Source organism: Camelus ferus, chromosome 3 (genome assembly GCF_009834535.1).
Source record: "Camelus ferus isolate YT-003-E chromosome 3, BCGSAC_Cfer_1.0, whole genome shotgun sequence".
Taxonomy (NCBI): Eukaryota; Metazoa; Chordata; class Mammalia; order Artiodactyla; family Camelidae; genus Camelus; species Camelus ferus.
In genome coordinates, this window is record NC_045698.1 from 69,406,714 (window position 1) to 69,478,802 (window position 72,089).

A 72,089-nucleotide genomic window follows, 5' to 3' on the forward strand; every position below is an offset into this window, starting at 1 on the left:
TTTTTAGGTATCAGAAAGGTTCCATTTCTCTCAGCCCCCAAATTAGAACTGACTTGTGGAAAAGATCCTACAAAGGGGAGTTGGATACATTCCTCCCTACGGACTGTCCCTAAATGAGGATGGTTCACCTTACCGTTTTTCTGACTTTAGGATGGTGCAAAAGCCATACACATTCAGTAGAAATTGCACTTGGAAGTTTGAATTCTGACCTCTTCCCAGGGCCGTGATCCGCGGCGGATACTCTCCCGCTACGCGGGTAGCGGCGGCAGCGGCAGCGGCCTGGCAAGTGCTGGCAGCTCCGGGTTAGCCACGTGACCCCAAGGTAAACAACGTAAACAACGGGTACTTAACAGCTGTTTTGTATTCCTACAACCATGCTGTTTTTCCCTTGACATATTCAGGATTCAGATGAGTACTTCAATTAAAAAATTTTAAATAAATAAATTACATGAAATGTTTAACACTTTATTATAAAATAGGCTTTGTGTAGATGATTTTGCCCAATTGTAGGCTAATGTAAGTGTTCTGAGCACCCTGAAGGTAGGCTAGTCTAGGCTAGGCTATGATGTTCGGTAGGTTAGGTGCATTAAACGCATTTTTGCCTAACAATATTTTCAACTTAAAATGGGTTTATCTGTATGTAACCCATTGTAAGTCGGGGAAGATCTGTAGTCCTTTTCATCTTCTGCATTCTTGTGAACGGAGCAAGGGGGTAGAAGGAAGAGAGGAAGAGAGGCAAAAATCTTACACCATCAGGACCTACATAACTGTCTCTTGACCAGCACTGGCTGACCTCTGTGCCCTCCATTATGGAAGGTCTCCAAAAGCTGGCTTAACTACGCGGTGCAATTGTTGGTTCAGACTGATGTTTGAACTGATTGATTCCCAGACAGGTTGATGCTCCCTGAGCTGATTTCTTACAGACCTACCCACCTTAGTTTCTGCCTCTAGTAGGACCTCACAGCAGGCAGCTCTTCTGGGCAGAGTCCCATGAGGACCTCATGAGAATGTCACAATTTATGACATCTCATGATCTCATGGCATGGGAAATCCTCATCTTCTGATGTTATGAGTACAACTATTCCTCTCTGTGTATTGTGGTCTGTCAGCTTAAGCCAGGAACCCAATTTTGTGTGCCAGCGCTCCCTCAGCATGCTGGGTACATACTCCATTCTGATGGGAGGGACTGAACTCAGCAAACATCCAACTACTGAGGAGATATCAGCCTCTTTTCTTCAAACATCCTCATCAACAACCTGATTCTTTTAGGGCCTTCTCATTCGACTTTGAAACACCCAGTTTGGTTTTTTAGCATTGTTTCTAATATCATTTCTTCTTTGCAAATGAACTCTTTTGGGGCATAATTTATACACAGTAAAATGCACCATTTTAATGTGTACAATTCAACACTTCAAAGACAGGACCAGCACTGCCATCATAGGAAATAGTTCTACCACGCTATTTTACAGATGTAGTATTAACTATTTTTCCTATGCTAATTTCCCAGTTTAGGTCATTGTTCTATGGATACGTGAAATGTCAACATTAGGGGAAGCCGAATAAACCTGATAGGGGAATTGTATGTATTATTTTTACAACTTTTTAAAAGCCTAAAATTATTACAAAATTAAAATTTAAGAAATAAACTCAGACATGTTAAATCTATCAAGAAAAAATTTAGAATGTCAATTCTTATGGGTAATTTTTATAGGCTACATTTATTTTAGCTAAAATACTAAAATGTTTTGATCTAATTCACTGACTCGGTTTTTAAAAAAGGATTGGTTATTTATTTTTGATTGCCATTTGTATGTAACATGTGTCAGTGTTTATTGTTTTGAGTACAAAAAGGCTGAAGGAACCTGATTGTGCTGCAGTGAGGGGAAAAGAACATTGTATCTCAAATCAATGTCCAATCTGACTTCTTTAAAAATATCGTACTGAGTATTTTAATAACCCAAGATGAATCAAGTATAACCTCCCCAAACACATTACTCTTGCAGTGTGTCAGATATTTTACAGCAAACCATCTGCAACACGTATATCCTACTCATACAAACCCTATATATCCATCTGTCACAACTGTTGTGTGAAAGAATTTTAGTATACATTTCATAATGAATGCTCTTCATATGGAATTTAATACATCTATTGAGATACCAGAAGTCATTGGATTAATTTACATTCTCCAAGTTCAAAAGTACAGTGATTTTCCCTCTCCCAACCATCTAATATGCATGTATTCATAAACAGAGATAAGTCATATTTCAAAATATGTGTCATTTAATAAGATTAAACACTTAACCTAGTATAAAAATTTGATTTTTAAAAATATATATACATCTAACATAATTATTTACAATAAAGAAAATCTTGAAAGCAAATAGAGCTAAAATTTTATCTGTACTTTCCTCCAATTTACATAGCTAAACAATTGTATAGAGTTCTTTCCATGTATAAATTTTACATTTCCTACATACAAGAAAATCCAAATGTTAAATTTTAAGACATATATCCAATTATGTACAAAAATCACCACAGGTCAACTTACAGATTCAAGCTTACTTAAAAATCATTATAAATTGTGAAAAATACATACTATGAAAAAATACATTCTGAAAGTAGCATAATACCAACTCATTTAGGTGAATCCAAAAATATAAACCATGTGTATAAATTACAGTAGTGTCTATACTGCCTTATTATGAAAGGAGGTATTCTTTGTAAATATGTATGTTATAAATAAGAGCCTCAATTCTTTCACCTGCCAAAATTATTTTCACTTTAATCATTTTCATCATAAACTTTGTAAAAATGTATCATCTTATAAAAACTGAGTAAGCTGAATACAATGAAACCCTTGATAACTAAAAATCATCATGAATGCCAATTATTTAGTGACTTAATTATCAAACTTTCTATGAGTGGGGTAATTTTTTTTCTTTTCTCTAAATTATGCAGCCTTAGCCTAATATGTTTTGTAGTTATTGTTTCCTCTCTTACTGTTGTTTCACATCTGTATCAGTGAGTTCCTGAGGATTTGCCATTGTTGTACAGCTAGAAAATGTTTCCATTCAGTTCCCTGCTTCCTCCAATAGGACACAGAAAGCCTAAGCTCCTTTCAGCCTTGGCTCTAACAGGAAGAAGCATTTAAAGTGTGTCTGGCTGGTTGTGAGGGAGATTGCTTCTGAATCGATGTATCATGTGTGTGTTTGTTCTCCTGTTCATCACGAACTGTCTCTTTGGTTGCTATGACTCCTGCTTCTCAGATACCTGGGTGCCCACCTGGCTTTGTTCTCTGGAGTTTCTATGTTTCTGGTTTAAGTCGGTCGGTCTGATAACTACTGATCCACTGTTCCTCTACTTCTCTAATCGTCAAGTGTGCTCGCTTGCCCAACTCTAATTCATTCCTTCTTGCATTTCACTTTATAAATGCTACTCATTTCTTGAATCACCCTTGGCTGCCGATTACCACAAAACATAATCTCTCGAATTCTGGGAACTACTGGTGCTTCTGAGTGAGGTTTCCTCCCAGGCCTTTACTCTGTTATTCTGATCACAGTGTATGTAACACACTGCTTGTAAAAATGAAACCCAAGGGAAAGCTGATAATAAAACTTAGTAAGTAACCTTATTGTTATGAAATTTCAAATGGGTATGAACTTCAACATTTTTTTAATCAGTAAAATTCTTACTTTTGTTGATGCTCACTGATCTATTTCTTCCACGTTCTAAGTAGACAAAGTTGGCCCAAGTCTGATCTGAAAAAATGGAATTATAATGTTATCATATATGTGAAATACTTAACCTTTAAATAAATGGATCAGTTAAACAGTAGAGTTTAATGTTTTAATCAAATAACAATAATACATGCCTTCTAAGACCAAAGCACTGTTTAAGTGCTATAAGTAATGTTCTAGGTGATCAGGTTTTAAAATGAGAAAAGTTAATGTACTGAGTATATAAAAATTAATCAATGGTTCATTAAGAAATCTTTTCAAAGAAAACTAATAAAATGTATGTGAGCCATTGGGAAAAAAGAAATCTTTTCAAATCTGTCTAACTGGCACTTTACTGAAGCTGGTACCTTCCTCTGGAAGACATGCAGTTGAATAATACTATCACAGAATAATAAAAGGTAAGTGTTAAAAATCAGCAGTATCAACAAATCACCTCCTGGAATTCTTGACTTAAAGTGAAAATATCTGTATACAATGCTAATGTCTCAGAATTCATTATGTACTGGGATACAAGAAGGTAATTAACCTATATTCTAATAGTTTAGTAACTTTCTGTGATAAATCAAGGACAGACTAGTATATGTAAATTTAAAAACAAATAACATTATTTAGGCAGCTTTAAATTCATGGTCTATCAGTAAGAGTTCTTGAAACTCAGCACATAAACTTGATGAATTTGAATTTTTACACCATAAATTTTCTAAACAAGCCCAAATACTGGCAATAATAATTAAAATAAAACAAGTTGTAAGAGGGATAGAAACATCACTTTGTTTTTAAAATGTAAACTTTTAATTAATCATTGGCTTTTTCTTTCTAGTACAGTTTTTTATTTGAAGATTTCATACCTCGATGTGTGTGTGTGTGTATGTGTGTGTTTGTGTGTGTGTTGAGGTTTTTGATGGGTTTTGAAGGCACAGGTATGTTTCTTAGATTAAAACAAAACCAAGTAAGAGTCCATACATATACAGAAAACATATTTAATTATAAAATATCAATTTAAAAAATATGATTATCCATATTGGGTATCAAACCTACAGTGACAACATCCATTCTTACAAATGGAGGCCAGTTTTTGATCAAGCTGTAGAATAGTCTTCTCTTTCTGTTTCAGTCTTCATTTCCTATTTTCTTGAGGTCACATTCTAATGGAACTGTAGTCACAACCGTATTCTGATCTAGAAAGGGCACATCTGTGCCTGACGGTGGTGGTTTATACAAAAAGATTGCAAACCCAATGAAGAAAATGGTGATAACTTTACAAGTAACACCTAAATAAAAAAAAAAAAATCATGCATTTGGACCTCTAATAATTATTACAAAAATTAATTCTCATTTAGAAATTCTTCATGACTAGAAACTCACTACTTAAAGAGAAGAAGTATATAGGCAATTATAGCTGTTCTGAATTTTTTAAATTTTAGTGATAAAGGTGATATTCTGCAATAGAACATTTGTATACGATTCAATGAACCAGTCTTTCTTTTCTAAACAATAAAAATATAAATAATTCTTCTATTCTTGGTTATGATTGTACCTTCTTAACCAAGAAAAACAGCTTATAACATCCTTGAACCTGAATAATAAGTTGCAACATTTTCATGCCTTACGATGAAAAGCAATTCTAAAAATAAAAATGGCTTTGGAGTTCTTAGGATAAAAGCCTCTATGAGAATGTATCACATTCAGTACTCAATAAAATTTACTTTTAAGCATCAACTAAAAATATGAAACATTAAGATCCACTTTACATGATGTGATTTGTTTTCAAAGAACTCTGATTTTGAAGTTAGCTCACTTATTTGAAGAGAAAACTAGTCCTGGCCACAGTGCAAGAATCTATGCCAGTCAAATAAATTAAATGACCTCACAATGTAGTGTTTACAGTAGCTAAATTGTGTGTTAATCATTAATATTTTACTCAAAATATGTATGTGAAAACCAAGAATGCTCATTGAGCTAAGCATTTCTAAATTTATAAGACCAATTACATAAGTACCATAGTTTCAATATTTTTGGAGTATTTAAAGGTATATATGTTTTGGGGGGAAAATTCTCATATTCATCACAGAGTAGGTAAAGGAACAACTCATTATATATATATATATATATATATATATATATATATATATATATATATATATATATATATATATATATATATATATATTTGGCCACAAAAGTACAAACATAACCAATTAAGTAAATTTTTAATCATAAAAACACTAAATAAAAAATGTCTTTTAACAGGTAAAAGTGGTGGGAAGATTAATTTTTCCTATTCTAGTCAATATTTACTCTCTCGTTTTTCTGGATTTATGTATTTATTTCTTCAGTGAATAATATATTAGGCTGTCATTATAAATTCAGACACATATTCTGGGTTTAAACACATGTAGGAAGAAAAAAGCTATCTTGATACATGTGCCAAAATGATCGCAACCACAATCACAATGAAAATCACACATTATGTTAAATACACACACACACACACACACACACACACACACACACACCGTTGACCCCTGAACAACGCAAGGCTTTGGGGTGCCAGCACTCCATGCAGTCGAAAATCCTCATATAACTTGACAGTCTGCCCTCTGTACCTGCAGTTTCAGATTCACAGAGTCAACCAACAGAAGAATGTGTAGTACTTCTGTAGTATGTATTTATTGAAAACAATCTGCATATAAGTGGACCTGTACAGTTCAAACCCAGGTTGTTCAAGGGTCAGCTCGGTGTGTGTGTGTTTCTATCTAGAACTCTCCAGTTTTAAATATTCTAATTTCTTAGTTTTTTTTTAAATTTTAAACTTTATCACACTCCTACAAAAACTAGATGCATTGCTCTACTTCCTTAATCTTAATTTTCATGGATTGCTTAACCAAGACTACACAAAACAGACTACCAAAGGCAAAAAGGGTTAAACATCATGGCCAGCCCTTGTGAACCATAAAAAGGTTTTTCACAACGTGCCTTAGAGCCAAAGAATACTTCCCTACCTCAGCTTTACGTGCTTTCCAAAGCCCAGGTGCCTAGATGACAATCAGTCCAGAGTTACTCAGAAATCTCTTTTAGCTTTTGCTACACTTTCCAAAAAAAGTTTGAGAGAAGTTGTTAAAAGAAAATCATACGATATATGATGTGATGAAAGCTGAAATGTTACTCCCTTCTATTTTAGACTGAGCCTTTCAGACTCCAGGTAAGACCTTTCATAACATGCTATGATCACTGATCTCTGCTTCACTATAGGACAGTCCAATAGCATGGACTGAACGTTTCAAAACCTAAGTTAACAATAAGATTTTTTGTCTGTTGACATCATCAATTTATTCTAGAGTTATTAGGAAATCACCACTTACTTATGGCCACTAGCATATGGGCCATCCTGATGTTATTATAAATCCAGCAAGCTCCTTTAATTCCACATTCATTAATATCCCAGAGAATACACGTGCTGTCTATTGTGATGCCAAATATAATGGGTCCAGGTATTGTGCCTAGAAGAATTATATGTGAAATATACATGGGTAAAAATTAGTTCATAGTTACAGATTTTTTTATACATGGTTATGTATATATTTTATATAAAAAAGAATTGGCATTAATCTATCCATATGCAAATTAATCAGCTCATGCAAATATAAGAATATAAAAAAACAATCTGAAGTAACTGTACATTATATTTCTAATCAACTCAAAAATTATTTTAATAAAAATCTCTGGCATGTATTACGTTAACATTTAGTTAAGTAAATATTTTAATTCACTGCTTTTCTAATTTAATGAATTTGTCTTTGAAATTAGCTATTATGCTTTAAAAAATCAAAATAAATTACTAATGCAGACTAAATCTGCTCAACTATAGTATATGCATAATGTGCATGTGCATGTAAACTACTGTGGGCGTGTGGGTATACATATGCATGTACATACACACACTGACATGTCTGTGCGTGGGAGTGCACATGTGTACATGCACACACACACATTTATACTAATATGCCTGGAAGTGCTACTATCTCAAACACACACACACCCTCCCCCAGAAGAGGTCATAAGGCAATCAAGTTCCACACAGTTAAGGAGCTTCCAGCTGTTACAAAGCAAATACATGGTCTGAAGTGGTATGTCTTAGATTTCAGCTACGCCCAGCCTGTTCTTCCATGACTGCAGCGTGGAAGAGTCAAAAGAGTACTGGACTGAGAGTAAGGAGAGTTTTCCTAGTCTCATTTTCACCTTTAATTGTGCAACTACGGGCAAATCTCTGAATCTCTCTGGTCCTTAACTTACTCCTCTGAAAAATGGGTAAGTTGTTCTCTGGTATCACTAATGTTCCTGCTTTTGGTTTTTGTTTTTATAAATAATCTTAATATGTGTGTAACTAAGTTTCTGTCTTATTATTTTTCCTACATCTGAAACCTTACAAAATTTTCTGCCATAAATTATTTCTTCCATCAATTCTTAACTAGACACACTATCTAAAGTACAGTTTTTATTGAAATATTTAAACTCATTATTTTTCATTGCTAATGCAACATAATAATGTCCCAAATGTAGTTAAATGCAGAGAGAAAAAGGAATTACAGTAGTTATAAATAAGATTTTAGCATAATTTATGTTGGTAATAGGTTTTATATGGATAGAAAAAAAATCTGTCTTTTACTAAGTTCTATTAGAATTATTTTGATGATTATATTTCAGATAAATATGATATACTCTTTAAGGTTATATTTGCAACAGAGTTAGAAACAACAGTTAACCAATCAGGTAGGTGAATACGTAAAGTTATTATTTCCCTATGTGATATATAAATAATACTATATCTTGAATATTAAAAAACAGCTTTCTGCAATGGCAATTATGTAGTTTTCTTCTGTAGTCAAATTTATTGTTTTCTTGGCACATACTGTATGTAAATAAGTCAACAACAGTAATGAACAAAACTAACCAATAGTTATCAAAAAATTAAGAAAAATGGCATACCTAATATTCGAAGCAACATACACTGTATTCCTAATGCTAGAGACCGCTGCTTATGATTAACACACCTGGGGATATTAAACACATATGAGACCAAAAAATGGTTGTATAGTATATTTACTCTTTGAGCAAATTCACTTTTATACCAGCTTAGCACTTCCAGATTAAAGTAAATATTATACACATGAAATAAATTATTTATAACAGCTTACATATAGTTCAACTTTTCTGGAATTATAAGAGAATAAAAATGTTACCTGAACTAAACTACTACAAATAACACCAAAAGGAATCAAATGAATGTTAACAAATGTAATGGAGAAAGGAAAGTCATTAATAAGACTTCTTTTTGACTAGCCCTTAAGTTACAAATCACATGACTTAAGTTGCAAGCAAATAATTCTTACTCTCTTGCTAACTTTGAGCAGAAATCATACCTGTGAGTTAAGAGAACAAATCTGAGGCAGTGTGAAACAGTTGCTGATGCTCAATTTGATTGAACAAAAACTTTTTACATGATGACTGTCAAACATGAATGAGATGTGATGTTGGCACATGAGACTCAGATGGGAGAGAAAAGAGAACAAGTAGTGTTTAAAAACATAGATGTAGGTGAAAGGTGACAGATGTAATAGGTGTAATGTTAACAGACTGCTTAATATTTTTATACAAAATCTCTAAAGTTTCCACTTCTCAAAAAGTATGTGAAAAGGTAGTGAGAGAGTATCAAAAAACAACAATTGAAGAGGGAAAAGGCTAGTTTGTTAGGAAATCTATAGAAAGGCTGATATTTTGAGAAGCAATGGAGAAGGAAGAACAAATAAAAGCACAAAACACTGTGGATAGCCAGGTGACAGGCAGCATGTTTTACTGTTTACAGGAAAGTTCAATATCACAGCAACTACTGTGTAAGGCAGAAGAGAATGCAGGTCATTCTGATTCTGACATGTGTGGAATGCACTGTCATTCGCATCATACTCAAATACAATTGAGCACATCTCCAGCTTACAGCTGAAGACTCATGAAAGAAGCAGAGAAACTACCATCGAGTTAAACTAACACCAAACAGGCAATGGTAAGACACTTTCACATACATGATCTTGTGTAAGCCTCACACATCTCGGGTTCAATAAGGCAACTGTTCCATAGAACTAACGATCCTATAAGGGCTGAACTGGTATTGGAGCCAACAGTCAATATAAACCCCAAATGAATCCCTAAGTCCATTTTCTTTTCACTCAACATGTTGCCTTAGGGATGGCAAATTTCATAACATAACACATACCTTAGGATGGACACAGTTATAGGAGTACCAGCCATAAAGGTAAACACAATTGTAGCAAAGAAAATGACAAGAAATATGGGCAGGTTTGCACATCGAGTTGGACATTTTCCTGCTTTAGCTTCAAAAGCAAAACCTGATGGAGTAGGTGTTAATTCTATTTTCCTTTCAATACACGAGCAGTTATAATATACCTGGAAATGTCAGACATAAAAATACTGAAAGTGCTTATCTTGAAAACATACTATCATTTTAAGTTAGGTGATTTCTAGACATGGCAAACACTCTTACACAGTCTTAATTCATATACGAGAAATAATTATGAGAAGTAGTAATTAAGCAAGCAAAAACAAGGGGCTATATTTATGAAGTAGAATAATCTATATTTGACTTTTGTGTCCACTATTTTAACTTGTAACCTAGTATTGACTCATGGCTTATAAAATAAATTGACAAGAATATAACAATCAGATGATCTCACACACTCTAGACTGCTTTCAATAGACCATAACTGTTCGAAGATTTTTCCTGCTAATTTTCTTCTTTTCAATTATTAGGACACAAAGAGAAGCATGCATAATAACAATTTCACTATGCTAGTTTGAACACACTATAATTTTAATAAGTGCCACAGTAAAATTAACTAATATGTCACACAAGTTTTGTGGAAAAAATACTACTTTAATCTAAACCTATAATTTTCTGAATTTTTTTTTTGCTTTACTAAAAGCAAACTGTATGTCTCTTAAGATGACATATTTATGATAATCAAAAACTAGAAGTTATTAGATTATCCTAAAGGCTATTTCATACATATTAACCATTTAATATGTATATGTATACATATAAATTAATAATATGAAATTTTGGAAAGTAACATGTTTAAAAATTACAAGTATTACTTTTTAAATTGAAGTATAGTTGATTTACAATGTTGTGTTAGTTTCAGGTATACAGCAAGTTGATTCAATTATACATATTTTCAGATTCTTTTCCATTATAGGTTGTTATAAGATATTGAATATTGTTCCCTGTGCTGTACAGTAGGTCCTTGTTGTTTATCTGTTTTATATATAGCAGTGTGTATATGTTAATCCCAAACTCCTAATTTATTACCCCCCCTCAAAACAAGTATTACTTTTGTAGGAAAAGAATTCAGGTATTTGAAAGTTAGGCATAATCATTTTTTAAAGGCTTTTTATGTCTCAATTCCATCCTTACTGCAAGTCTTTTTATATGTTTAAGGCCTCAATAAAGTCATAGCAGAGCTAGAAAAGTCAAAGCAAAGCAGCGCTTTTATTGTTCCGAAGGCCAGAGACTGCTGGTACTGACTCAGGAAACCCAAACATGCAGGTGACACCCCTAAAATGAACTATTACATACTCAGCAATCAGATATATCAAATAATGAAGTAAGGTAGCTTTTAAAAATTTTAAGAAGAAAAACTGAAAACAGTCATTTCTATCCTGATGAGATTTTACTACTCTCTTACATGAAAAAAGTATACATTTGCCTACAATATAGCTAGCTGTTAGTCAACATCTGTTTTTGTAGTTTGGATCACTGGTATGAACTACATTCTATTTCTGTGAACAGGCGTGCGTAGGTGTTTATTACATTATTATCAGTGCATTTTGCCTATGTGAAATATTCCATATGAAAAAAAAATCCTGTGAAAAAAATGAGTTGTTACATGGACTAGTTAGACATAAAAAAAGCCAGGACAAATAGAAAATTTGGAAATCAAAATAACGTGCTTTTCCTAAACAATCCTTAGAAGACAATTTATTCTTTAAAATGGCAATGATAGTATTTGGTGACAAACATAAGTAGCAAATTAACCATATCAAAACAACCAACACCATTTCAAGTGTGTCTAGGAATTAGATTTGCATTTATTCATTTATTTTGGTTTCCTTGCACATGATGGTATTTGTGTCTGTACATTTTGTATGTGGGTAAAACCCTTCTAATAATTTAATTCCTTGTCATAATCTTCTAATTAGTCAATAGCACTTATTGATTATATTTTATACACACACAAAATGCTACCTGCTTATCTGCCTCTCAAAGGAGTAGTTTACCTTCTAGGTAGTTCTGATTCAATAATGTGTATCATGCTCGCTTTTGGAATTTGATTCTTTATAACTGATGGAAACACCTAATTTTCTCAACGTGTTTTGAAACTAAAGCAACCCCAGATGTCCACTGGTTTGAAGGTATGACAACCTTCAGTTTGGGGATCTTAAAAATCTTCTGATGTCTTTTAGTAAACTTTCATAGAAATTTTCTGTTTTATTCCAAGGATTAAAACTGCACATGTCAATTAGATCTATTAAGTCTGAGATGATTCATCACAGACATTTTTTTCTGGCGTATTTTTCAATGTTCTTAGATGACTATTTTAAAATCTATAAGCTAGGTAATATGAAAAAAAAGTCTACTGTTTCTCACATTCTGGTTTACCCCTAGCAGAAAGATCAAATCCTACATCTCTGTTGAGATAAATGTTTAATGTATTTATCACACATCATTAAAGATATGTATACATATGCAAAGACAATATTTATGTGTGTACATATGAACATATAAATGTGTATAACCACACACACATACAGATATCCCTGTTAGTTCTAAAAGAAATCTGAACTAATTTTACAGATTATTTCTATTTATTTATGTAAAAATCTTTTCTTTGCAATTTAAACTTTACATAGGAAAAGGAATGCGATTCCACTAGTCCATATTTCAAATATCCAAGACTGTGCTGTTCTGTTGTATAATTCTTTATATCTTTATTCATTACAGTCTCTTATATCATACTATATATTTCCCGCAGGTCTTTTAAAACTTACCACATTATCTATTAATGCATAACATAACTTAGTATCACAAACTACTAGTAATGTGAATATTATTTCTTCCCAAGGCTCTTAAACTTAGCTAAGATAGAATCTTTAGATTGTAGGTGTAGTACAATAAAATGTTATTGAATTCTCTTAACTATCTAATTGTATTAAAAAGAAATCATATTTAGGGAGACTAATAAACATTCTAATCCAGAACTAAAAGTAAATTTGTATTTGAGAATGAATTAGTGATTTGTATATTTTTTAATGTATCTATGGCTTATCAAATAAAAGCCACAAATATTTATTATATTTTTATTATACACACTGTACTTAGTAAGAGAAGTCCCCTAACTTCGAAGGGCATAAAGTCTAGTTGAGAGAAAAAAATGTAAAAACGTAAATAATATTTCACTACTATAACAGAAGTAATGTTATAAAGATGTATGTGAGGAACCGCCAAATTGATTTTTCAACAACAACTGATTCTGAGGTATAAAGGAAGAAGAATCTTTTTCAGTTGGGGTGGTCAGGGGCCTTTTTTTTAAAAATTAAGGTGAGACCACAACAAATCTTAAGCATCACTGTTGACCACAGGTACAGTGTGTGCAGCAGATCTCTAGAGCTTACTCATTTTACTTGACTGAAACTTTACGCCTGGCTTCTGAACAGAGGAGGCAGGCCAGGACAGGGCGAACAGGAGCGGCATAACCCCACTAGCGGGATAAAGCAGCATCCGTAAATACACACACGTGCTGCCTCATTAGGGTAAAGGAGCCGTACAAGTCACCTTGGGATGTCTTTTGGAAACGGAATTCGTACAACCTGCATAGCAGGGAGAGAAATACTGGACTCCATCTCCTCCACAGAGAGGGTAATAATAGGACCGCAGGCAGTGACAATTGGCGTTACAAGGAGCGGTCAGGTTCCCCAGTTCTCCTGTCCTGTCAACGAGAAATGAAAGACGGGTAAGTTACCTAAGTTATCACTTCTAATGAACAGTTCAGAAGCATTGTCGTGTCTTGCCATTCAGCCAGTTACTCACTCACTCAACACACATTTAATTACTGAACAAATAAAAAAACAGAATGTCTGCCTTTTCATACAGAGCTTCACTTCTTGTGGAAGAGACAGGCAGTGGAAAAAATAGTACATAACATAAATTCTGTCAGTCATTAAAAACAAATAGGCAGAATAAGCACATAAAGCAGTTTCTCATTTGGTACCAAATAATTTTTTTAATTTAATTAATTAATTGATTGATTGGTTTAGGGTAGGGCACAGGGGAGGGCCAGTTCTGGGGCCTGTAGGATTTTAGCAGCGTCCCTGGCCTTTACCTACTAGATGCTAGTAGCATCCCCGTAGGTGTGACAACCAAAATGCCTCCAGACATGGCCACATTTCCCTGGGGTGTGGGCAAAATTTTAAACCTAGAATGATGAATAAAATTATGATGTTGAATTTACTCACTTCATAGGAAAACTGAGGCCCAGAGAGATTAATTTACTTTTCTTTCTTTGCCAAATATAATACTCCTGGTTCACAGGCTCAGTGTTGTTCCATGTTGCCTCTTAATAGAAAGCATCATTTTTTAAAATATAAAGGGATACCCTAGCCTAAGATACTTCTTCAATTCCTTCCTTATTCATTCATTCAACCAATATACCTTGGGCAGTGCTAGGCCCTATGCTGGGTATCAGGAATACAAAGCTGAGTAAGACAGTCACTGTCCTCAAACACTTCACTGTCTAGGAGTGGAGATGGATACAGAAGATTATACAGGAATATGGTGAGTGTGGTTAGAGATGTGGACGAGGTGTATTTTAGATACCTGCACTGAGGAGTGACACTTAAAATAAGCCAAAGTTTAAATAAGAGGGTCTGAAGGAGCTACTGCCTGAGATGAGACTTAAAGGATGAGTACGAGTCAGCTGGGTAAATGGGGGAGGCGAAGGGTACTTCAGAGAAGCAGGGAAAAGGCATAAAGGTGAGCAAGAGCATTCTATACGGAGAAATGTGAATGATGTCTGAGGCAGAGGTAGACAGGAAATGTAATCGGAAAAGAGTCAGGGACCAGATTATTGAGGGCCTCGTGGGCTTTGTTAAAAGCCATGGGCTTTAACTTACTTTGAAAAGGTAATCAAATATTTTTAGACAGAAAAGTGACATCGTCAAAGCACATTTTAAAGAAATAATCCTAGGAGTTGTACAGAGTTTGAATTTGAAGAAAGGGGACCAGTTATAATACACCAGGCAATAGGTTATGGTAATGTCTAGGAGAACTAAAAGAGAGCATCTCAGGAAAGAAAACAGATTTGAGAAATATTTTGGATGTAGAATCAGTATGATCTGGTGTCTAACTTGGCATTTTGGTAGAGAAGAACTAGTTTTGGGGAAGAGAGAATGGGTATGGTTTTATACATATTGAGATTAAGAATCTCAAATGTGGTGAAGGAATCTGGCCTGGAGCCTGATATCTTAATGCGCATTTGCACACAGATGTAGCTGAAACCATAAGAATGATAAGCTCAACCATATAAGGAGCATAGAGTGAGAAGAGGACAGAGAGGTCCTGGGAGTTCATTTTTTTCATGAATACATAATGAGCTCCAGTTACGTGCTGGACTCAAAATGGTGGAAATATATCTAAAATAAATAAAGCGATAGAGATAAAGACAGAGGAACGGAAGAAGGGAGGAAGAGCAAGCAAGGAAGAAGGAAGGGGGAAGGGAAGGAGCGGAGGGAGGGAGGAACAACATTCCCAGTAGCCATGAAGCTAAATCGCTTGCACTGCGGATCAAAAAAAGTAAATGAGTGATTTATCTAAATATTAGAGAGAACAATTGCTATGCTGCAAAATGATGATACTTAAGGAGTAGATGGAGAACAAGAAGCTCATGAAGGAAACAGATTAAAGAGAAGGACAGAAAACAAACAAGAAATAAACCAGTGGGGAGTTTGAAGGGAAAGGGTATTAAAGAGTAAATTTTAAGTAATTCGTCACTCTGCCTGGAGTCTTTCCTACTTTGAACATATTCCACAGGCTGCTGCTAGATTTTTTAATCAAGCACGATTCCCATTCACAAAAGCAAGCATTACACTCTCCGCCCACAACCAGTTTACAATAAGGACATAGAAATAAGCTGGCAGAAGATCTACCCCAGCAACTCTAGAAACAGCCTCTACATGGTAATTTTTAAATTAAATTTTCCAACATATAATTCTATCACTGATAAATGATTACTGAGAACATGAAACTTTAGGACAGTATGCTGGAAACTACAGTAGAAACAAAGAAATAGAGCATAGATTCCTTATTGTCAAGGGCCCGTCACTTTAGTCTATATATTTTATAAAGATTTATTTCATGAGGTAAAGGGGAAACGATTATTCAGAAACTAGCCAAAACTTGTGAAATTTACTAAATTTTCTTAATTTACTCATGTTATTCTAAAAAATTTTAAAATACATATATATTTAAATATATATTACTTGAATATAGGCAAAATACATTTTAAATATTAAAAAATACACATATATGTATGTGCTTATACATACATATATGTACACATAAGAAACAAGTTTATCACAGATAGTAGAATTTAAACATTAATTAATTAGTTGTTATTCTATAATTATGCCTCTATAATAAGCAGAGTTCCCTAAATCTTCTGCAACTCTTTGATAGATACGCCTCTTTAAGGTGCTGTTTCAGATAAGCAATGAAATTCTAGCTACAGGCCAGACAGAGGAAAAAAAAAATGTGTACTTACTAAGTATAAAGTAAAACACAAATCACCATTGCCAATACTGATTACCAAAACAGACCAGAGATCCTATAGATTATCAAGGCAATATAAGGATAAAGGCAAATTTTAATAACTAATAGAGCTCTAGAAATATACTTGACAATCTCCTTTCAACCGAATTTAGTGTTGTGCTTATATTAAACATTTCATAACAAATTCATTTTAAATATTATATTAAAAATATCTTCTGAAATAATCAGTATTATTGATCTTAAACTTTCAGTATATACTGTTAAACAGGGCTTTAAATGAACTTATTAATAAGCCTAACTCATTAATTCAGAGTCACAAAAACTCTTTTTAACCACCTACTATTACACAGCAAAGGGCAAAGACTCTGCACCACTCTGCTAGAAACCCTGTATTCTCATACCCTCTTCTTCCTCCCATTCACTAAAGAGGTTTTTCTTAAGCTCCTTATTCTGTTCTTTCCATGTAATTTTTCCTCCTACATGTGTTTTTTGCATAAGGCTATTATGAATAAGCTGCCCATGATATGGACATTTAAATATGCAGAGTACAGAGCTAAAATTAATATTTTGTGGCCACAGCCTTTCACTGTGACTTTAAGATTTACCTCTGTACTTATATCTGCACACATATACTCACACACATGCCGTGTGTGTGTGAATATGAGTATGTATGTGTGTATATTCACTTTCAGTTTTTTTCCATCGCTAAGAATGTGTATGTAATTAAGCACTATTTCTGTGTCACAGAGCTTGATATTTCTTGATGACCAACCACCACAGGCACCTCAAACTGACACTGTCCCACTTTCCTTCCCTTCTGATTATGGAGTCCCTGACCTGGCGCACCATCTCCCTCAGGAGCCTCAAACACATCTATTGAAACAAAGCAGTACTGTGGGCTACACAACCCACCGCTGGGCAACGCCCTCCTGCCTGATCCCCAGCTTGTAGCTAGGGTTTCAAAGCAAAACAGACAAGGCAAAGAAAGGTAATATGGTCAAACCAGTTATAGATGGAAACATGTCTACAGGTCAGAACAACAAGTTATTTATTTCTCTGCAATATACATGAACTTCTAAAGTAACTACAATGATTAGTATCACCTAGTACTAGCTTCATTTTAATTTCTCTCCTAGTCTAATTTCAATAAGAAGAGAACTCACCATAGGGAGTTTTAAAATTTAAATCAATAAACATATAATGTGAAATTCTTCCTAGGATGTTGAATCCATTATGGACAAAGATTCTGTAATATTAATCTTTGTATCCTTGAGCATAGTACTTAATACAGAATAGCTGTTTCTTAAATGCCATCTAAAAAAATACTCAACTTTTAATATGATTTCAATTATTGAAACTAAAAATAAAAACTACATAGTCTTATATAGGAAAAAGCAGCCTTCCAGTTAAAAAAAGAAGCCAATGTCTCATCATTTTATTTAAGAAAGTACACACTTGGAAATATCCACGTAGTTTATTGCTCTGATACTAATATCAAAAAGCAGTAAAATATATTTACCTATTATATGATTCAGACACACCCGCAAATGGCTCATTTTCACAGTTGGCATAAAGAAATACAAAACTCAGCGTAAGTGCAATTACGGATGTGAGCAAAGCAAACTTCATTATGTTTTTACACGTCATTTTGAATTTTGAAACAAGGACACCACCTAAAATCTGACCAAGAGCAGCTCCAGGAACTAAAACAGCCCCTAATGAGAAAGAAGATACAGTAAGAAAACACACAAGTGTACTCAGTAACTTATACCAACAACTGGAAAGCATCAAAAAAAAGTATCAATATGGTTTTAACGCATGAAAGCATTCACGTGATTTAGAAGCATATGAGTAAATAACTTATATTAAGTAAGAGATTAATACAATTAATGCTTTGAATATTAAGATTAAGATATATTCTCTTCAACTCTATGTATAGCCTCTGTACCTCTCAAGTCCACACAACAGATTGTCTAACGTCAGAAAATTGGGAGCTTTTATCAAACACAGTATAAAATTTAAACTTCTAGGAGTGGGCTATCAAAAATTATATACTATTTTAATAAACATCCAATGTGGTCAAGTAAAATTATTAGATTAAGTTAGAAAAAAGAAAACGTTTTACCTCCAAGGGTAGCTGCAGAGCTAGAAGACAATCCAAATTGATTTTCTATAAATTTAGGTAAAAATGTAGCAAATCCAGTAGTAACTAAGGCTTCTGAACAAGTTGATAGAACTAAACACATAAAGACAGTATTCCTCATCAAATTCTAAAGAAAAAATACAGTTCACCAAATGAATAACTATGATTATACTGCAAAATGCACCATTAGAAGGTAGGTAGCATGATGAAATAGCAAATCTTAAATAAATACAATATAATTATCTGTAAAATTTCAGCATTTCCTCTAGCACAAAGGTATAAATATTGATTATTAATAGCTTTATATACATACAGTGTTGAGAACATTCATACATTGAGCACCTAGAGAATTGACAGATGATTGATCTACTGAATGTGCCTTGATCATATGCAAGGGACTAGGGAAAAGAGTTAAAAGCTGGATTGGAAAGTTCTCTTCCCCAGTCTTACTGTAAATCTCCATTCAGTAAATCTACCCCTTATTTGATTTTTTTTATTGTGTTCTGAATTCCTGCGTCCAATAAATGAAGAACAGACTGTGAGCAAAGATAAGAATGGTCTCTAAGTATCAAACTTGCAGTATTGTTTCATGAGTAAAGGACTCAGTAGTTAAGAAACTTGGATAGGTATACAGCTCAGCAATTTTAAATAAGAGTCTGTACTGCTGGACTTCTCGGAACCTTATTAATCTCTCAGAGGGCAAATATAAAGATTCAGTTATTTTACTATATTTAACCGTAAAGTGAAAAACCATTAAGTGTAGTTCTGAAATATTCAGTGCAAAAAAATTTCATAAAACCAAGCAAAGCACACACACACACACACACAGTAGAGTCACAAAAAGGCAAGATAAGAGATTTAGAAGTCAGAGCCAGATGATCTAAGATAATAACAATACTACAAAAGTAAAAGATACGTTAACAAAAACATGCAATAATTTAAAAAATAATGAGTAGAAAATATTTAAGTTTTCAGATTGAAAAAGATATTGGACTCCTAGTAAGGATTAGTGAAAAAAGATACATACTTAGGAATATCCTAGTAAATTTCCTGAAATCAAAGATAAATTGAAAAATTTTACAAATTTGCAGATAGAAAGAATAAGAATCACATTAACATGGAACTTCTCAACTGCAACATATTTAATTAGAAAAGAGCAAAACAACACCTACAGACTACTGGAACTAAAGGAGTATGATCTAAAAGTATTCATCCAGTCAGAAATATCATCTTGACATTCAAGGGTACTTAGATACCATCCTATCTGAGAAAAACCAGCAATAAAATGTTGTATACACAGAAATCTGAATCAGAATTGAGATCTCAAAGCATGAGAACATGAGGATAAAAAAAGCTATGGTGAGTAACGACTCTTGATGGTTTTATATGTACACACACATACATATATATAAGAATTTATAAAATAAATTAAATAGAAATATATGAAACAGAACTGCTCTGAAAGAAAATAATAATACTTGAAATTTAAAATTATAAACAATATTCGCAAAAAACAAGAATGTGCTCGTAGGGGAAAGGAGGAAGGAGAGTTACAAGGTGGGATGAATGGCATAAAAACACTTTAAGGCTTTCATGAGAGATGCAAAAAAGTCATGAAAAGTAAATGATTTCAAATCTTGAAAGGTAAAATTATAAACTCCCTTATGTACAAAATTTTTATGATGCTAAATAGAATACTTTTCTGCTGAATTCAAGTAAAAGAGATCATAACACTTTTGTTTCTTTAACCTCAAATTCAAAACAAGCAACCACTAACAACCACTTCTTCCACAAGGGAAAAATACTATTTTGGCATTCCCAAAAATATATTTACAATTCAGTGATAACTGGCCAACCCATTACATAAGGGAAATGGCATGGGATAATGGGCTGCAGTGCTAATGAGGAACCCCTGAAAACTGATACTGTCAATTAGGAAACTCAGGTTCTTCCAACCATTCTACTATGGGATAGTTTTCATTTACTCAAAGCACAATAAAATTAAATCTGAAGAGGTTTTTACAAGAGCTAGAACTATAGTAAATAAGCAAATACGAGTGCATTATGATAATATTTGTGTGTATGTATATATGTGTTAATTTATTTGTAATATATACATATCTCTACATATGTATGTGTGTATGGTGTGTATGTGCAGTGTTATTTTACCTTTAGAGCAGCTGGAAAATCTTTAAAACTTTGTCCAAAATTCCCATCTGTATTTTGTAAGGAATTACTCTGATGAGCCTGGGAAGTTTTTCCATCTTGAATTTCTGCCGTACCTTAAAAAATGGTACACTTCATTTACTCACTCAATCACTTCATTCTTCATTTTAAAAAATGCTCACTTTATTTGACACTTATTTATACAAGTATATAAATTCCATAACACAAGAAACCAGTTCCTCTTTTTGTCAACAAATCTGTATGAATATCTATGACTGTAATCTGGCTGTTTTAAGAGCTAGTATTATTACCACTAGCTAAGGAAGTTCCAACCAGTCTAAAAATTCAGACAGTTTATGCTAATCACATATTTGTTCTCCTTATTTACACTCTCTCTAAATTTTTTCTTCTTTTCAAATGGTTCTTTCTCATCTTTTATGTAATAAATAAAGCATGTTTAAAGCTTTTTTCTTTTACTCTAATTCTAACATGCTTTACAGATAAAATAATGTTTACTACCATGTCCTTTAATGTTTAATAATGGTACTGTGAATACATCTGAGAAAGCAGTAAATATGTGGAATTCTAAATTGGAGGGTCCAGGATAGAAAGAAATCAATGAGTCTACGTACTTCTTCTACTCTGCCTACTTTTCTTTGCCCACCTCCAAAACTTAATCATCTATCGTGTTACGTATAACAACACAAATAACTAAATGCCTTCAGCCTAGAAGAAAATATTTCTATAGATATGTATTTGAACCACATGAGTATACGGAAGTAAAATCTCACAGAGAAAGGAATGGATATTCTTTTCTACGAACCTTTTCTTTTTGGACAGATTGTTAATTTTGAAATGTGGTAAAAAATATAAGTATACTACAGCATGACTTGGGTGACAACTGAAGAAAAAGTACTTGTACTATCATTAACAAATAATTAACATTAATAAAAGGAGATTGGCTCTTGAAGTTACTGGATATACACTAACAGTTTGAAAGACACTGTATTTTTCATGAACATAAAGCAGGGTTCCAGATAACACATAAAATACCAATATAGTAAGTATTTGAAAAAGAGGTGAATATGTGCAGTTTTACTGGGTGTTAACTGAAAAGAAAAAAAACCATGAACATTAAGTTTGCTACCCAGTATTTCCTAAAATAAAGACAGCTATTCAAAAGTTTGCATAGGCAGACAACTGAGATTCTATAAAATAAACAGTGACTTTTCTAGGGTTCTTATTAAACATATAGAAAGCAACACTTGGCCTAGACTTGGAATAAACCTTGTTTTAAAGAAAACATTTTTACCTGGTAAATGCTTTGGAAAGCAAGAAAAAGGTATTATCAAAGACCAAGCAAGGAACCAAGACATAAGAAATCCAATCCACCACGCCCCCAACCATCGTGGGTCGTCCTCAGTGATATCAGTGCTGTGACAGAAAAACAAGAGGTAAATGTCAACTCTATCTTGTCATTAAACTAATTATATAATTTATAATTCAAATGCATATAGAGAGAAACATTATTATAATATCCAAAATTTTAAGTGGAGTCATTGTGCTAAACCACAACAGATAGCAGGCATAAATGAGAGCCCTAAGAATAAGTTTACAGAGTATTCCAAAGGGCAAGTATGACATAAAAGTTTTTTGTTTTTTGGGTTTTTTTTTGGGGGGGGGGTTCATAATTCTTTTTTTCATTTTTAAATATTTTTTATTGAGTTACAGTCATTCTACAATGTTGTGTCAAATTCCAGTGTAGAGCACAATTTTTCAGTTATACATGAACATACATACATTGTCACATTCTCTTTCACTGTGAGCCACCACAAGATCCTGTATATATTTCCCTGTGCTACACAGTACCATCTTGTTTATCTAAAAAGTTTTAAATATTTAATAGTAAATGTTAAGTATGTTTCTATTTGAAAGCATACATGAAATTTCTGAACATTCATTATCTAACTTTGGCTAAATTTTTCTTTTCTATTATACGAAATACATCTCACAGCAAATCACTGATTTTTGCTAAAAGCCCATTCACTGTACTTCAATTATGACATTCATTTAAATGTAAAATTCTTCTTAAAGTGATATATATTAAAAGTTTCTTATAATGGTTCTCATATTTTTCTATCTACAGGCTCTTCCCCAGAACACACCACTCCTACAACTCATGTAATTCTCCACTGAAATTAAAACGTTCTGTCTTAAAAACCCTGCTCTCTGCTCATGAGCTTCTTCTGAACAGCTTTTTATACAGTCCCTAAAAGATCACCCTAGGACTACTTACATAAGTATCCTTGTGTAGTACCACCTTCTGAATTTTTTCTTATTAACCTATGGTCTCTAAAAGATTGATCTAGTCTCTAAAAGATTAACCTGGGACTAACAGCTACAGAACAAATGACACATCATGATCGTATTTTCTTATTCATTGTTCAGTCACGCAAAGGCTTGTGCAATTACAGTTAAATGAGAAAATATGGGCTAACCAAAGGTCACCAACTTCTCCATTCAGGAAAAGGAGAAGATAATTCAGTGAGTGACAGAAGCAGTTTGGAGTTAAAAAAAAAAAACAAAACTATAATTCATGCCTTGGCCATTTACCAAGTTCCGTATATCAACTATTTCGTAAGATTATTAAGAGGATTAAATAAGATGACATATAAAATAAGGTTACACACAAAACCTACGTTGTCTGGTATGGGATGGATAAACATTACCTATTATTACCCCCCGTTGCCAATGTTGTTAAAACTGAATAACTATGACCTCTATGACATTATCAGAGATACCACAGAACTCAGTCTGAGAATCACAGACTCTTGACACTCTTCAAGCTCTCCACCTCCAGGTGAGCCTACCGAAAACATAACTAACTTTAATTACATTATTCTTTTTGCACAATGCATGCAGTCTTAGGTGCTTTTTTGGAAAATTTCACCAGGTAACTATCAAGCATCCTTATGGATGAATAGATGTATCATACCAAGAGATGATATGGTATTAATTCATGAAGCAATGCAGCCAAAATATTACATAAAAATTGTGTGTATTCAGTTTTATTTCCTGAAAAATCCCTCATGATATTCCGAGGAAATACCATAAAAAATGTTCCATGATACAAACATGATTAAAATAATATAAATTTAAACAAAAGAAAAATAGATATTTCCTTGCCTTTGTCCCAAATCAACATCAATGTACAGGGTTAGCAACTGTCCTCCCAACACATAGCCAACAGCAGGGCCTAATACTGACATGGAATATCCAATTCCTAGAAGAACAAAGACATTGAAAATGGTCATTTGTGCAACTTTGCTTTGAAAGTCTGACAAGTGAAGAAAGACAAATATTTTATGGTAGAAAAACGAAATGATTAGAATTACATCAAAATTACACACATTTTCACTAAAAAAAATACCATCTGAGTGATATCACTTAACAAGTCAAGGAGCTTAAAATATATAATTCAACATAGAACATTTTAGACTATATTTAGACTCTCTTTGATTTCAATAAATTCAATAATTACAAATCCATGGAAAGTTTTATCATGTTAACTGGCAGTAGGGGTAGTAAGTACATCTACTATTACCTTTTGAGAATAGTGATAATAATTGTTAGCTACAATTCTTATGGAAGAAAGAATGTGAAATGAGAAGCCTTTCCATTCTGCGCACACTCCAAAGGCATACTTTACTTTGGACTATGGCAGCTGATTTAAAACCTGGATCTGGACAAAGTCTGTTTCTTCAAAGCAAACCATTAATGTAAACTCTTGCCCTTAGTGAATCTCCCATTTTTATTTGCAGCAGAATTAAACTGACCTTATTTCTCTCAGATATTTAAAATGTTGCCATATATAACTTTTTAATTTTTGTAAAAAAATTACGCACACATCAGTATCCTTGTATATTACCACCTTCTGAATTTTTTTTATTAACTACTGAGATTCTCACTGAGTAGCACTGTCTAGATCACCTGCTTTTTCCAGTGTTCAGCAATTATTCCACAGTTAGCAACAGAGACTGCTTTGCATATGTTCACAAATAAGTTCATGAAAGAAATATATCCAGCAAGCAAAAAACTTAAAGTTTTCAATTGATGAAAGGTGAATTTGATATGACACCAAAATCTAAAATTCTGGCAACAGTGGATGGACTATGGTAGACTAGTGTTTCCAACCAAACTGCCCACTGAGAAAAACTTTAAAAAACTATAAAAATTACTTTAAAATATATGCTCGAAGGCAACAAGATAAAAATAATGAAGTATCACTGAGTTAAGATTCTGAAGAAGAGAGATATTCAACAAATATTGGGCCTGACTTTTTTCCTGAGTACATTGACTGATTCTACACGAGGCAATGAGGGGGCAAACTGTCCTCTGCTCTTTGTCTCAAGAAGAGAAACAAAAGTTGCAGTTCAGGGAGTGTATCTTGTAAACGCTTCCTGGCCTAGGAGACTCTACTCTAAAAGTAAGGATGGGTTAGAAGTAGACTGAGTCACAGAGTACGTACAGCTTAGCTTCAAATAAACTCAATCCCTGAAATTAAATAAAAGGCATCTCAGGTTGCAGTGTCCCCAAGTAGGATGGAGATTGGAAAGTTTAAAGACACATAGAGTGAAAAAAAAAATTCTAGAACTATAAAATATATTTGTCAAAACTAAAATGAAATAGATCTACACAAGATTATTCAAAACTGAACTGAGTATTACTAAACTGGAAAGTACATTATTAAATCAGTAAATATTTATGAAGGAGCACAGAAAAAAGATATAAAATACAGAAAAAAGAATAAGAGGCAAAGAATACTTTTTTTATTTTTTAAAAAGACCTAGAATGCATGTAAGTGGCATAATTAGAGTCCCAGGAGAGAACATAATAGGGCAGGAGTTATGTTAATAATCATAGGAAATATCTCCAAACTAGTGAAAAATATCAAGCAACATACTCATGAAGTCATTTAAATCCAAAATTAGATAAAAGGAACTTTGCACCTATACACCCGTAATGAATAAAACTAATGAAAGTCAAATGCAAGAAGAAAAGAATATTAAAAATTGCAAACACACATAAGAAACAGTGGAAGTAAAGGCAGTGGAACAGTACTTTTAAAGTACTGAAAGGAAATTAATGGCCAAATAGTCATCTGTTCCCAATGAGAATATTCATTAGGGGAAAGGGTAAAAAAAAAATCATTTTTAGACAAAAATACTGAGAGAATTCATCATGAGCAGACTGTTCCAGTAAATTAACTCAAGACTGCTCTTCAAGTTAAAGGAAAACGATCCCAGATTGAAACTCAAGAGTTGCCAAAGAAAGAAGAGCAATAAAAAAGATAAACATGTTGACAAAAATGGATCATTATTTTTAAGCAAAACATTAATAATACTTTATTTCAGGAATATGAATATATAAGGTATTACAGTACACAGAAATAATTGAATAAATGTTGGGAAAGGAAAAAATAAAGTTAAATGGTTCTAAAACCTTTGTGATGATCAGGAACGTGGTAAAAGTATCAATTAACACTAGAACTTCATAAAATCAAGTTTGCATGTAAGGTAATTAGTAGAGGAACAGTAAAAGAGCATACACCTAGGAAGTTAATAGAGGGGAAAAATGAAAAATAAATATTAAATTATCAAAAAGAATAAAAGGGCAAGAAAGAAGAAAGGGCAAATAAGAAGCACATATTAAGATGAAAATTTTAAAGAAAAAATAACACTAAATGAATTTAAAAGTTCAATTTAAGGGCAAAGATTGTAAATCCAAGAAAAGCATTAAAGACAAAGACATGAAGAGTGAATGGCATGGGAAAGGTTGTGAGGCTCCAGGCGCTGTGTTAAACACTTTTTTTTCTTCATTCCAATAGGGAGCAAGTTTTGACTGTTTCTATTTTGCCCATGTTTGTCTTGCTATGCATAAAATGTGTTTCACATAGAGGAAAGCCTGCTAACAGTAATAGATATTATTTTAAAAGAAATAATGGAAGAAGATCTTGGAAATGGGCTAATGTTCAAATATAAACAGCATAAGAAAGGAAAGATATCACTCAACAAAACATAATTATCCAATGAAAGGTATCAGTTTTCTGAAATTGAAAAAAAGTAAGTTTCCCAGTTTTGTTACTTTTGTTTTTTCCTTTACTCTCAAAAATTACCATTTGATGAATTTTTAAAATACAAGAAAACGTTAACACAGCAGGCTTGTGGCTTCCATCTTTAGAAAGACTTATGAAAGGCTGGCCCTTGTTTGGCATCTGGGATCTTAAATGTCCAGAGGGATGCCATCATTCCCTAACTAATAGAGGTGGCTTATTGTGCTGAAGCTGTTCATAAAAACAGTGTGGTTTTGTTGAACACCTGTATTCCTTCTGAGAGTCTAGAGCTTTGCTACATGTCAAGGCAGAGGGTTCCTATATGATCAACTCCCAATAAAATCCCTGAGCATTGAATCTCTAATGAATTTAGCTGGTAGAAAACATTTCATACATGTTGTCGCAAGTCCTGACTGGAGGAATCAATTCTACCTGTATGGTCCACTGGGAGGGAGTGGACTCTTGGAAGCTTGCACTTGGTTCTGTCTGTACTTCACCTCATGCAACTTTCCCCTTTGCTGATTTTTCTTTGTATCCTTTTGCTGTAATAAACCATAGCCCTGAGAACTGTCAGTCCTAGAGAATATCAAATCTGGGATGGTCTCATGGGTCTGCAACCCCCTTGCCATGCTTAGTTTTTGAAAAACTTCCTATTTTTGTGTGTTACTAAAATATAAAGATTGAAACTGTCTTATGAGAACTATTGATCAGGAGAGGACCTCAGGAAGAACATCTGTGAATTAGAAGAGTGAAAAACACCACTATTAGCTAACTGAAATAAAAGCATTGTTAAATGAGTAAATGCAGAAGCTGTACAGATTAGCCAGAACTTGTAGAGAGAGAGCATCAGATCTTGTGGAGAGACCAAAGCAAAGCACGGAGAGAAAACAGGTTGACATATAGTGGTTTCCTTACTAGGGATGAGCCTAAGGAGAGTTAGTTCTATCAGGGCTGCACTGAACACACTTGACTTCCAGTGACTATAGAGACTGAATGTTGTGTCACCCCAAAATTCATATACTGAAATCTAACCCCCAATGTGATGATATTTGGAGGTGTGGCCTTTGGGAAGGGATTAGGTCATAAGAATGGAGCCCTCATAAATGGGATTAATGCCCTTAACGAGGAGGCCTCAGAGAGCTCCCTTGTCCCTTCTGCCACAGCAAAAAGACAGCTGTCTGTGAACCAGGAAGTGGGACCTCACCAGATAATGAGTCTGTGGGCACCCTGATCTTCCCCTTCCCAGCCTCCAGGATTGTAAGAAATAAATTTCTCTTGTTTATTAGCCAATCTGTGTTTGATAATCTGTTATAGCAGTCCAAATGGACTAAGACAGTCCCCTACATTAGAATAATAGACTGATAAAGTAAAAACTCATGTGCAAATAAATTATGCATCAATTGGATGTAGGGTCATGCATTGTCTAGTTAACGCTCCCTTCCAGGAACCTCAGGGATGGAATTTAAGAGAAACTTGTGCTGCTAAAAATTAGATCACAAAGGAAAAAAATCGAGTCACAAATAAAAAGCATTAATCTGAAATGGAAAACTGCACAGGAGCTTCTGAGTACTATTTTGTGATTTCTTTTGTTGACTCTAGTCAAGCCCATGGAGGATGAAGTAAGTCACGCAGGATGGCAGAGCTCTTATCTCCACACCTGTATAAAGTAGCCCGCCTTCATTCAAGCAATCTAGACAGCCTACTGCTTGGATGGCACCTCCAGGAAGGCTGGCATGTCCAGCCCAGGAAATAAAGCAGGATGTCAATAAAAATCATAACTGGATTTATCATGATACATCAGTATATAATTAAGCAAAAAAGTAATATTGTATTTATCTAATGTAAATACCTATGAAATCACAACTAACCTTTTAATAAGCATATGTTATGCTTTACTTATGAATTAAACATGCAACAAGATGAAATGATACTGAGACGTTTACACTGGAGAGCAAACTTACCTATATAGAGAGAAGATTTGTGTGTGGGCACAGAATCATCAATGAAGGCTGTTCCCAGAGTATACAGAGGAGTTCCTCCTACTCCCAGCAACAGTTGTCCCAAAATAAAGACATACAAGTAGTTGAAAAGTGAAGAACTTGAAGTGGTACAACTGGTTCTATTCTTTGGTGTTAGGCAAGTATCTTTGTGGAAAAAAATAAAATCGTGAATTTATCAAAATTTAGCTAATAATTTAAACATCTTATAAATTATACTTGCCTAACATAACCTTCCTTATTTCTTCCAATCACTTCATTCTGACTACATTTAAACTATTTTAATTAAATACATTATTAAAAATATATAATTATGTATAAATACATTAAAATATATTTTATTAAAGAAAATTTATGAAATATTAACCACACCAAAATTTAGAAAATATAGAACAAAACTGAGAAACATTACTTTAAGAAGCAAAATTAACAAATTTTCAGGTAAATTAATGTAAACACAATTGAATCAAATGGTGCCGGGGAGAAGGGTTTTCAGACTAAGGAGAAAAAAACCCAGTAGACCTGATTTTTTTTTCCAAGTCATAAATACAATCTGACCACCATATTAATTTTATCTATCAACATCTTTAACAAATTTGAAAAGTGTACCTAGATTATAGGACATTTTGGCCCAAACCATAATTCTCAATACTCACTACAAATTAGTAATACTTGGAAGTTATGTCTACTTCTTTTTTACAGCTCAAACTATTTTATTAAGTTTATTTTTTGAAGCACTCTTTGGGTCCCTAGGATATTTTTTGGAATATCTTCTAAGAAAAAATGGTTATCTTCAAGATTTGATTAAAATCTTTTTTAAAATCACATTCAAAGCCTGGTTATGATAGTAAATCCATATTTCCTAAACTCATTATATAACATTAATGAACTAAGAGGCTTGTTAAAAAAATATATTTCCAACCCTTTCCCTTTGAATCTGGTGTAGTATCCAGGAATTTGCATTTTAACAATGCTCTCAGCTAATTCTGTTTTTATTTCCTTGATATTAGACCAAGATTTATTTTTTTTCTGACTGATGAGACCTCAGGCCCCCAAAGCACCAATCCTGAAGATTCTTTAACTGTTCTTGGTCATCAAATTTTCAGATGCAAGTTCTATGCATTAAAATGTATTTTAAAAATTTTGTACTTAAGATACACCCTATAACACTGTGTATATTCATGTTATAAGAGGTTGATGGCTATTTTGGCATCAACCTCTTAATTTGTATTTATCACTAGGGTAGGTCTGCAATTATTTGTGATACTTCTCTGGTCATATTAGGCATTTGAACTATAATTCTTGATTTCAGTATTCACTTTCCTGGAAGTAACAGATTAGACTAACAATCTGTTATTATTTGATAGATTGCAAAACTGAACATACACACATGTACTCTTGGTTTACTGTTCTGACTTCAGCTAACAAGTGTAAACATTAATACATGATGTATCAACATTCATCCATTGATCATAAGAAATGTAGCACACAAAGAAAGACATTAATAATAGGTCAAAATGGTTAGGGTGTATATGGAAACTATATCTTCACAATTTTTTGTATATCTAAAACTGTTCTAAAAAAGCAAGTTTACTAAAAAATTTTTTTAAACTATAAAATAAAACAACCAATTACAAACAAAGGCTTAAACTTTCATAGAAATAATAAATAAATAAATAAATAAATATAAGTAAAAATAATATACAGCACCAATTTTAACTAAACATATACTACCAGAAATACAAGAATAGACAACAAAATTAAAACAGCAGATTTTAATTTTCATCTTTCTAAGTCTAAGATAGCAAATTGCTAAAGATAAGTAAGGACAGAGAATACCTAAACAATATAATTAGCACCACTGAATTTAGGAAAACAAGTCAAATCCTAGTCTCCAATAAAACTGTGCCTTCTATTTTTAGATTCCATGGACAATTCTTAAAAAAAAAGGACCAAATATTATGATACAAAAATACCTGTATACATTCCAAAGAGTAAATAACAATAATATTCTATGACCAAAATGGGGGGGAGGGAGCTAGAAATTTGTAAGACAACAGAAAATGAAAAGGCCCTTCTACCTGGATTCAAAAAAATTAAAAACTATATTAAATTATTCTTGGATCAAAAAATCATAATTCCAGAATTTCTCAGGAATGATGATACTACAAACAATCCACATCAAAATTTATATTCTATAAATAAAGTAGTATTTGTAGAAAAAGCACCTCATTCAAACAAAAAAGAACTCCAAAAAAAAGGAAGTCAAAATAAAAAACATATAAAAATAAATCACACATTAAAGAGGTGTGACCAGCACTAACACCCCTGGGGCTAAATGACTATCATAGAACATCTATGGAGAAAACAACATGCAAAAGAATGCTTAGGAAAAGAAAATACTGAAAAAAGCAAGCAATTAAGAGGTATCTCTAATAAAAACAATAAGGGATTAACAAGTGAACAGAAATCTGATTAATAAAATGTAAAATAATAAAGTTCACAAAAGTAAATCCTTTGAAACAATCAGTAAAGTAAACCACTATCTAACATAATGAAAAAGAAATTACATACACACAAATAGTACATGAAAAAAGGAAGTGAAATGTAAAGAAACTTTTCAAAAAATCACAAAAGACTACTTCAAGCAAATTTCTAGCAAATAAAGTTTAAAATCAGTTAATACCCAAGACTAGATATTTTAGAAATTAATTTTACCAAAACTTTATATATTAAATAATAATAAGATGATAATAATAATAATAGTAATAATAATAATAATAATAAGCCTAATGCTACTTAAATTATTTCAGAACATAGAAACAGGATTAAAAATTACCAAATATTTTTGTTAATTGAGTACAAATTGATAATAACAAGTGAAAAAGATTAATAACAAAGAAAACCACAGACCAATCTCCTACATAAATATCACTGTAAAAAAATAAACAAAATATTAGCAATAATATCCAACAACATATTAAAACATACATCATGACTTTTTAAAAAGCACATAAAGAAGTCTATTAAAATTTAACATATTAGATCTAATTAGAAAAATCAAATAACCACTATCATAGATTTTAAGTAGATAACTGATGTCAACCAAATTAAATTATCAACATAAAACTAGAATAGATATTTCTTTAAGATGATCAAATATGAGTATATAAGTGTGTATACATACATGTATAATACATGCACACATACAGATTGCTAAAATCAGGAGTCAGACAAGGATGTGCACTGTCTCTGCAGCTTTTCATATTGTATTACAGGGAGAAACAAAGGAACTAGAGGCCTGTGAATTGGAAATCAAGAGGTAAAATCATCTCTATTTGCAGAAATTATAACTGTCTTTTTGCAACATTGAATTGGTTCCAGAACCAATGGAAAAACTACTAAAAATAATAAGGGAATTTAGTAAAGTAGTAAGATACAAAATTAATTTAAAAAGAGACAAAAAATAATACACCGAAAAATCAGTAGGCTTCACGTACGTTAAGCTAGATGATGTGATGGAAGAAAAACCAACGTATGACAGGAAAAATAAACTAAATACACTAAGAAATACATGTGAACATCCTATATGAAGGATACTTGTCTACCCAGTGTCACTGAGAAGCAAGCAAGATGGGGCAGAACAAAGAACAGTATGTCATAGAGAAGAGATACCAGAGAAAGATACTTAATCTGAATAGCATTCTTTCTATGTGGGGAAGTAAAAGCTAAAGAACCTACTTATTCATAAGGAACATCTGTCTCAACCAAAGAGAATCCCCACTTGTCCAGAACAGGGTTCCAGTCCCTTTCCTACATGCGTATTATTTTATGCAGGACTCTAAGATGGTCCCCAAGATTCCCCACCCTAATTCCTGGGACTGTGAATATGACAATATCACACCTCTGATTATGTTACAATGGCAAAGGGGCTTTGCAGAGGAATTTAATCTTAGCAATTAACTTAAGTTACTAATCAGTTGGTTTTGAATTAACCAGAAAGGAGATTATCTGGTTGTGCTCAATAATCTAACCATGCGAGCCCTTAAAAAGCAGAGGTTTTCTCTGGCAGACAGCAGCAGTGAAAATCAGAGAAATCTGAAGCAAAATGATTCTATCAACCCTTCCTGGCTTTGAAGATGGAGAGGACCATGTGCCAAGGAATGTGGGGAGCGTCTAGAAGCTGAGAGCAAGCCCTACTGAAAACTGTCAAGGAAATAGGAATCAGTTCAACAATTCCAAGAAACTGATACTTCACAACAGTTTAATAAGCTTGGAAAAGAATTCTTCTTTACAGTTTCAAATGAGAACGTGGCAGCCGACACTGAGTTTGAGACTCTGAGCAAGAGAACCCAGAGCTGTGCCAGCCTCTTGATCTATGGAGATGGTAAGATAACATATTTGTGCTTTTTCAAGTCGTTAAGTTTGTAAAATATGTCATGCAGCAATAGAAATTGAATGTAAACATCTTACAAAAAGCTGGCCAAGTTAGAATTCATCTTATTCTAAAGTAAATAATACCCAAAAATGAAAAGCAAATGCATAGGAGGACAATTACTATATTTCCATACTTAAAAAAAATGATAAGAACAATTGCTTCTTAAAATCAAAGCTGAAAACAGGGATTTAATAAGCTCATAAATGTGGCGAGATACAAGATTTAAAAAAAGAAAAAAATGGGATAAAAGAACTCTGGAAAGACATGAAATAAAAATGAAAACTATCATATAAATAAAAGTCACACTGCAATGGGAAAGAGAGAACAAAGATTATGGGAATTACAAGGACAGACAGAATAGGCTTGAGAAATATGAACAAAATCAAATGAACAAAAACTGAGACTTAAAAGATTAGAGAGAAAATTATAGAAAAGATATCCAGACAAAGGAAATCAAACATAGACAGAATCAACAGAACAGAAAATATATATATATTCAAAGGTAAAACTTAGGAAACCGTCCTGAAATAAATGAAGACTGATCTATAATTTAAAAAGGCATAGAACGTGCCTGGAAATTTTGATGCAGGACTTTCAACAAGACATTCCCTTGTAAAGTTACTGGATTTTAAAGACAAAGAAAGAGTTCTTTGAGCAGTCAGGAAAAAAGATTAATCCCATAAAGACAGTAAAGGAATGATAAAAAATAATCAATGAAAGATAATGTGCCTCAGAAATTTTATGCTCAGCCAAGCTGTTATGCATATATAAAGGCAAAAGATAAATATTTAACATTAACATCTCCTAGAAAAACAAACAAACAAACAACTACCCGAGGGTATATTTTTGCCTACCATAAAATACTGAATTCGAAGATGCACCCTGAGGACCTCAAGAATTATCAAATAACACAATATTGTAAAATGATTATAAATCAATAAAAAATGTTTAAAAAAAAGAATTATCAAATAATTTATTAAATTGCATCTGTTATAACACAGCTTAACAAGATAGCCAGATTTACCTATTATGTGAATTCTGTGGTATTAATAGTTGAGGAAACTATCTGAACCTTTAATTTCAACTTCTAATGGGAAATCAAAAAACTTCTAAGGGAAACACTTAAAACACCAATTTAAAAGCATGTGATTTGACAATACACCACAAGAGGGAGCGTCTACATTGTTTATGAACATAGAGGAAGACTGCCAGTAAAAGGCTTAGAATTTCACTTAATGAACAAACCAGGGTCCATTCCTACCCACTCACATGTGCAGGAACTGAAGGCAAATAGGTAAAAGAACAAAAGAAAATTCACGTAACAGAATATTTACAAGTTAAATATCAAGCTCACTCTCACACCGAGGCCCACGGCCTGCTCCTCCCCAGGCACTTCCCTTCAGAACCTGTAAGTGGAAAGGAACCACGGTTTCCTGCTGCCAGGGGCAGGGAAGGATTCTGCAGCCTGAGATGGGACTCCACTCCCCCGCCACAGTTTTCTGACAGTATTTCCAGGAGGCACCCATGCCCCCTGAGAAGCACAGTTTTGCGGGCACCTGGTCTCCCTAGTTACCTGCAACAGGTACTTTGAGGCAGCTAATTTTAATCAAAATCAACCTCTCTTCCTCTCTCCTCAAGGAAGGGCTGTGCTTTTCTTTCACTGGCTCCACCTCCCATCTCTTAGCCACTGCCCTGAAGAAGGAGAAAGAGCTGTTACTTTTGTTTAAACTTGGCCATCCCCAAGTCTACACAGCACCCTGTGACCTGGAGAGTGTAGCTCACTCCTACATTCCTCTCCTAGAACGTAGAACCTGTTACCAATCTTCCAAAAACCTTCCTTACAAAACTTTAAAAGAGAAAAAACAAATTATCTTTGAGTTTCAGTGTCTGTGATATGGGTCACTCTAAGCACAGGGCTTAGGGTAGGACTGTTCTTGCCCAGCCTGATTTGAGAAATCAGGAGAGAAAAAAAACCCTCTTCTTGAAGGTGAGGAGCAACACTCTGAAGTCCAGACTTCCGTTGCCTGAGACAATTGACGTAGGAACAGGAGATAAGACAGGTGGCAGCAGGGAATTCTTGGGCTGCTTTGGTTCATAAAAATAGAGAGGGTGGGTGGGAAGAGGCAGCACAAGGAATCGCACAGACAATTCAGGTCTATATTTGTGGGAACTGAACAGCTGAGAGAGCCTTTGCCACCAACCCGCCAGGGAGGCTGGCCTGATCACTCACCTCCAGTGGGAACTAGCTGAACCAATAAAGTGATTTCCAAAAAAGCCTACTACAGCATCCACACAAAGATGTAAGAAAAAAGAGGAAATTACTTTTATTAAAATTAAAATTAGAACACTGACCACGAAAATATTTTCACAGAGCAGATGAAAAATGCGAACACACGTTGCATCTTGATGGCAAAGCAGAAATGAAATAACTTAGAAAAGAAGTGGTGAGAGAAAAAGAGGAGATGAAAGCCCTTTTCAGGGACACCTAAAAAAAAAACAAAAGAAAAAGGAAACAAAAAAGAAAGAGGAGATGAGACATATGCTAGCAGAACTCAGGAAAAAAATAAAAGGGAAAAGCTGAAACTCCATAGAAAGGAAGGTAAAACTGAAAGGGCCACAAGGGTGCATAGACTGAGAAAACACAGTAACGGGCACAGGATATAGAAATTTTAAAAGTGAGTAAAATGAATGATCAAGAAAAAAGGCAGAAGAATGTTAAGTATTTAAGGTGGCCAAAGGAGATCATATATACTCATAACTGAAGTATCAGAGGGAAAAAAACGAACATCCTGAAACAAAATACTCAAAAATATAATTTAAGAAAATGTCCCTAAAATGTAAAAATATGTATGTATATCTTTTATACTTCAATCTTCATAACTGGATGCCAGGGAAACATGACATCAACAGTTAATACCAAGACAAAGCTTCCACCGGACTTTGAAGAGACACTCCAAATTGCATAAACATATGGACTCTTAAGAATATTCTTTGTAGAAAATGTGAGCTGGATATTGTATATCCAGTGTCACGGGCAATTCTAAATTATTTCAGGAAAAAGAGGTGGACAAAGGCTACTGAGTACTTAAATAATATAAGAATATAAGATAAGAAATTCCTAAAAATGTAATGTTCAACTGAAGTCACAAATATCAATGGCACCTTGGGAAAAATAACACAGTAATCTTTCACTGAAATGAAATCTATCCTATTTTACTTACATTATATTGTTCAGGAGGAAAAACACCATATAACCACAGTTGGACTTTACAATGCTTCTCAATACTCAAAGCTTTCACATACATTTCCTAGCCTAATCATCTTTACTTTTGTTTTTTAAATAGTTTTTTAATTTTTTTAATGGGGGGGGGGGATTAGGTTATTTATTTACTTATTTTAAATGGAGGTACTAAGGATTGAACCCAGGACCTTGTGCATGCTAAGTACACACTACCTTCTTCCCTACCTAGCCTAATCTTTACATTAACTTTCTGCAATCGTTTTACAAATGAAGAAACTGCAGCCCAAAGTCACACCCTATGCATTGTCAGATTTTGCATAGCCCAATAACCAGATTCCTAGTCTTCTGATCCTCCCATGTATTCTCCATGATCTTTGAGCTATAACATAATGAGCTGAACCCTCATCTAAAGAGTTATAAAGCAAGATGTCCCCGAGCATAATTTATGGAACCCTAGGCTTCTGAGAATTTCCATGAGCAAAAGGGTGCTTTGGTCAAATCAGTTTGGGAAACACTGTACTCTATTACTGCACCTCTCCTCTTAGATTAATACGCATGCATTTATATGTAACATGATATAGTTTTACACAACATCTATCATATATTCAAGTTACTTTCCTTCTCCATTAATGTTTAACATCTCACAGAACTAGTGCTCCATAAAACACACTTTTGAAAAATACTGGTTTGAAGTATGATAAAGGTGTCAAGTGAAACAAAACAACCCTAGGTAAATAAAAATTTTAAATGTAACCCTATACAGACAGACTTTAATCTTAAAGGGTCAGTATTACCACTTAATGATTCCTAGTGCCAAACTTCAGGATTTTGCTCTACATCTTCTTTCTTAATACCCATCTCCTTTGGAATAAACATCCAGTGTCATGGATGTGGAAGCTGTGAAGAGGACTTCAAATCTCAATTTTGAACTTTCAATATGTCTTATGCACCAGAGCTATATTTCTAATGACAAATTTCTACCTCAAATGTCTAAGACAAAATTCATAATCTTTCTCAGAAAACCAGCTTCTCTACTTGATTTTTCCATTATCTGTTCATAACATCCATTTTTTAGTCATCAAGTTTAAAACATAAAAAGCATTCAATAATACATTTCTTGTCTATAATGACCGTATCATATGCTTTTCCTACTGCTATCATACTCACTGTTTAGCCCAGCTAAAATTCTACTTCTAGTTAAAAGTTCTCTCCTGAGTTGCCCAAAGGAGATTCCTTCTGCATTTACTAGTGTCTTTCTTCATTCAGTGACTATAAACCTGTATGACTCACTGGGTTCTTGGTTACCATGCCTCACTTTTATCTTATCTTCATTTATGTTAACAGCAATAATAATAGTGATGTTTACTGAGTGCTTATCTTATACAAGGTCCTTCACTGGCACACATTATCTTATCTTATCTCATCCTCAGGAAAATCCCATGCAAGAGATACTATTACTTTCCTCATCTACACATGAGTAAACCATTAGATTAACTTCAAAGAGCCCAAGAACTTTTAACAGATTCATCTCATGGTTAATGGTGACATAAAATAAAATTAATTGGTTACTTAAATAATGAGGGATGTGAATTCAAAACATTTCTATAAGGGCTTCTTACTAGCAAGATAAAAAGACAAAAACTTTTGCATGCACTCTACCAATGAGCAATATCCCCCGTTCCTGAGACAAAAACTTTTGATATAAGATCTAACAATCTCTACATCTTCTCTAAAACACACACCCCTGACCTAACAGGCCATTATCACATTAAAAGAGAAGAAAAACAGAATTTAATACCATGAATATAATAGGAATGACCACAAATGTATAAAAAATTTTTTAAACATTAGAAAATTCAATGTATAATCATATATCAAGAAATTTGAAAATCTCTTAAAATAAAAATATTAATTATAAATGACATATGAAGCTATAATTCTGGAATAAATTGAAATGGGAATCAAAAATGAAACTCAAAAATCAACCTACCTGAAATGATTTTTCTGGAGAATTGATATCAAAGCTCAATCAACAACAATCAATCCTTATATGTTATTTAAATTGTTCTAGTACAGAGAAGAAAATAAAGAGTTCCCCAATTTGTTACGAAGTATTAGCACAATTTCACTCCAAAACACAGTCATTTGGAAGGAGGAACTTAAAATATTTCTTCAAAGATTCAATTTGGATAAGTACATAGATATTTTTACATATGAGTTAAAGTTGCAGCAGGACAGAGACAAAAGAGGTAAGTGAAGAAAATTTAATATTTTTGTATGGATGTGGATTATTTTATGGGTGGATTTTTTTTTTTAACAAAAGCAGAGTTAAGGGGACAAACAGCAGGTGCTACCACCACGACGCGGTTATTGAAACCCTGCAAGAACATGGACTTAGGTAGAGGCACAAGGCAGCCTCCACACCTGCTCTGCTGGGGAGCTCACCAGGGAAATATACAGACAGCCTCCTTCTTCCCAGTGTGCAAACTCCGATTGACTGAACCCAACCAGAAGCCAAAAGGCAAAAATGCATGGCAATGTAGTCCATGGGACTTATTCTACTAAAACAAAAGGACAATTGACAAGCTCTTCAGATCTTCCATCTGTAGCTGGTCAGAAAGCCTGAGCTGACAATCATTTCTTTTTCTATTATTCGGGTCGCGTTTCCCTTACCTCCTGCCTGACCTTCGACTGGTGAGGGATTTTACAGTCTACACTCGTCTTCAGCTGTTCTGTCTCTACCGTGTTGCCGCAGCTCTCCTTTCAGTAAGTACTATGGGGCGTGGGGATGATAAGAGGCCCCCAGGTGAATTCCCTCAGTCCAAAATACGTTCCTTTTTGCTACTGATCAGAAAGAACCCAAGCTCCCCTTGGTAACAAGGATGCATCACTTCTGCCAGTTCAGTGACCATCTTCTCTTCCTGTTGATTACTGAGTATAAAGACTAAGGCAGGAAGCAAAAATTATGTAAGTGAATTTTTAGATACAGTAGCAAGAGGCACCAGTCCACTGCTACTCTCTAGTTCACTACCCTAGGTATTCTGGCTATAGAGAACCCAGCAACACAGAACGGTTTCTGCCTTATCTATCGCATATACCATGTTCTATAGAGAAGGAAGTCTTATTCTGCAACTGATAACGCAACAGACACTATCCTAGCAAGTCAGCAGCTTCTGGGTGTTGGGGTACCTAGTAAGACATGCAAGTGAATTTCATGAGCACAAGTTTGTTACCATAATTCTGCTGCAAATGAAGTTTCTTGATCAGAAGTGATACTGTAGGTTATAATCCTGAATAAGGCATTTTGTAAGTGTCTGTAGGAGCACTGCAGGCAGTGAAAACAAATTCATATCTAGAATACATATTTATTTCAGGAGAACAAACTGCAACCAGGAGAGAGAGATTTTGGTTGCCCTGGGGTATACTCTTAGCCATGGGGAATGTTGCCAAACCAACCAGCAGCTATCAGGACTGGCCCTGCCGCTGGTGAATCAGGCAGTCATTCTGCAATAGAGGTAGTTAGACCAGCCTTGAGGAGCGAAAGGACATGTTTTTGAACCCATGCTTAGCTTTCTCTTATACTATATGGCCGACCTTCACATGGGACAATTCCACAAGTGCCACAGTGGCTGGGGAAAAATACTGATTAACACTCACTGGACAGATCATCTTTTCTTCCTGATTGAAAGCGTCTTCCACAAAGGATGCCCAAGTGATCATTAACAAGTGGCAAAAACAGCTTTATATTCTAGGTCCATGCCCAGAAGCATATTACACATCTCTTTCATTTTGGGGTTTTTTCCAAGCTTCTAACTGGCCAGAACATTATCTGTTAATGTTGTCCATGAATCAGTATAAATCTGTACCTCAGGACTTCTCTTCTATCAAAAGTGAATTTCCACTGACCACTGCCTTTTAGGGACATGCCTGACTGGGGCTATTTTCTGAGGGATGTTCACCTTTGGTGGGTGCCAGGACACCTTGTCCATCCTCTGTAAACCAGGCTACATTTCTACCTCCTGTGTTAGTTAGCCATAAGGAACTCTGTGAAATCCTTATAAAAAGGACACCTAGGTTTTCGTAGTTAAGGCCATGCTAACTTCTGCCTATAATGATAACCCTTCTCCATTTGAAAAGAGGTAAGTACAAGTCAATAAAAACAAGCAGATTAGTAGCGTGAGATGCTTGCCTATACGGTCATGTGTGCCTTTCAAACCCACTTAGTTCTACCATTCCATTTAACAATGAATGGCACTTCACATGTCTAACTTGACGATTTGTTACAGCAGACAACACACACTTCATGATGGAGAGTTCAGGTCACATAATATTCATAATCACGTCTATGTCTAACATACCAGCGTCTGGGAGCAAACCAAGAGTTGCTTTTTAAATGGAGAATAATTCAGGTGGAAAAGCATGGTCTTACTAGAAAAACCTAGGGGTCTTTACTGTGATTTCCCTAAGGAGACTTGCCAGAGGCTCCCTACATTCCCCCTGTCTGCCATAAACACTGCCCATACCTGCTGCAAGATCTTCTGGAAGTCAGAACTCAGAAAGCCTTTGAGCAACGAAGGTCAATTAAAACAGGCTGTGGCATGGATAAAATCAAGGGTATGGCCCTGCTCATTGTTAACGACATTGAATGGATTTAGGAGCCCCGAGCAAATACTTTTAACTGGAAAGTATGTTTCAGAGAAAAGTACCTAAGGGTACAACTCTCCCATTAAGTCTGATAAGCTTAATTAAGTCCAGAGAGAGAGGAGGTTAAGAAAGACAAGATAATGCAAAACTATGAGTGTGGTTATTGGCACATTCACCTGAATCAATTAGGTAAGAAACCACTTTTTGAAACATCTGCACTATCAAATAAACCATTAGCCTCTTCTAAGGGATTATAACTGAATGAGTGTTAAAATGACCCTTAGTCCCTTAATTTCTACAGGCAAGAAATAGGTTGATACAACTTCAAAGCATCAAAAGGAAATATTCTCCATCTGCCTGCCTTAATTCTGTAGACAAGACAATTACAAAAAAAAAAAAAAAAAAAGACCAACAAAGAACAATGAACAAGCCCCCTCCCAAGAAGCAGAAGTAGGGTTTACTCAGGGAACAAGCATGACATCTTCCCAGTGGGATTTTGGGATTCCTCTGAACCAAGTGACTGCTGTGTACTTTCCCCTGTCCAACTGGTAATGGTTATTTTCTTGTGACAAATATACTTCTTCCACATTTGGGTTTTTAAAAGAAGGAAATAGAGAATGCTAACTGGAAATATAAAGAGAGTCAAATGAACTCATAATGTATCACGAAGTTAAATGGAAAACTATAAACTTTTTGAGAAAAAGAAAAGAAAATCTTTGGGATCTAGGACTTGGCAAAGAATTCTTAGACTTGACAACAAAAGGAAAAGAGTGATAAATTGAACTTCACCCAAATTCAAAACATTTGCTCTGTGAAAAACCCTGTCAAGAGGTTGAAAAGGACAGGCTACAGACTAAATAGAAATATTTGCAAACCACCTACCTGAAAAAGATCTAGTACTTATAATACATAAGTAACTTTCAAAACTCACCAATAAAAAATAAACAATCCAGTTAGAAAATGGGCAAAAACCCTGAAACAACATTACACAAAGTATAGATGGCAAATGAACACAAGCAAAGACGCTCAACATCATTAGCCATTAGGAAAATATAAATTAAACCATAATCAGACTTCACTACAACCTATCAGAGTGGCTAACATACAAAATAATGACAGAACCAGATGCTGGCAAGGCTACAGACAGACTGGATCACTCATACCTTGCTGATGAGAATGCAAAATGTATAGTCACTCTCAAAAATAGTTAACCGTTTCTCAGAACACTAAGTATACAACTATCATATGATTGAGCAGTTTTATTCCTGGACACCTACCCCAGAGAAATGAAAACTATGATCACATAAAAGTCTGTACACAAATGTTCATGACTTCATTTTTAATATCCAAAAACTGGGATCAACCCAGACGTCCTTCAGTAGGCAAATGGTTAAACAAATTGTGGTAAATACCTACTAATTAGCAACAAGAAGGAACAAGCAATTGATAAACTCAGTCCTGATGAGTCTTCAGAGAATTATTCTGAGAGAAAAAAGTCAGTTCCAGAATGTTCATTACTGTATAATTACCAAAATATAGTAAAATCTTTAAACAGAAAAATGCTATCATGAAGTCATTTATAATGGAAAATTTTTATTATCTGATTTTTTAATCCCCTTGTTTTTTTTTGTTTTTTTGTTTTTTTGAGGGGGGAGGTAATTAGGTTCATTCATTTATTTATTTTTAGAGGAGGTACTGGGGATTGAACCCAGGACCTTGTGCGTGCTAAGCATGCGCTCTGCCGCTTGTGCTATACCCTCCCCCCAATAATGGAAAACTTTTAAAATGTAAATATTTAACTCTGTAAGGATGGTTAAAATATAAAATGGAATGTTATGCAAGAATAAGAATCACAGGTTGCAAATTATGCAAAATATTACGTTAATTCTATAAGAAACAGGCACAATAAAAATATTAACACAATCCCTAAGTTGTTCTTCTTAAGAAAAGAATAATAATGAATTGGGTTTTTCTCTTCCCACTTCTTAGTATTATTCAAATTGTCTGCAGTGACCAATAGAACTTTTCTGACCAGAAAAATAAAATGAACTAATAAAAATCACAGCAAAAGAGGGTTGATTAAATAGACTATATATAAAATGAAATAATACAAAAGCATAAGTATTCTGCAGCTTTGTCTTTTTAAATATATAACAATGTCCAATGTATAGTCTAAATTAAAAAAAGCAGATATTCTTAACTTCAAAACCTTCTTTTCTTAAAATGTGCATTTTATGTGTAAGTGTAAATGTGATGTAAAGATGAATATGTATGAAGGTTAGCGCGAATGTGCGGGTACGAATGTGTGTTAATAACTATGCAGTGTAAAAGTGTAATTATGCGTGACTACTCGAGAATACATGTATGATGTGTGTACACATTAAAAAGGCTTAACAATATTGACAGTGTGTTATCTAGGCTGGGTTATCATGAGAAATTTTTATTTCCTTACTTTTTTATTCCTTTTTTTCCCTTTTAAATACCATTTTTGTTTGTATGTTTCTATCTTCTGATTGTATTCCAAAGGGAAACATCATGTTTAAAATTAGGGGAAAAAAATTAAAGATATTTTAAAAGAGGAAACTTGGCTATTTAGAAAGCAATATTTTAATATTTTATTTTGAGTGGATCCAATTAGTCTGAACTACACCAAATAAATTCATTTTCTTATCTCATAAAGCAGAGACAATCCTGGAAACATATCTAATTAAAATCTTTTCTAATATGTTACTTGGAAAGTATTTAGCCATACTTTGGGATATGTCAGTATCATGTGGCACCTACAAAAAAATGTTATCATACTGAAAGTATTTAGTTGTACGTATCATCCTGTAACTACCACTGACAATAACTAAACAAACCAAGAAAGGCAGTTTTTTTTTTACATTAGTATAGCTCTTACTTAATTATCATGAATATCATTGTTATTCATTGCTACTATTTAATGAGCACCTACCTACACCTAGCACTGCCTTGTCACTGTTTGTGTATAATTTCCTATGAGGTAGCAGTTATTATCATCATCATGATTTATAGTTGAAGAAATGTGTGCAGGGTCATATAGCTCTAGCATACAGCGTTCAAGCAAAAATGTAAACTCTTTTGCCTGACCTTAACATCCCTGCTATGCTGCTGCATATTTCCACTCAATGTAATGTGCTAACAGCATTAAAATAAAAGAGAAAAAAGTACATTAAAACACATGGCTAATTTGTGCATTTTTAAGAACAGGGGCTAAGAAAATAGAATTTCCTCATTTCTTTCTCGTCACAAGCCACATTTTTACCAATCTTACAGGAAGCTACAGAAAGCATTGCTTAATCATCAGCTCCCATACATTATATCTGGTTAGACACAACTACTCCTACGGTCAACTTGACTGTCCTATCAGAGCATTTCCTTTTATTTCACACGTGAAGATAAATAAGGGTAATCACTACTAACAGCTTATCAAAAAATAATTCTGAAATTTTAGCACCACCTTAGAAGTGCAGTAGACACCTAGTGAAATCAATATTTTGGCAAGTAATTAAGACAAAAGTAGAGTATCAAAGCATTTTGTTACTATTTCTGAGTATGCTTCTCATTTTAGCTTCCTTTTTTCCTGTTGCAAATTTTTCAGATCCCAAATCTTACCCATAAAGATCACTCACAGCAAATAATATTTGCCTCTGATAACACAATTCTTCCCAAGTCAGTGGCCAAAAAAAAAAAGAAAATGTCCCATTATTCTTAATGGACTATATTCATTTCATAAAGTCAAGTTTATGGAAAATGTGAACAGAGAATCCCAAACTGCTCTTATCTGCCATTACCTACTCATACTACCTTCCATGGAAGGATAAGTCATCAGACTTGTAATATGCCTCCATTGGAGGGGTCCATTCATGTATTTTGACAACCCAACAAACATTGCTTAAGTACCTACTGACGATCACATGCTGTTCTAGGTGCTGGCCATAAAGAAATTTCTAAATTGAATAAGGGTTTCAAAGTCACATACTTAGACATAAGACAGCATACAGCAAATTTTCCCAAAGCCTGTTCCCTGAAACCTAATCTGGGGAAGAAAAGAAAAGTGAGTAGTGGAAGCAGGTAAAAGGGACAAGCAAACCAATGAAGTCCCTTGGTCAATAAGTTCAGAACTCTACACATCACAAGAGTCACACAATGCATTCATTTTTACAGTGATTCACCGCTCTTTCATCTTTTCCCAAACTAACTGAACTACGGGACACATGTTCAACATACTCTAAATACCTACAGAACTGTGCCGTGCAGATTATACTTTGGGAAATGTTGTTCAAGGCCATGGATTTTCAAATTTGTACCTATGTGCAAACTATAGCTGTGGGCAGAACTGAGTTTGTGCTAACATCTCATTGACACATGCTTTCCTTATTTCCATATTTCCTTATTTTTCTCTGTGAGTTTCCTCTATTTCAGAAGTTTGGTCATTTGAATTTCAACAAAACCAGCTGCATTAAGGTATGTAGTATTTCATGATGGTTGTGAAACTCCTATTTTAAATGAAAATATAAAGCAATAATCTTGAAATGAAAGAAACCTTTCTCTTTATGCCCACAGTCGACCTGACAAAATAAATAAACACTAAACTAGAAACATATCTCCCAAAATAGAGTGCTAAAATAATCTGGGTAATTTTTAAAAATTTAAATTCCTGAGTTCTACTCCAGACTTACTAAATCAGGATCTCCATGGGACATGAAATAAGGGTAGCAATGATCCAGGATAATTCAAATTTTCTAGGAACTCTGCAGAAGAGTAAAGTGCCTCTGATATTAAAAATCATGACAGTTTTCATCTGCAGTACTGCATATCCCTAAAAGTTAGCTCTAGCTTTTTACTGTATGTATTAAATTTAAAAATCTTTTCAAATAATTAGTTTTATTACATCATTATATCTTTTAGCCTAAGAAATCACCTTTCTTCTTTATTCATTTCATTACACTAAAATTAAAATATAAGAAAAATAAAAGTGATTTCCATAAGGAAGAAGCAATATCAAGAAGGAAGAACACTCAGGGGCCAAGCAAAATTAAAGCATCCTGTACTGAACTGGTGGTTGAAAACTCTAAGATCCTTGGTCCTATGTCTTCTCCAATCTAGGCTAGCATTCCCTATTTAAAAAAAAAAAAAAATCCTTAATAATAAAAGGCAAAGACAAAACAAAAGAAAAATTAAGTCCAACTTTGAGTCCCACTCTAATCATTTTCCTAGTTCAATTCTCTTAAGTAGTTACCCTATGTAACCAAAGTCCTTGATGCAGGATTCTCCCAGAAGTACCATTTCTAAAACATTAGAAATTTAGTGAGGAAGCAAATGGGAAGTGTTGACAGCTACATTTTCTGGAGAGAAAGGGATGGAAAGGAGAAAACAAGGAAAGAATAGAACTTAGGAAAACTTATCCAATTATTGGTCAATAAAGAAAAAGAGCTTTACTAGATTTAGTAATTACTTCTGTACAATTCCCAAGTATTTACTAATGACCCCTGCCCCAAAGTCTCTAAGAGAAGAAAAGATTATTTTGCTTAGCAACCTTAAATTAACAATCTTCCATAGGAAACTAAAAAGTGCTTGGATGAAAACAAAGTTTTATGTGGTAAAGATTTATTTGTTACATTTTTTAAGCATTTAAAAGTTAGATTAAAATAAGTTGTGTTATGTCACTGTTATGTTAAAATATATCAAAAGTGAGTGGCAAATACGATTTACTTGAAAATGTTTTATGACATTATTCTGTTTTCAGGTTAACATATACCAAAACTAGCCCTTAGAAACATTCTACCTCCCCTAATTTTAATTCTTCCTTTTTGGGGTGTGTGTCTAATAACCAACAAAATAACAAGCAAAACCCCTGTTGGGTAAATGTTATTATCTCCATTCAAAGTTAGATACTCACCTTAACCCTTATGTCTCCATAAAAGCTTCTCTTAAAAAAATGCTTTCCCAAACCTACTTAAATTTTTTTTAATAGAACAAAAGAAAATTCAAGCTGTTTCCAAACACACTTGTTTACTTTTTTGCTAACTCTTAACCTCCTTTTGTGTTATTCTCACACCTGTCGAAATTATACATGCTTATCATATTTCATATATTGTATTCTTCTACTTACCAAATATATTATATTACTTTAATCTTCTTTTAAAGAGATTGTCTCATACAAACTGACTTTGGTTTCCCTCTAGTTCAAAAAACAATAGCAACAAAAAAGTACACAAGGGAATATGTTAATTCTCTCAATGTCAGTTTCAAATTAAATTATATGTTGATTTCAATTAATAACACGACTTCTTAATGTTATGCTCTTTAGGTCATTTATGTAATATTACCTAAGAAGATTGTACAATTCCTTGCTTCTAATTTATTTTCAGGAAGATTTTAACTCATTTGCTTTCCTTTTCTCACTTAAATCTTCAGTTTTCTTCCACATCAGAGTTGGACAAATAACTGAGATTTTTGGTTACAGGACCCCTTATTTGCAAATGTGGATTGATTCACTTGAGCAGACAAGTTATTATGTTTTTTAAAAAGTATAGACCATTAAAACTGACTATTTGAAATTGGGGAAGAAATGGTTTAAATTCACAAGAATTGAAATTATTCGATTTAGTTAATAAACCTATGAGTAATAAAAATTTTTAAAACATTAAACAAAACATAAAAACTAGTATTAATTTTAATTGTTACTGACTATCTATGAAATCACTATAAAGTTACTTCACCTCTTGTCCTAAGGTTCTACACTATAAAAGAAGGGATTTATAATTTCTAACATTTCTTCTGTTTGTAAATGTCTAGGTTCCTGTACATATGTAACGTAATTTTAGTCCTGAGTTTTGTACCCATTACATTGTAAACACCTGGACATACACACAAACATACCACAGTGACATTTCTATTAAGGAAAACTTTCAGGAAAAAAAAGAATGTAAAAAATTCAAAACAGCAACCAGGCACTTTCATATATTGGAGAGTAGCTGGTATATCCCTTCCTAAAAGTCAGCGTGACATTATCTACCAAAAATTAGAATGAGGAAGCCCTTCAAACAGGTATTTTCATTTCTAGGATTGAAGACTAAAGAATGACTTGCACATTTAAGTAAACACATAAATGTCCAAAGATATATATTGCAACACTGGATATACAATACGCAGTTCATACTTAAGCCCAAACCTGAATTCTCAATTTTCATTCCCATTTCTGTTCTACCTAGTCTTCCGCATTCTAGTAAACGGCCACAGTAGGTCAAGCCAAACTGAAGGAGTCATTATTTATTCCTTTTTCACTATTAATCCACTACAAAGTGCCATCTCTTTTTCCTCTAAAATACATTGAAAATCAGTCAGTCCTCTAGACCTCTCCTGCTACCAAATCACCTTTATGGCTCACCTGAACTATAGTAAAAAACTCCTGGGCAATTTCCTCCCGTTTACTCTTGTCCTTCAGAACAAAGAAGCCAAATGACCATTTAAAAACATAAATAAGACCTGTACTTCCCTGTGTAAAACTCTCTCAAGACTACCAATTGCACTTAAAGGCAAATTCAAGTGCCTCATGCTGGGGTCTACCTGCCTCTCAAGTTCATCTCATGCCACATTCTCCCTTGCTTTGATCATGCTGGCCAAAACTGACAATTCTGAAAACCTACTGAGCTGTTTTTGGCTCCAAAGCCCGTGATCACTTTTTTTCTCCAGCCTGGAAACCATTTTCCAAGGCTGGCTCCTCAATATCCACTTTTTAATCACAACAGCCTTCCCCTGCCCACATATTTTCCCTTTTGTACACTATTACTTCACACTATTTATTGCCTTTATTCACTCACCTCCATCTTCCATTAACTTGTTCATTTATTTTCTATTTCCTCCCACTAGTATATCAAATCCAAATGGCATGAAACTGTGTCACCTCTATTTTCTCAGCACCATGTGTATTCCATATCAGTAAATATCCATCATATGAAAGCAAACAACATAAGGGCAACCTGAGTTTTTGCTTTCATCTGCCACAAACTATTATTTAAATTATGAATCTTAATTTAGAGTAGAAATTTTACAGATCAGCCAATTCCTTTACCTAAAATAATGAAAAATATCAATATGAATTTGGTGAAAACTTGCACAATATACAATAATGTACTAAAAGTGTATAATCTGGCTTCAATAATCTTCTTGGCTTCATCTCTGGCCATACACACATCTTAATTTGTGGCCATTTCCCCTTGGGAAATATAAATTGTTCAGACTGACTGCAGTTCAACACGTGTACTGCAAGAGATGAACCTAACAAGACTGCTGAGGACAGATCAGTCTTCTGTGCTGGAGTAGGTGCTTATGTTTTAGTTTAGAGAGTCAGATCTTTTAACAAAGTTGACAAATGGACTCATTTACAAAACATAAACAGACTCACAGAAACAGAAAACAAACTTATGGTTACAGGGGTAGGGGGCAGGGATGGGAAGGGATAAATCGGGAGTTCGAAATTTGTAGATACTAACTACTATATATAAAATAGATAAACAACAAGTTTATATTGTACAGTACAGGGAAATATATTCAATATCTTGTAGTAACCTATAATGAAAAAGAATATGAAAACAAACATGTACATATATGTATGACCTAACTATTATGCCGCACACCAGAAATTTACAACATTGTAAACTGACTATACTTCAATTTAAAAACAAACAAACTAAAAACAACAAGCAGGGCATCTGACCAACTGGAAGAATGAGGGATTAGATTCAATACTAAGATTACTATGTAAATGCTATAAGCACAGTAACATTTTTGCTGTCATAGAATCAGTTTTGCGCTTCTTTGTGACAGACTAAAATTTAGACTATCCCTTATTATTAAGATTTCAAAGGTACTATACTGAAACCTCCATATCTTGTTTCTAAAACTACCCCCAAAGAAAGTATGTAAAGTTGGCCTGACAAAATCTTGTCAAATCTTAGATAATGTAGAAGAATCTAGTAAATGTTCTTTCCGCTGATAACATAGTTACCTATTTCATTCATTCCAAACTATACCACATTTTAAAATTATCTTCTTTTGACCCATATGCTTGCATATTCTATTTTTATTTCCAAAATGAAGTCTGCTTACTTACTAAGTGCACTCTTAATACCTTACTATTTGTTGTTGTTCTCTAATTGGAAAATAGACCTTGGGAAATGTTAACACTTTAATATTAATTATTCAATGTTAATACAAATATAACAATCTTAAACTTTTCAAAATAATGTCTACAGTACAGCTGGCCCCAGTTCCCCTTTCTTCTTACTATAAGATTTTACTTCACTTACCTAACCTCTTAAAGCTTCTGATTTTGTAGCCTTCTGATTTTATTTCAGTATTTGCTATTAAAAGTCTCGGGAGGAACAAAAAAATGTTAAGATTTACTTTCATTAGAACATTCCTCTGACTCTAATATAATTGTTTTTCCATTAAAAAGGATTCTTTGGGGAGAAAAAAAAAGGAAGAAATATAAATAATCAAACTTCCTTTCTGAGACTTTAAATAATATAATAACCAGAGCAACACTTTAGGTAACTCAGGAAGTTCCATGTCTCTAAACTAGAGAGTCAAAAGTAAAGCTAGTTTCAGTTCTCAGGAAAAGCTCCACTCCTTTAAGAGTCACCTCTTTTTCTCAAATCAGGAGTCATCTTGTCCACAGTGCAGAGCTGTAAGTACAGCAAATAAAACCACAAAAGGAAGACTAGAGATCTTAGAACCCTAATGAGGTCACAGCACCTGCAAAGCAAAACAGGCCATCGCTTTTTTGAGGAGGATTGTGTGTAATGTGGGGAATGAGTATTACAGGATTAAAAACTTGGAGAACCACTGAAGCAATGGATAATGCACAATCTTATCTGTAATCTCCTACTTCACACAATTCACATCACAACAAAGCAGTGAGCAGTGGAAGAGACTTAAGCCCTTACCCTAATTACCTGTACAAGTGAGTGACAATAGACAGCTAATGGCTTGGTTTCACTCTGCTTCTTACACTAAAACAAACAAAAACACAACAGGGACTTACCTTCAAAAAGGGAACCCAACTGGTATCTTCCACTAAAAAATTTTGGCAATGAAAATACAAGTGCTCCCAATCCTATCATAAAGGATGCAAATGCAAGCCATCTTGGTTTGTGTCCTCTTTCACCGAAGAACGATACAAATAAAGACAATAAACAGAATGAGATATCATAGCTTGATGATATCAAGCCCGTCAGAGAACTCTTCATTTCATAGCGCTTCTCAATAGTGGAAATGCTAATATTTACCAGGCCATTTACTACAATACCTAAAAGAGAGATGAAATTTATGTGCGTCATTTTAAGTGTACCATGTAGACTATGATTATTAACATAACATACTAAAGCTGGATTGTTCCTTTCTTTTGATATTTCTATAATTGTACCAATTTTAAAAGCCATAAAGTTTCAAAGCTAAGCAACCCAAACATACTTCTTTATGAATCAGTTCGTTTTTAAATTATACCCTTATGAATTTTCAGATGTTAAATAAAATTGATGCTTATCACATACTGAATGACAGTACACTTCATTTTTTTCTTTAAATGACAAATAAAAAGACTGGTCTTACGAAGCTGGTTTGCTAGAGAGTTTCCAAGTGCCATGTACTCCCATGGATCTCACTTGGAAAAGTACAAAATGTACAGGTGACCCGAGAGGTCAAATTACTCAATTCTTAAACATACTTATAACATGAGATCTCTGACTTAGTTTTAAGAAAGGTGAAACTGAGTTCTGAAACCTCTTTTTTTCTTCTAACACTCTTATAGACATTACAGCTATCATTTAAAAGTTCCTGGGGCAAAAATAAACATGACCTAAAACTCTTATTTCAACCAGTGGCATTCTAAATCATGTGCACAGTAAAAGAAAAAACTTACATTTCATCTGCTCATTGTAACTATGATAAATGAATATAAGGTAAACGTGGAAAAGCTGGAAATCCAATTTTGACTGACTTTACAAAAATGTCCTGTTTGGATATAGATGAAATTTACAGAAGTTTAAACGTTACTATAAATTGAAAATAAAGAGCATCTGATCAAAATATGAAGATTTTAACCGGTTATTCCTCTCTCTTAAGGGGCTACTGTGTATTGTTTTCATTCATTAATCAATAGAAAGAGTATACACAAACCTTGATCTCTAAAATTTCTTCACATGTTGCTTTATCAAGACTGTAACTGGAAATATATTTCAAGAAAATTTACACAACAAGTTTTAAAAGTCTCAACATGATTTTTACTTTTATGCCAGTTTAATAAATCTATAAGCCAATTTATAATTCTTGATGTTTCAAGATAAAATTTCTAAAGTATCTAGGAATGACATATTTATAAGATTTATCTGAGAATTTGAAAATTTCCCATCCAAAAACCAAATTCCCAACACACTTGCCATATTGATTAAAAGTCAATCATTAAAACTCATTGTCTTGATGGTAAAACTTTTTGAGAAAGGAAATTTGCAACCTCTTGTCGAAAGATGGCATTTTAAGCCTATAATCCTAATGTGAATTATATGCTACACAAGTCCCAATAACTCTGCTTTTAAAGAAAGAAATTTCATGAAATACTACATGGCATGTCTATTGTAAATGCATGAAGATAGGAGGCACATTGGGAAATTTAGTGCTAAGAGAAATCCTGTTTGATCTGAGAAATGCTAGGTTAAGTAAACTGACTTGGTAAGTTTGGGGGTTATTTTTCCCCATTAAACACCTATTAATATATCATGGAAATACTCTTCCGTTTTTCCAATGTTTTCAGTCATTCAAACTTAAACTGAAACAAGAATTAATTTATCAGGTCACTTTCATCTCAGATTATGCTTCTTAAATTGGAGATTTCTAGGTAGAGTAGCTCCAAGCTAAACTTGACACATTTTTCTAAGAATGTTAATTATAGCTGCTAATAACTTTAAATAACATTTTATATTAAACTGATGTTTATTATATATATAAAATGATGTATTCCGGAATAATATTGAAATTTCAGAATACGTTTTAATATAAAACACAAGACAAGAAATTTTTTACTTGTGTCCAATTTCTTTGAACTTTTCATTCCTTTGTCCTTTGACATCAAGCTGCTTCACAATCACTAATTTTGGGTAACTAAGATCAAGACATTGAAAGACTTTGGCAGAGACTAGAAAGGTGGAAGGGAAGTAACTCAAGCACAAAACTGTTTTGGTAGAAGAGATGTGGTTGACTTGCCATCAACAAATATTTACTCAGCACCTAACCTGTGCAAGGGACAGTGAGTTCCCTTGAGACAGTGGAGCAGGAATAAGAAGAACAGGAAGAAAATATTTAGATTTAGTCTTCTGTTAAATCTTAAAAAAGAGCAATTACCAACCCCTTCCCTCCAAAATACATTTTTTGGATTACATTTATTTTAATCAGTCCTTGATTGCCTCTTTACAAAGTATTTTTAAACTATGACTCAAGTGACCAAAAAATATCTACATACCATCAAATTCTAACTAACTTTCAGCATGTCCTTCAAGATGCTCACTTTAATGCCCCTCCCCTCCAAATTTGTCACCTTAGTGCAATTTCTCATTTCTTTCATTCTCTGCATGCTTGCTTTCTTGGGAGCCATTGTCCCTCTGCCCTACTACTCACTTCTCCAAACCAGGCTTAGACTGCAAACTCCTGAGGGTATAAACCTGGACTTCTTCAGTAACTCACAAAAGAATCTAAAAGAGGTTCTGAACAAAACAGATACAGTGTTTGCAATGCCTTACCAGTCAGTAACGCCCGAAGACTTTGCTGATTTACTCACTGGGCTCCACCTGTGCCTCCAATATACTCAAACTATATTCACAAAACATGAATCTTAGATCTAATCTATACTATATATTTTCAACAAGTTTCTCCTTTGAGAACTATCCTACCTTCAACTGCAAATTTATTAATTCTTCTGTTGCAGAAACAATGTAAAAAATCCCTTTAATAAAGGGGTTTAGCAAAATGTACAGTTTTGTAATGTACCGTGAATCCCCCCGCGCCGCCCCCTGAGCAAACGGTTCCCAAGGAAAGGCTGCAGTAAATTCCATCTTCTTTGCATAAAGTTAATCTGCTAGACTGAGGTAGAACACTAAAGAGAAAAAGCTTGTATGGCAAGTTCTAAATGCTGCGATAAAAGAAAAGCTAAAATGTGGGAGCCTGAACCTGGTTGGTTGACGTCGGTGCGAGCGCTTGCGAGTCTCAAGACCGCGCAAGACCGCCTCAGCGCGTCGACCACCGGCGCCCCTGCCCTCTCCGCCCCGCCGGCTCCCGACGCGCCTCCTCGCGCTCCGCTCGCCCACCGCCCTCTCGAGCCCGCGCTGGACCTTACCTTGCGTCAGGGCCAAGAGGCAGTAGTGAAACAGAAAGCCCTGGGGCGTGTTGCAGCGCTGGAGGCATTGAGGTTGGAAGGTCCCCCACCCGCAGGGCCCCTCCTCAAACTCGGACAGTGACTCTGGCCGGGGCCGCTCCTGGGAGCCAGCGGGAGTTACTGAAGACAGAGGTGGCTCCGGGGACTTCTGGGGGTCCTGAGGCTCCTGTGGCTGCGAATCCTCTCTCCGGGTATTGGTGGACAAGACAGAGACCTCGACGTTAGAGGGCGATGCACACAAACGGCGCGGGGTGTCTGGACTGGAGGCGACGAAAGCCGGGTTCTCGATACCTCTGCAGCCCTTCATGATCCGGATGGGTTCTCCCGACTCCAGTGCGTTGGAGCAGCGAAAAACCGGGTCCCGCTCTGGCTCCTCCTCCGGGCAGGTGGCAGCGCCCCCGTGCGGGGAAGACTTCCCGCCTGCCGGTCGTCCCTCTTCAGGGGGCTCTCGCCGCCGCCGCTGGGACCCTCCTCCTCCAGCTCGCGGACGCCGACGGCGCAGAGCGCGGGCGTCTGGCCCCGCAGGCTGTGCAGCCGGCGCTCTGCCGCGCCTCACCTGTCGTCGCCGGGGCCAACCGGAAAGAGCGGCGTGGCCGCGCGGCCCAGCTGCCACGAGGTGACGGGAGAGGGCCCCCAGCCCCACACACTCCTTCCCAGAGCCCAGGGACTGAGAACCAGAGGTTCAGTGGTGACACTAAAGCTCCCCCTGGGTGCTGCCAGGAAAGCTGTAAACACAGTTACATCAGGAGATCGGTTTAAAAAAAAAATCCAGCTGTTTTCTTCCTCTGCCACCTATCAAACCAGGCTAGGTCTGGACTCCAAGAATCAAGCAGCCTCCGATACAGTACTTTGGACTGGATTCCACGAGCGTCATCGTAAGACTTTTACCTATCTTCCTCCCTAGAAACGGAAATCCCCCCCCTCCCTTCATCACCACAGCCATGGGCATCACAGCATAACCACCTGTTAGCGTCCACTTCCCCAAAACTGAAGGAATAGAAATTAAGGAACTTTAGAACCATTTATGTGTAATATTCTTTCTGGTGTACATTGCATACCTAAAATTAACAACGCTAATAATCGTGTAAATAATTTCTACCTGTGGAATAAATAAGAAAACCCCTTTGAAGAACTCAACATCACTATGCTAATTGTGTTTACAATACATTCATTCATTCATCAAAATATATTTGTTTCCTGGGTGCCAAACACTGTTCTAAGCTCCGGGGGTTCAAGAGAGCACAAAAACTGACAAGTACCCCTCCCTTTATGGTGCTTACATTCTAATGGGAGACAGACAATAAATACTAAATACGTATAGTACATCACTACAAATGCTATAGAGAAAAGTAAGCAAGGACAGGCTAGAAAGTGTGTGTGCTGGGGGAAAGGGAAGAATTTGATGCAATTTTAACTAGGGTGGTCAGGGGAAGCCTCAGTGAAAAGGTGACATTTGAGCAAAGACACGAAGGAAGCCTGCTGTGTTGAGGAAATAGAATGGCTGGGGTGGAATGAGATGGTTAGAGAGGGGTAAGGGTTGAAGGAAGGTAAAGGGGTACGTCTGGGGTAGGGAATAAGTGATTGGGGCCAGACCCTGTAGGCCATTATAAGGACTTTGGCTTTTATGGTGATTAAAATACGAAGATTTGGAGCTGAGGACTGACATAATCATGATATGATTAGATTTTCAAACGACCCATTCTCTCTCCCCTTCTGAAGATATACTAATTGCAGACAAGATTAGATACTCTTCCAAAGTCATATAGCTAGTAATATAGTTTAAATAAAGACATTTTAAAAATTATGCATCACAATCTCAGAATGTTTATCTTTCCCTAAATGAAATGTTTATTCCTAATAGGGAACATAATAAAAACCACACATATTTTCTTTTCACTATGTAATCAGGGCTACATAGACAAAGCTGTTACGCTTCATAAGACTGCAGATTGTTAGGGAACCCGCTTCCTCAAATCTAATTATTGGTTATAAAACATCTCAAACAATATGTCTGGGCTACCTTTTGCAAAGTTAATACAGGTTTCAGATGTTACTGGATATTCTATTGCTATATGATATCATTTTCAGTACACTAGTACTATTATTCATTTATAAGGGCCCTTTCATTCGAAAGTTCGAGTACTTCATTAAATATGAATTAATCATGCTATCAGGTTCTAGAGAGAGTTTTCAAGTCTTCCTATCCTCATTTAACATCTGGCTGATCGCCTGCCCAAGAAGCTACTTCTAGATTCAGTGCTAATACCTCTCAAATAGCAATGATTGGTAGCATATTACAGGTCATATCCAAGTGTAGCCTTAAACCCAGAAAAAAGAATACGGTGATGGAAAGGTTTTACCTCTCATCCTGAAACAAGGTGTTTCTATTTATTTCAACTGTAGACAGTAGGCTCATTTAAAGTGGCCTAGAGGACTGCTTTTCAAACACTATTCCTTGTTAATGAAATAAATTAGAATTCAGAAGAAAGAAAATACACAGTGCATGACACGTAAGTACTATTTTGTGAAAATTTTGTTTCATTTATATCTGCCTAATTTACTGAGTTAAAGGATTGAGATATAAAATAGTTACCTTACTTTGAACAGACATATATCCTGTTCTTTATTCCCTCACAGTCAAAAATGTCTAGACTGGCCTAGAACTTAGGGAAAGAATAGAATTAGGAACTAACATGCGTAAAATGTGTGTTGTATATCTCATTATTAATCCTTACAAGAGCAGTATCTATTATTATCTACATTTTACATATTAAAGAAATTACATTCCAGACAAGATTAGATACTCTTCCAAAGTCATATAGCTAGTAAATGGCCAACCACTTATTAAGGATTTGAACTTAGTTCTCTCACGTAGATATCTTCCTTGGAGATAATCTTCCTTGGACTTTGCATTTTCTCTTTTTTAATTGCCACAGCCTGTCTCTGGGGTTAGAATTATTGCATAGCAATTCTGAGAAATCAAGACTCATATTTACCTCATGCTTATGAGATTTAGAAGACTGATTCTGCTCTGAATTCCTCAGATTTTGAAGATATTCAAATTAGATAGACTTGGTTTGTAATCCTCCTAGGCTTTCTATTGAAAAAACTTTCAACAAAAAGTGGTGTTTAAAGGTGTAAATAGAAATGATCACCATTTTATCTATGAAATACGCATTCAACCAACCAGCAAAGTTTGCTTTGATGAGATGTACACACAGTCATGGCTGAAGACTATTTTGCAGCTTTGAATGAACAAATTCAAACTATATTATCAAAATCAAAGTAGCATGATTGTCATGCCCTTAAATACATACTGTTTAAGGAGAAATCTCCACTCTTGCAGTGTTAGAGTAGAACTTTGTTGAAAGATTCGCAAACGTGCTGTTGCTTCATCTTAAATACTTGCTCTTCCTGAAAGTGTTATCAACACCACTTTCCTGTTTGCTTACATACTTTATGTTGCAATGATAGAAGGGAGGGGGTTCAGGTTTGCAACAAGGACAAAAAACAGAACAACTTCATAAGTCTTGTCTCGGATAATTCTGTGGAAAAACTGTCATTTTAAAATCCTGGTCAAACTAGGGTAAATTTCAGAGGGTAATTAATAAATCCCTATTCTTTCAGCAAATTTTATTTCCTATATTTTAAAGGGTGGAGAAGGTTAAAGTAAAACTCCACCAGTATACATAGGAGCAGATGTCCTTGTCTATGGCTGTCACTTTCTGGGCTGTGCAGGAAGTCTTCCCTATCAGGAACTGGATCAACCAAGGTAAGGTGGCTTAATAACAGAAGGTTTTAGAATTATCCCACTAACTCCCCTTGCTCTGATTCCACACTTAAAACCAAACTAATGATTATATTTTTGCCTTCCATGTAGCTATGCCTGTTGGATGAAAATGTATTTATATGCCTATCTTGAGTACTTTATCATATTCCTTTCTGTTTGGTCTTAATACTTTATTAGTTTCCTTCCAGTTTCAGATTGGATGTGAAACCTTTAGCAGTATAACACCGACTCATAGAATATTAAGTTGAAAGTTTCTGAATAGAAAGATGGTCAGATGCAAATATTGTTGAGGTAATTTAAAATCCCAGCATTAAAGATCTATTAGCACCGCTAGTCTTATATTAACTAAATAAAAACATAAAAGCAATGAAGTGAATCTAAGTGATCTTTCTAGTATTCTTCCTTTATCTTTTCCATTTTAAATGCTCTACAAAATGTACATTGAAAAATAACAAATTATATCTAAGAAAAAAATTTAATGCTGAACTAGATTTTTAATACTACTTTGAATTGCAGTTTCATCGAAAAATATATTTATATTGAGAAGAAATGTAGCTGTATTTTTCTTTTAGTAATACTAGTCATAAATCAAGAGATACATCCATAAACATGACTGATCATAATTTTAAAAAACTGCAAACATTTAATACAATAATCCCATAAGAAAGCTAACTTAGTAGGAAATGAAAAATAAACTACCAGTGCAAAATACACTACATAGTATCAAGTTAAGTTTTTCACTGTTATATGATTATTACTATAATTACTCAAAACACCGTAAACTCTATAAAAGCTACTTACAATACAAATCTCACATTAGATCTAGTGAAGAAAGTATAATTGGATTTATATATCAAGAAATGCCTTAAGTTAGGAGAAATTATCCTACTGTAAGTTAGTAATTAGCATTATTTCTAAAACATATTTCTGTTCGACTCAAGATCTGATTTTGATGCCTGGAAACAGTCTTCAGCATGCTATGATTCTGTAGGATATACCTCATCACATTGTTGTCATCATGACAAAGTGCTATCCTTACTGAATAGAGGAACAGCCATACTGCCACTATTGATGGTCCCATCACACCCACAATTTAACCACTATCTGTTGCTTAACAAAGGAAAGGAGATCATGAAGGCTGTTAAAATTTAGATATATGAAACTATGAGACACTAAGGTATCATTTGTTCCAGAAGCCTCCTTCTAGCAAGATTACTGTCAAATACACCCCAAACTCAATGACATCAGAAGTAGAAAACAGGCAAATAACAGATAAAGTGATAATGACGAGTGAGGAATTTTCATATATTCTTTTAGAGTAATTTTTTCACAATTTACTGGGAGTTGGGAGGAGTCTACTGTGAAGTTGAGTGAGCTAGCAGGTTACTATTAATTAGCAAAATTATTTACTTGTAAATACAAATAAGAGCTTTAATGAACAGAGTTCAAGGCAGTAGACATAGATAAAACAAAACAAAAACAAAAACAAAAAACCTCTTACATTTCTACTTTACAACTTGTGAAAACTCTCAGAGCTTGCTCCTATAGGACAAGGACAAAGATTTTATGCTTTACAAAAGAGATATGAAAATAGAGAATTGCTTAAATGAGTATCAGAAAATTCACAGTGTCAGCTGTCTCCTCTGACTGAAGAGGAGGGACAAGGATCTCCATACCCCAGCTTATCAGGGGAGATGAAACTTTGCTGGACTAGAAAAAGAAAATAGTACTGAAGGACTGTAAGAAGTAAAAACGTATGAGGCAGTGCTAAAACAAAGACAATTTTTTTAAATGTAAAAAAATATATATTTAAAAAACTGGCATTAAAAGAACAGCCAATGAAGGGGCTTTCACTTCCAACCAGGATGAAGTAACAGAGGCTGGATTTAACCTCGACTTGAAACACACAAAAGAGAAAAAACATATGAAGGAAAAAAGATTTTTCAAGACACTGGATATCAGGTAATGAAGGACAATCATCTCTAAGAGATGGGAAGCAAACAAGGTGAACAGTTTACTGCCTTGAGAGAGTTTTCAAGTGATGGTGTGGATAGAATGGGGCAGGATGTGAGATCCATAGAAAACCTAGCAGACTCTGAATGGAGGAGACAAAGCTGAAAGTACAAGATGGCTAGAATGTGCAGGACAGAGCACTGGGGAGGAGAAAGCTGGACAGAGTTGATGTGCAGAGGATCCCCTCTTGTATTCAGCAGAATACAGATAGCACATGTGTATGAAGAAACTATCCTAGTGTTGTGGAAAAATATGTTACGGCTCAGTGTTATAGCTTGGTGTTACAGCTCAGTAGTGACAGCAACCTGGACCCCAGCGAGAGACCAAGCAGCACTCGGAGAGTTGGAGAACTCAGGTTTATTACGCCAGCGGGCCCAGAGGAGTTAATACTCCAAGCTCTGGACCCCATCTGTAGGTTTACACAGGACTTTATAGGCTGCCCATTTACACTTTGCAACATCATATGCAAATAAAGTATAACAGAAGTTGACCAACTAGGAACAAGCTTTGTAGAAATAGACCAATCAGGAGGGAGAGAAATAACCAATCAGGAGTGAGGGAAATGGACCAATCAGGAGTGAGAGAAATAACCAATCAGGAGTGAGCTCAGGGAACCAATAGAATTTTAGGGGTAAGTAAGCCGTTTCAGAGGCAAAAAGTGAGATAGAGCATCCTGATCAGGGAACCAGATAGTGCTGGCAGGAGAGTAGTGGCCTGGGGGTCCTGCTGGTCTTTTTAGTGGGCTTCCCGCCTTACTAGTCCAGGGAACAAACCATATGAAATAGAGGGACAGTGGCCAATTCAGACATGGCAACATAAAGGTGAAATAAAGAAGCTTTCAGACATTAAAAAAACAAAAAACAAAAAACAAATAATTCATCACCCAGAGCGCCTGCACAAGTTATAGAAGTCCTTCAGGCTAAAGAAGAGTGATGCCAAGTGGAAATAATGACATACAAAGCAATAAAGAGCACCAAAAATGAGGAAATGGAGCTTAAGACCCACAGAGAAATATGTATGATTTTTAAAAATTATTTCAGTCTCATTAAAAGATAATTCATTGTATGAGCAAAAATAAAGAATTATTGTAGGATTCATAAGTTATATAAAGGCAAAATGTATGCCAACAATAATGGAAAGGCCAGGTAAAGAGAAATGGAAGTGCTATTGTAAATGGCTTGTATGTGAAGTGATAACATGTCAAAAATAGAATATGATGGTGACATACCATGAGCCCTAGAGCAGCCTCTAAAACAGCAACAACAATTTAAAAAAAAGCCAAGAAAGAAAAGTGGAATCATAAAAAATATTCAATTAATCCAAAAGGAGGCAGAAAAAGAGAAGAAAGGTAATAAAAATGGGTAAGACAAAAAAGAAAACAAGTAACAAGGTGATGATTTACACCAAACTATATTAATCATCACACTAAATATAAATAGGGAAACATTACAATTAAAAGGAAAAGATAATCAGGTCTGATGCAAAAGGCAAGAACCAATTAAATACTGCCTACAAGAAACACGGTTTAAATATAAATGCTAATGGGCTAAAAGTAGAAGATTGAAAATGATATGTCTATACTAATAAAAAAAAAGCTAGACTGGTTACATTAATAACAGTCCAAATAGGCTTCAAAAAAAGGACATCTGAGATAAAGAAGATTATTTCTTAGTGATAAAGGGGTAGGTTCATCCAGAGTATTTAAGAATCCCAAACAATTATGCACTTAAAAATAGTGTCTAAAAGCATGAAACAAAAAGTGACAGAACTGCAAGGAAAAAAGGCATATCCAGTTATGCTCAGAGGTTTTCATACTTGTTCTCAATAATTTGTAGAACAAATAAATAGAAAAATCAAGAGTATAACAGACTCAAATAACACTATCAACAAACTTGACCTGACACTTATAGAACTTCCCTCCAATCGTGGTAGTCTACAGTCTTTCAAAGTGCACATGGAACATTTATCAAGATAGACCAGATCCTGAGCCATGAGAAAAGTGTCAGTAATTGTTAAAGGATCCAAGTCATACAAAGTATGTTTCTGATCACGATGGAATTAAATTAGAAATCACTAACAAAGATATCTGGAAAATCTCTAAATATGTGAAAACCAAGTAACACACCTCAAATAACTCAGAGATCAAAAATAAAGTCAAAAGGAAAATTAGAAAGTGTTTTGAACTAAATGAAAATTAAAAAAAATCAGAATTTGCAGGATGACACTAAAGCAATGCTTATAATATGCCTGTATTTAAAAAAAAGTTCTCAAATGAATTCAAATTCTACCATAAGAAACTGAAAAATAAAGAACAAATTAAACCCAAAGTAAACAAATAAAGGAAATAATAAAGACCAGAGAGGAAATTATTGATACAGAAAACATGAAAACAGTAGAGAATTCAATAAAACCCAAACTGACTTCTTTTAGAAGATAAAGAAAATTGATAAATCTCTAGCTAGACTGACCGGAGGAAAGGCACACATCGCCAATATCTGGAACAAGAGAGGTGATAATATTACAGATTCTACAGATACTAACGGTATAGTTATAAATAACTTTATGCCTGTAAGTTTGACAGTTTGGATGAAATGAACATAATCTGGTAAGTCAGATCACAAAAGAACTCTTAAGAAGTGATGATCATCCAAACAAGCCTAAGTCTATTGAAGAAATTGCATTTGTGGTTTCGAATCTTCCCACAAAGAAAACCTCAGGCCCTCTGACTTTGGTGGTGAATTCTACTGAGCATTTAGGAGAGAACTAATTCCAATTCTAGGCAAACCTTTCAAAAATCAAAGATAAGGGAATACATCCCAACTTATTCTATGATGCCAGCATTACTCACCATTTATCGAAATTTCACCGTAGCGTCTACCAAAAAATATCTTATATTCATAAGGATATGATAACTAAGTGTGGGGTAAATGACAGTTCAGTTAGTACTCTTTGCATTGCTGAGGTAGTACAGTCCTTTTTGAGTGAGTGACTATACCAAAACAGTAACTGAATAACAGACTAATGTCAATATAGAGAATTTTAATAGGGGCTGAGAACATTTGTTAGGGTAGGCTATCAAAGAATTCCATGATCTTAAAGCAATAAATAACAATTTCTTTCTGGCTCATGGAAGGTTCAATGTGGATTTTCCTTTTCAGGAGGCTGTGCTGGAATGTTCTCCTTCAAATGATGAACTCAGGGATCCAAGTTCCTCCCACTTTCTAGTTCTCTATGAGGTCTTGTCTTGCAGCAAGTCAGTTGGGGAGAGAGTGCAATCCTTTACACTGCATGTTTCTGGCCAGCACCGAAACAGATCTAAGGGCACTTCTGCCTATATCTTACTGACAAAAACCTGATCCTATGCCTAGATGCAGGGGGAGCACAGTATGTAGTTGTGCTGTATGCCCAGGAGGAAAATAAAACAATTTGGTAAATACAGCATTGTATCTGCCACAAATATTACAAGTACTTTGTGTAACAGCATCAGGATCCACAGACTAAAACCATGATCCATATCTAACAAGATAACACGGGTTTAAAAAAATTCTAAAAACCAACTTGTATCAAAATGGCAAAATAACAAAGATATGACTGAACATCAACTAGTTAAAATATGGATCGAATGTGTATGAATTTGAGACATTAACTGAAGTATGAAATCCAGGTTAATTTAAGATTTTCTCTCTGCACCATTCAGACTATCCTGAAATAATCGTATTCAGTCTTAATTGTTGCACCAGGAGAGCCACTGACTAATGGGCACAGGCCTAAGGATAATATAACTAAGATGGAAAGAAAATCTGAATTTTTTCACATTATAATTAGTTGAAAGAACTAGGAAAGTTTATCCTGAAGGAACGATATAGGGGTGAAAAGAGAGTTGTCATAAAATATTTGAGGGCATCATTTGAAACAGAAATCATACTTATTTTTTATGATTCTTGAGATTAGTATAAGGACCTTTAGAAGGAAAATGAGAGCTCAAAATAAAGAAAATCCTTTATAAATAATTGGAGCAATGGTTCCCAAAATGTGATTGAGGAACCTCAGGGACAATCTGAGATCTTATCAAGGAATCTGCAAGTTCACAACTTTATTTAAAATAATACTAGGATGTTATTTGCCTTTTAGATTCTCATTTTCTTACCAGTGAAAGGTGAAGTTCTCCAGAGGCTACTTGACATGTCAAATCACAAAAAAGAAGATGTTAGAACCCCTTATAGAGCAAGACATTAAAGAGATTTGAAAAAAGATAAAAACCATTTTATTTTTCTCACTATAATTTTTGAAAATATAATTGTTTCAACTTTATTGAGGTAAGATTGACAGATAAAAATTCTATATACTTAGGGTGTACAACATATTTTAATATATGTATACACTGTGAAATGATTACCACAATCAAGCTAACATACCTATCACCTCACCTTTGTGCGTGTGTGTGTACGTGTACGTGTGTGTGTGTGTGTGTGGTATGAGAACGCTTCAGGTCTATTCTCTTAGCAAATTTCAAGTGTACAGCGCATTAGTATTAACTGTAGTCACTATGCTGTACATTAGGTCTCCAGAACTTATTCATCTTAAAACTGAAAAAGCCAACATCTCCTCTTTCCCCCTCCCACCTCCTCCAGTCCCTAGTAGCCAGCATTCTACTCTTTGTCACTATGAATTCAACTTTTTAAAAAATTACACGTATAATTGAGATCATGCAGTAGTCGTCTTTCTATGTCTAGTTTGTAATTATCAAAAACTTAAAATGTTTGTTAATACCTAATGGGATTATTATTGTTATTTTTAATGAACTAATTATTTAAATACCTTATTTTAATTTCTAATAAGTCAGTGGATTGCAGATCTATTAATCTCTATCAATAGTCATAGCTCTTTGTGATGCTTAGTAAGTTCTAACAGTATAAATGGATTGTGAGACAAAAAAGTTTAAGACCCACTGAATTAGAGCTATACAAAATGAGATAGATTGCCTCAGTAGATAATAAATTCTCTTTCACTGGAGGAGCTAGCTGGTCAGTTTTTAGGGATATTGTGGGAAGCATTCAAACTACAGAGATTGGGGTTAGACAACCACTGAACACTTTTCCAAATCTGAAATTTAATGAGGCAAAAGCTCTGTAACCCATTAGTTTCATAAAATATAAACTTGATTAAAATTTATTTTGTCTAACATCCATTTAGTGTCAGAGCCATAGTTAGAATTCTGGTGTCCTTCTCCTAGACAACTATTATTCCTTCCCCTAATCCTATTCCCATAGCTAACAACCTTGTGTTTACTTCCAGGCCTTGGCCAGACAAATAAATGGACTGTGTTCTATTCTAACCAGAACCATTCATGAGCTCACTGGCTAAGATGTTTGTTGACTTTCTTAGCACTCCTTAACTGAATAGACAATAAATGTCTTGGACTTCTCACGTACTGTTTACCCTGACTCTTGCTTTCTATTTATGTCTAAGGCATTCAAAGTACAGGTTAGCAAAGAAAGACAGATTGAATTCTGATACGTGGGTGGGAAGAGAACAAGAAAGAAATCAGGTGATGATATTACCTAGTCTTTGGGTCATTCATGGCGTGGTATGAGTCATAAAACACTAAAGCACAAACAATTGTACACCAACAAATACTTTCCCAAATAATGGACCTGAACATAAAAGGTATCTCAGATGAATGCCATGCAACACTTTCTGAAGGGACTGTAATAAATCAGTAAGTATGGCATGCTCTGAGTATGAAGATACTGCAGGCGCAAACCAGTTAGGTACTCTCATGTAAGTGTCCTAATATTCAAGCATCATTGTTGGTGTCAAAAGTTTGGGTCAATTACATATTCCTTTATAATGTCCATGGTTCAGAAACTTGTACCTACATTTCATTGCCAAAATGAAAAAGTCAAGAGTAAAGGCAAAAATCCTAAGGTGAAATTCAAGCAATAAAATAAAATTGCCCAGGGGATACTTGCAATGACACCAGACAGCAGAGGCTGATCTGAAAAATAGTTTCCCACTAGTCAGCAGGTGTGATTTCATGGTTGTCCCAAACTTAAACAGTAGAGATAATTTCAGTAGTCACCAAAAATGTATGAATTATTATCTGAATACGTAAAGAGAAAGTGGTCTGATTATGATCCCTGGTCATCATATGGTAGGTATGGAAAAGTCTTCTTTTGAATCCTAGAAAACTAAAGGCCAGTATACCATTTTAAATGTTTTGATAATAGATTTGCTTACAGAGAGCTGGCATTGTCATAATTTTCACTCACATACACAGAACTTTCTTGCATCGTTCTTGCAAGTTTTCTATAATTTGCAATTAGACAAAAATTTATTAAAATAAGATCCTATCATTACCTGTCATAAAACACGCCAATGCTTTCCATCATACTTAGGATAAAATAACATCCCTCCCATGGCCTACAAGGTTCTGGAGACTTTAGCCCCTGCCTATCTCTTCAACATTAACTGATAGTATTTTACCCCTTGCTCAGTATACTTTATTCATAAGTTTCTCCTATGTCCTTCACATGGCAAATCTTCTCTGCCTCGTTGTCCTTGAACTTGCTAATCTCTTCCCAAAATATTACTTTCCAGGATCTTGTAAAGCTGATGTTTTCTCAAAATTCAATCTTAGCGTAAGTGTCATCTCAAGTAGGCTTTTTCTGGCTTGATTGAAATAATCTAACACACACACACACACACACACAAAATCACTTTGCCCTGATTGCTCTCCTTGTATCATTCATCACAATTCACAAACATTTTCCTTACCTATTTATTATTATCTCTCTTCTAAACCAGAATAGTTTCATATTTACAGTTTTAGCATGATAAAGGTTTAATAAACATTTGTTGAATGAATCAATCTGAAAGAGAGCCACAGAATAGTTATCATTATAATTATCATTAGGATAGCTACCATTTATTTGGATAGTAACATGCTAAGTCCTTCATGTATGACGTTATTGTAGCCTTACCTTACCTACTATACACTTACTTTCTATATTCTTACCTTACCTTTCATAGTGTGATGGGCAACTTCTGAAATGACTCCCAGTGAACCCTACCTCCTGATATTTATGCCATTATGTCATCTCCTTCCCTTGTGTGTACTGGCTGGTCCTAGTGACTTGTCTCTAATAAACAGAGTATGTCACAAGTGGTGGTGGTGGGTTGATAAAAAAAATAGTAACTTCACTGAAGTGAATCCTGATGCATACAACCTTCCAAATTATCAAATTTAATGACACTGACAATGTATACTGATGTCATGTATCCATGATATGATACAATGGAAAGAACAAATTACTTCTGTGTTATCCTTTTCATAATGCAAAACCTCAACAAAACCATGATAAAATATCAACTAATCCAAATTGAGGGGCATTCAACAAAATAACTACCAGTTCTTGTAAAAAATGTCAAGATCATGAAACACAAGGAAAGACTGAGAAATTATTACATATCAAAGAGACTAAGGAGACATGACAACTAAATGTACTGTGACATCTTGAATAGGATCCTGGGTGGAAAAACTGTGAAATCTGGATAAAACTGTACTTGAGTTTTTTTTTTTCTTTTAAGTGATATGTCAATTCCAAGATTTGGCTATAGAAGACTATGACTTCCATCTGACTTGTACTTACTCTTGGGCTCTTCCTGCTTGCTGCCCTGATAAAGCAAGTTCCATGATGTAAGCCACAGGGAAAGGCCCACATGGCAAAGAACTGAGGGTGGCTTATGGTCAAATGCCAATGGAGTCGCTGAGGCCCTTGTTCCAACATCCCTTGAGAAAACGGAATCCTACCAACAACTGTAAGATTATCTCATGATTGAACTCAGAAGAAGATTCTTCTCCATGTAAGACTTGAGAGGACTATAGTTGACACATTGATTCCCAGCCCTGTGAGACCTGGAGCCACAGAAGCCAGGTAAACTGCCTCCAAATTCCTGATCCACAGAAACTGGATGATAAATGTCATGTTAAGCCATTAAATTTTAGATTAGTTTCTTATATAGTAATAGATAACTAAGACCCATTGTTCTATACAATTATTATTCCTATGTTTTTCAATGAGGAAAGTGGCTTAAAGTAGTTAGATAACTTGCCCAAATTTACATAATTAAGTGAGAAAATTGTAATTCAAACCCTGGTCTATCAAAGTCACAGCATTATAATTTGCTCACAAAGTCCCTTACAGTAGCAGTTATATTGCTGTTAATGAAATTAGTCTAAATCAAAATAAAGTTTTACAAAGCATCTGAACCTATTGCCAAATGAATTTAAATTTTAACATCTAACAATGTCAAAGTAAAACTACGAGTTTTTGCAGGTGATTACTCACCATAATCCAAATGGATAATATGTAATCCCATTTAACTAGTGAATTCTCTCAGTTACTTGGAGGTATTTTTGACTATTAACATTTAGTTGGCCCAGCAATGATAGACAAAAGTCAGACATTCTATAAGATTCTGTAGTGAGTCTGAAGGGCTTCAGGGCTGATCGAGGGAAAAGGTATGACCATGAGGTGGCAGTAGTTCCATGAGCCTTATTTCAGCACACTTTGACAGGTTTACTTGGGGGAAAGTCCCCCACAGCGTGACAGCATTTGGAAGCTTAAGCACAGGGGAAGGGATGTGAAGACTATCTAGAAGAGGGGAGAGGGGCAAGGGAACTCCCAGAGGACAGGAGGCTCAGAGAGGGAGCTTACATGTCTAAGTGCTGTCACTCAGGAGTCCATCAGGAAGTCTGGGTCAGTGGCCTCCAAAGGGCAGCAGCAGCTCTCAGTATTTTATAGCCATAGGGTTCATTTTATCCATGGCTAGCAGATTTGGGGCATAGCAAGCAAGCTCAAAATGGATAAAAATCTGTTTATTTAGGGTATGTTGAAAACAATTGATGTGTAAATTTTAGTTTGGCACCGGTGATCTTTGACCTAACGGGACCCAGTCTGCTGTGAAGTATTAAACAACCTAGGGAACATCTCTGGTTAATTTATACAACAGATTTACACTAAAGTTCTTCTAAAATTGACTAGGTCAATTGCAATAACTTGCCTTTAAAAACCTCTAGACTAAGATAAAGCCATAACTTTTAGTTCTCAAGTAACCCTGAACCACCACAGAAGTATTATTTCGGCTATGAGAGGCTCAAAGTTCTCGGAGAACAATGCTGACTCCTTGCCAGACCTTACTGTAGCCTCTGCCCCAGGCACCTCCATGAGAAGGTGGGATTACCTCTAACCAAAAATAAAACCACCTCTTTAATTTCTGTAAGTGCATCTTATTCTGCTACTGACCATTATCAGTAAAGAACATATGGCTCTTTTCAATAAGATACAGTCTTCATTTCAGACACTAGCCAGGGAGCACAATTGAGAATTGGAAATCTTGTGTGCTGAAAGTATAGATGAGACGTAACAGTCTAAGGGCAATGTTAGCCATGAAGTCTTCTAAATTCTGTAAGCTCTGTCTTTAAGCCAGAATTCTAGAAATTAGAGAAACTTAGTTGCTGACAGAAATATCTTTGCTAAGTTATATTTGGTATCTGTATTTTTTTTAAGGACAAACTATGTCACATTGCAGTAACAACTTACCACTTAAACTGTGGTGACTTAACATAATAAAAACTTTATTTCTAGCTCCACTTCATGTTCAGTGAAGATGGGAGAGTGTCTTCTATGCAATACATAGACACTCGGGGGCCCAGGTTGACTCAGAAGCTACCATCTTGTAGTTTTTCCATCTAAACCATACAGACACAGCAGTAGAAAAGAATCTGATCTAAAAGTGAACCGTTTCATTGGCCAGAATGACTAACATCTAACTTCAAGGGGACTGGAAAATGTAAGTGAGGGGAGGGAACAGAGTATGTGATAAATATTATCTCTGTGACAGTGTCATTCCTATAAGGTTTTGAGGACTAATATGATAGACATACTAGTTTGCTATGCTGCTTTAACAAATTACTACAAACCAGTGACTCAAATCAGCACAGATTTATTACCTTACAGTTGTGAAGATCAGAAATCCAAAATTGGTCTCACTGGATTCAAGTCTAGGTGGTGGCATTCCTTGGCTCCTGGCCCCTTCTCTTCTTCTGTCTTCGAAGCAAGAAGTGGGCACTTTTTCTCATATCTCGTCATTCTGACATGGGCTCTTCTGCTTCCCTCTCTCACCTTTCAGGATTCTCATGATTACATTTAACCGGATAATCCAGGATAGTCTATTTTAAGGTCAGCTGATTAGAACCTTAATTCCCTCTGCAACCCTAATTCTCCTTTGTCACATAGGATAACATAGTCACAGGTCCCAGAGATAAGGACATGGACATTTTTGAGGGGCCATTTTTCTGCCTGTTGCAGTAGGATATGAAAAACGTTTGTGCAGTTTTGTTATAACTGCTTTTAAAGATAATTATTATGTTATGCAATGACTTTTACATAAAATTCACATTTAAAAACTATAAATCTTCCCTTTTATCAATTCATAGGAACGAAGTAACACAGTATGTTTTCCTTTTAGTCTTAGAAACAAGGAAGAAGAGAAATTAATTCAGTAATAACATTGCCATATGGCGTTCAGTATCAGTTTCTGAAACAAGTAAATCCTGTTTTCCTAGGTAGTCCTATAATTTATTTCTCCTTAAAATAAATGCTCCCTGTTGCTTCCAGTGCTTTTAGAAGCAAAAAGTATTAATAAGTACATTAATAAAAAATAGATTAAAATATTGCTGAATGAAAGAAATATTATATGAAAATATGAAAGTGAAAGGAAAAATATTGAACATTTTCAACATCACCCACCAGAATTGACTGCAACTGATGAAACTGCACTGAAAAATCATTATCACTTAACATCCATCATTTACCTTACAGTTTGCTCGTGATATTGTACATTCTAAGGGTTTGGACAAGTTTATAATGACATGTATATACCATTATAGTATCATACAGAGTAGTTTCATTGCCCTTAGAATTATCTGTGCTCTGCCTATACATCCTTCTCTTTCCCTCCCTCTTAATCCCTGGCAACTATTGATCTTTTTACTGTCGCCATAGTTTTTTGCCTTTTCCAAAATGTTATGTAGTTGGAATCAGACAATATTTAGCCTTTTCAGATTGGCTTCTTTCACTTAGTAATATGAATTTAAGTTAGCCCCCTGTCTTTTCATGGCTTGATAGCTCATTTCTTTTTAGTGCTGAATAATACTCGATTGTCTGGATACACCACAGTTTATTTATCCATTCGCCTACTGAAGGACATCTTGTTTGCTTCCAAAGCAAATTATGCTAAAAATTGCCAATTTTAGCAATTATGAATAAATCTGCTATAAATATGTGTGCAGGTTTTTTTTGTGTGGATAGAAGTTTTTAACTCCTTTGGGTAAATACCAAGGAGCCTGATTGCTGGGTCTCAGGGTAAGAGTATGGTTAGTTTTGTAAGAAACTG

General features: G+C 34.7%; 1 protein-coding gene across 4 annotated transcripts; it reads right to left on the minus strand.

The window, feature by feature from the left end:
* Positions 1–1,918: 1,918 nt before the first annotated feature.
* On the minus strand, positions 1,919–55,495 carry SLCO4C1 (solute carrier organic anion transporter family member 4C1). Of its 4 annotated transcripts, XR_004318602.1 has the most exons (14): positions 54,788–55,495; positions 51,449–51,712; positions 29,018–29,200; positions 24,131–24,227; positions 22,257–22,378; positions 20,948–21,060; positions 18,761–18,905; positions 18,155–18,350; positions 13,645–13,798; positions 10,009–10,199; positions 8,727–8,791; positions 7,103–7,240; positions 4,779–5,011; positions 1,919–3,761 (listed from the first exon to the last, which is right to left on the minus strand). XR_004318602.1 is itself a non-coding variant. In XM_032476427.1 (13 exons), the coding sequence occupies exons 1-13, from the start codon at positions 55,131–55,133 to the stop codon at positions 4,851–4,853; spliced, it is 2,175 nt and encodes a 724-aa protein (XP_032332318.1). In that variant the 5' UTR covers positions 55,134–55,495; the 3' UTR covers positions 1,919–4,850. The 4 variants fall into 4 exon arrangements, 3 of the variants coding, with proteins under 3 accessions (XP_032332318.1, XP_032332320.1, XP_032332319.1); XM_032476427.1 differs by having other exon boundaries at positions 1,919–5,011; XM_032476429.1 differs by having other exon boundaries at positions 1,919–5,011; positions 51,449–51,564; positions 54,788–55,004.
* Positions 55,496–72,089: the final 16,594 nt, after the last annotated feature.

Coding starts and splice junctions, on each gene's coding strand:
- SLCO4C1 (XM_032476427.1), bottom strand. CDS start 55,133: ATGAAGGGCTGCAGAGGTATCGAGAACCCGGCTTTCGTCGCCTCCAGT. Junction 18,906..20,947: donor ATTTTCCAGCTGCTCTAAAG/GTAAAATAACAC, acceptor TTTTTTCTTTAG/AATTTGATGAGGAATACTGT. Junction 7,241..8,726: donor TATGTTGCTTCGAATATTAG/GTATGCCATTTT, acceptor TAATTCTTCTAG/GCACAATACCTGGACCCATT.